The 66,990-nt window shown below is 41.7% G+C and overlaps 1 protein-coding gene and 1 long non-coding RNA gene across 5 annotated transcripts; both read left to right on the top strand.

Moving 5' to 3' along the window:
* Nucleotides 1-14,934: 14,934 nt before the first annotated feature.
* On the top strand, nt 14,935-54,694 carry LOC308078158 (glutamate receptor ionotropic, NMDA 1; the record flags this gene model as incomplete). Of its 4 annotated transcripts, none has more annotated exons than XM_080419278.1 (21): nt 14,935-15,183; nt 19,434-19,568; nt 20,473-20,649; nt 27,554-27,651; nt 28,216-28,337; nt 30,020-30,194; nt 30,820-30,964; nt 31,706-31,792; nt 32,456-32,591; nt 33,657-33,784; nt 35,139-35,303; nt 36,014-36,132; nt 36,663-36,775; nt 37,506-37,654; nt 37,802-37,959; nt 38,476-38,637; nt 39,038-39,147; nt 39,594-39,739; nt 48,468-48,494; nt 49,400-49,513; nt 54,469-54,534. In XM_080419278.1, the coding sequence occupies 21 exons, from the start codon at nt 14,935-14,937 to the stop codon at nt 54,532-54,534; spliced, it is 2,781 nt and encodes a 926-aa protein (XP_080275404.1). The 4 variants fall into 4 exon arrangements, with proteins under 4 accessions (XP_080275404.1, XP_080275403.1, XP_080275405.1 ...); XM_080419277.1 differs by lacking the exon at nt 48,468-48,494 and adding an exon at nt 26,696-26,758; XM_080419279.1 differs by lacking the exons at nt 48,468-48,494; nt 49,400-49,513 and adding an exon at nt 26,696-26,758 and having other exon boundaries at nt 54,466-54,694.
* Nucleotides 54,695-59,149: 4,455 nt separating this feature from the next.
* On the top strand, nt 59,150-65,256 carry LOC308077993. Its single transcript, XR_013932482.1, has 2 exons — nt 59,150-59,328; nt 64,567-65,256. It is a non-coding gene; the product is annotated as an uncharacterized lncRNA (long non-coding RNA).
* Nucleotides 65,257-66,990: the final 1,734 nt, after the last annotated feature.

Below are 66,990 nucleotides of genomic sequence, written 5' to 3'. Positions count from 1 at the left end.
CACAAAGTGTGTGTGGCAATTCAGTCCAAAGCAAGGCCAGGAGAGTGTGGAGTGAGTGACCAGAGTTGAAAGACGGAGGCAGACAGGGAGTCAGAGGCCCTAAAATGATGTCAGTGAAGAATAAATTAGGATGTAATATGCTGAGGTAGATGCATGCTGGGGCTCCTGTATCCCCGCATGCATGTATCTACCTCTGCATAATAAAGCCTAATTTATACTTCGTTATGTGACATTTTCGCTCACCGAACCTTACTCGGGAACATCATTTTGACAATTTATGAAAGTACACATAAGGAATAACCCACGTTTAGTTTTGTATCTGGGTTTGTCTGATACATCCCTGGTGTGGTGTACACCAGATAGATAGATTATTGATCCCCATGAGGCAACTTCAGGGTTGGGGGGATTCCATGGAGAACCATTCAGTGAGGTTGCCATTCATGATGACACCACTCAAATTGATGGTAAAACAATTGCCGGCGTTAATTGGCGACATGTGGCGACGTGTTTGTGAAGCCAATCATTGAATTCCTACGTCATTCTCCCTGGAGGATGAGCCCCGCCCCCAACCATTTGAGTGACCCTATAGTGCCACCCGTTGAATACAGTTGACACATGGGTGTAAGAAGCAGCACAGCATTCAGGGGCTGCACATTTGGCTTTTAGACTCTTAGTCTTGTTTCTAATTGCTGGTTTAATGGGCCTTTATTACATAGTCTTAATTCATTTATTTCCTCCTCCATCTGGCCTTAGCTTCATTAATGCAGCCAGAGGCACCATTGACACATAGCTATATTAAGAAATAGGTCAGTGAGAAGGCATCTCTTGCTTTCTCTCTCTCTGCATAACTCACAATGCTGCATGATATGGCTTGTTATTCAACTTGTCTACTGAAGGAAACGCCAATCTGGGCTTTCACAACTTGGGAGGTTAAATGATTAAGTCAAACTGGGTCACGTGCCCTAGGCTAAACAGTGTGGTTATGACATATTATAAAACATTCTAATGGTTTATGCTTGTCAGACCATTGGTCATAACTTCTAATCTAAAGTCTAATGGTTAATATTGTGTATACAACTCATACATAAAACTATATCTACATTATTTTCAAGGGCACCGGGTGATTATGCAAAGTGCGTTTATATATGTTTCCATAGTTTCACTTATTTTATTTCCCCCTGGGATTTCACATTACTTGTGGATTGTTAAAATGAGTTATTGTTGTTCTTGACAAATGACATAATCATTCATATCATATGAATTTTGTCATTTGTCAAAAACCATGACCTTTTCAGTTAAGCTATCCAGTGTTGACTTTGAATTATCAAGTCAACTTATCAACTGATAAGTCCTAAACCCCATTGGCAGGACATTACTCGCTAGCTGTTTGCAATAACACCACTGTTGTTGCAAGTGTCTCAGCACTTTTCTTTCCACAGCATTTTGTTTAATTACTGTAATTGTTCTATTTGGAAATGTAGATGTGGTGCCGACCACAATAATGGCCGGCTCTTGTAAGAATTTAAAGCCTAATTATTAATATATCCACCCTGTTCAAATGTAATAGTTATGCAAAGGCTGCACATATACTCATACATACATAATGATTCAACATTCAACAAATTGAGGGAACTTGGTGAAATGCTACTTGGCCATTGTGCACTACTGTGTGTCGCTCATAATTTAACTTATCATTCCTTATCTGTGAATGTTATCTGAGCTGTAGGGTCAAACCGTTAGAAAGCTGTCACCTTTGTTATAAACAAACATTACGTCAACACTGCGTTTGGTGAGATTTTGTCCAGGTGGAAAGTGAACTTACCCTACCAGAGAGGCATTCTTTGATTCATAATAGGGCAAAGCTCACAATTATTTTGGGTTCTAAACATGGATGAAGCTGTTGACACCAGGGAGGAGGAAACTGTGACATTCATGCCTGTTTTGGAAGATGTTTGTCTTGGAGTAACAGCCACCATGGCTATGGAACCAGAAGAACAAAAGGTGGATAGCAGGGTGCCAGTAATGCAACCGTTGCTTCAGCACCAACAGCAACAGCAGGGCAGGCAGGGGCTGAGACAGAATCACAAAGATTCACGAATACTAACAGCCAGGGCTGACCAAAAGACAGCTGTTCCGCAAGAGCTGGGATTCGACAACACGGATGGGCCCTGGTGCAGCGGAAGTCCCATTAGTCGGGACACTGACGACAGCACGGGGCGTGAGTGCCCCATCTGCAATGACCCGTACGACCCGCTAGGAGATCATCGCAAGGCCTTATTGAACTGCAACCACATGCTGTGCCATCACTGCCTGGTGTGCATTCTGAGGCGTGCAAAAGATCCCACCCGAGTGCAGTGTCCCTTCTGTCGGCAGAACACACCATTCCCGCAATGGGAGATCCGGAGAATGCAGGAGTCTTACAACCACATCGTGCATGGCCGTGGACGTAGGCCAGTATTTAGTTTGGTTAGGCATCCTGGCCCTGACCCTCAAATATCTGATCCTCTTCCTGGCCCTGACCCCCATCTACCAGATCCTCAGCCTGTGCCAGCCCCGACGTCATGCTGCATTGCTCTGCAGCTACAGCTGGAAGATTTCTCATGGAGAGTCGCGCATGCCTTCCGCAGATACGCTCCACGTCCAGCCCTTATGCTGCTGTTGTTTCTGATATTGATGGCCTGGTTTCTTTACATGATTGTTCAGAGATGCATTTGAGAGTGACGTACAGTACTGTACTTGATTTATTGTTCAAAGATGTAGGCCTACGCGAACACAAGCATACAAGCACACACACAAACACACACACACACACACACACACACACACACACACACACACACACACACACACACACACACGTGTGTGTGTGTGTGTGTGTGTGTGTGTGTGTGTGTGTGTGTGTGTGTCTGTGTGTCCGTGTGTCCATGCTCATACATCTTTTAACAAACTATATTTTGTCACAGTTACGACTTTGTTGTGCCTCATTCATTGTCTTCTCTAGCTTTTGTTATTCTATGTGAATTTTGTTCCCCGGTCTGGTTTTCTTAGTTCTATGTTGCTGTCTGCCCCAGCTGTATCTCGTTTGTAATCACCCTTCATGTGTATATCAGTGTTGTTTGTTAGTCAGTCCTTGCTGGGTCATTGCTGTGTGTTATGTTTCAGTTGAGAGCTCCCATTTGAGATCTGTGTCAACTTCATTAAAACACCCAGTCTTGGGTCACTCCATGCCTTACTTTCCTACACTTGGGTCCTTGCCACACCAGCACATGACAGAATGACCCAACCAAACTGGACCCAGGCGACAGCACCCAGCTACCACACTGCCTGCCTTCACCCGGTGACCCCTGTATGGTTTTGTGAATGCGTCCCCACTGCCCAAGGAGTTGCGAGTGGACATTATTGATGCTCCGGTTGGTCAACTGTTGGAGGAGATTCATGTAATGCAGGGGTGTCCAACCTTTTTCAAAGGGGGCCATATTTGAAAATATGAAAATACATTAGGGCTGACCTCATTTCCTGTCATACAGTACCTTTGGACCATAAAGTCACATACAAATGCATTGCAATACAACAATTGTATTTAACTACAAATCAATAGTGTTTTATTGGCTGTGTAGCCAAAATTAAGCCACACATCTGTGCTGTGAACAAAACACAAACAATTCAGACTTTTTTCCCCATGCAGCCTTTTTTCACCTATGCACTGCATATCATTGCTGTCTGGCTTTTTCATAAATTAGTGCTACTGAACACCCTTTATATCTGTGTGTTGGTTAAAACAATATTGAACCAATGAAAAGTATTAAAAGGCACTTCTGTCAAAACCAGCTAACTCCATTGGATCCTCAAATCCTCAAACCAAAGGGGGGTGGAGTTAGCTGGCTTTGCTCACTCCAGGCTCCACACCCTTTTGACCTCCAACCTCATTGTGAGCTTGGAGGTCCATTCAGCTGTTCTTATCAATGATGGACAAAACCTCCTAACTCCACGTTGTTTTTCATTTCCTGAAAAAAAAACATTTTGGAGTCAGCTGGTTTCTGCCCGACGAGATATAGCATTTATAGTCCAATACATTTTCTTTTGTTCAAATGAAAGTGTAGCCGAATGTGACTGTGTGAAAAGGTCTCTACAAAAATGAGACAACACGAACAAGCAGTTGGGAATCCTTACAAATTCTACTCTGAATTTGGCTTTCTGTCAGGCCATAAATAATACATTTTAGGAAGGAAGGCCATATAAGTCGCAACATCCCTTTACTGTCTGGCAGTGTCAGAATGCTTCAGGGGGTTTCAGCCCCTTTTCCTGCCTGTGTGTCCATGTTGTAATTTCCTACACTCCTAAAGTCCCCCTTCATCGTCAAGAGCCATATTTTATGTGGGGGTGAGGGGTTATTGTCATAGGTGACTCCAGTTAAATACATCAAAATGGTACTTAAGTACAGTACTTGAGTAAATGTACTTAGTTACTTTCCACCCCGGGTGCAGGCGCAGAGGGAATTGAAACAGGGGAAACAGCCAACCCATAACAGGGTCCTGACCACACCAGCACATGACACATTGTATATTTTGAAACAACATGGCCCTATATTGAATACAATACAAACACATTTTGAGAGAGAATGTATTGATCACTAATGAGTGATCAGTGTTTTTATTTTGCAATCACTTAAAGCTTGTCCTGAAACTATTCAATTGTTATTAAAAGGCTCCAGTTGCTATCTTTAAACTAAATTGCATTCCATAACTTAAACAAGGAAGACTTACCCGTGGACTCTTGAGTTAATTTCTCACAAAGATATATCGATGATATAGGAGATGATGTATCAATCCTTGGCAACACTGGCATAAATCTCTATGAATCTGACTGCTAACAAAGCCACTGGAATCAGTTGAAATATACATTTTGGGGGGGAAATCGTTCAAGTTAAACATTCATCATGTCACCACATCTCTGGAAGTATCTTAAGAGGTTTATTCATTTTATCAGCCAATTACATAAATTCCAGTGACTGCCTTAGGTGGCATTTTCCTTGTGCCGCACCTTTTTCAAACCCAACTGTCTTTGCAGTGTCTGGTCTATGCTATTCTCTCCTCTTTGACCTACTTCTGTTCTCAGCTGAGCAGATCAGATGCTCACCGCTATAGATGCTGCATGTTCTTAGTAAAGCCTGATTTATACTTTGTTGTACGACAGCATTGCATGCTGAAAATATCCACTATGACAAGCTCACGAGGCGAGCGTTTAGCAACTCAACCTCATCCCATTTTCATATTATGGTTGAGGGAGCCTTGGCCCCACAATGTAATACATTTTATTTATATAACATTGGTAAAATAATTGAGACCTATTAGGCCTGTTACTTTTGGTAACCCATTCACAGTCAAAACAAGTTATACAGTTATATATACAATAATTTTTCATTTAAAAGTATCAGTTAATCTATAAAAGTGGAGGATAAGGTAAAAAACTAAGGTAAGAAATATAATTTGAGAGGGAAAGACACTGTATAATGTCAAGAATATGTATTTATTTATTTATAGTTAAATACACTACAGTGTTTTGACTGGGCTTATAGACACAATGGTAGGCAAAGTAGTACATGTAATCTCCATCAAAACAAATATAGCACTTATACATTATAATAAATGCTCATAGATATTGCCATAGCATACTCATAAAAAGTATGGATGGGACAGTTCCATTCATACCATTGCTGTGCTTCTGTGTCTAGACAAAACAGGAAGAAATCAATCCATGGGAGCCTCCATGACAAGCTTGTTTGATACAATGCGATCGATTCAATGGTATCCATAGTGATAAGCGGCATCAGGTCCTCACTAAAGTAGGTGGCTGTGAACACAGAAGTAGGGCGCTTGTTATGACCCATCTATTTTATACTGTATCTATACGCAGCAAGGGAGCACTCATACACAGGACAAAATAGTTCAGACTAGAGTCTGGATTGTGTTCCTATTTGTGCCATTACAGGGCTGTGCAGATTCTGTAAAGATGCATATGAATGCAAGTCTATGTTGGACTTTCCTCAGTTGAGACGGTACACTTGTTTTGTCGACAATATCCCCGCCAAATTTCTAAAAGACTCGGCCGCCTCCATTGCTCCAATCATTACCCACATAATAAACCTCTCCATCATACAGGGACGGGTCCCTAACGATTTCAAAAAAGCAAGGGTGACCCCTCTGTACAAAAAAGGAAACAAATTAGACCCTGGCAACTACCGCCCTATTTCTATTCTTAGCTCCATCTCGAAAGTCATGGAAAAAATAGTCTATGAACAGGTCGATAAGTATCTTGCCGAAAAAAATCTAATTTACAAATTCCAATCTGGTTTCAGAACAAACCACTCCACTGACACATGCCTTCTCTATTTGAACGACTCTATCAAACAAGATGTCGACAAGGGCAAATATTGCGGCATGGTCATGCTGGACCTCCAAAAGGCCTTTGACACCGTCAATCACCCAATTATGATCAATAAGCTCAAAGCAATAGGTTTTGATGATACGTCAGTGAACTGGATGAGATCCTACCTGGAAGGGAGGGAGCAAGTGGTGGAAGTAAACGGCACCCAGTCCCCCCCCCTCCCTGTGACTTGTGGTGTCCCACAAGGAAGTATACTAGGACCTTTACTGTTCCTGATATATGTGAATGACATGTCATCGGCCTGCGACTGCAAGCTGTTCCTGTTCGCAGATGACTCGGCCCTGCTAGTCTCGGACAGGGACAGGCTGCAGGTTGAGAAAACTCTCAGCTCCGAACTCAACAAGATCTGCATCTGGCTCTCTGACAACAAACTTTCATTACACCTGGGTAAAACTGAATCCATCCTCTTTGGGTCCAGTCCTAACCTTAGCAAGGCAGAGAGTTTCACGATCAAAGTGGGTGATAATGTCATCAAAAGAAAGGATGAAATTACCTACCTGGGCTCCATCTTGGAGGCAAACCTCTCCGGTAACAAAAACGCCGAAAAAGTGATCAAAAATGTCAACCGAACAACACGCTATTTGTGGAGGATTGATCGCCTAGTCAGTAAGAATACTCTGAAGATTCTTGCAGGGGCCCTCATTCAAGGTCATTATGATTATGCATGCACTTCATGGTATCACAACACCTCCAAGGCCTTAAAAACAAGGCTCCAAACATCCCAAAACAAACTTGTAAGGCTACTTCTTGGCCTCAATCACAGAACCCATCTAACCCCTGCTCATTTTGCTAGGATTGGATGGCTTAGGGTTGAGGACAGAGTACAGCAACTTGCTATGGGCCTGGTCTTCAAGATACACCACAACATTGGGATCCCCCTGTATTTGTCAAAATACTTCAAAAATGTTAATGAAGTCCATGATCATAACACCAGAGGCAGCTCCACTGATCATGTTCAACCCAGATTTGGCTCAACTAAGGGTATGAACTCATTCTCATGCTATTCATCAAAAATGTGGAATGCCCTACCAAAAGGAGTAAAGGAGTGTAAAACCCTACTCACTTTCAAAACTGCCCTAAAGATACACCTTCAGGAGGCTGCAATTCGAAAATGGCCCCTGTCTAAGTCTTAACCTACCCCTCCCTACCCCCCCCCCCTCTTTCATTTTCCTCTTTTGTATATATATATATATATTTTTTTTTCTCTCGTCATACCAGTAACCTGAAAGCTGATTGTATGACATTCTGTATAGTAGTGTGTATATCTGCCTGCCTCTTATATTTCATCATGATTTGTGTGCATGGGGTCCTCATCTTAAACAAGCGTAATGCTTAATGAGGGTTTCCAGTTTAGTAGACCTTGTATTGTGAATTTGTACTTCCATGTACTGTTATGTACTGTCATGTACTATTCTCATGTCTTTCTAAATAAACTACATCAATCAATCAATCAATCAATGTCTGTGCAGCCCTATAATGTCGAGAAATCAAACCCAAACTCGTTTTTTGTTCAGTGTGTGAGTCCTTCCTTGATGCATGTAACTTTTTCCCTGACGGATACCGAACCACTGCACCAGAGAAAAAGTTAAACAAAGGACCTTTTTTCAAGACACAGCTCAAACCTTGCAAATTGCAATTTAGGCATTGGCACTCCAGGGTAATTTACAAAGTGCGAGATGCCATTGAACCCCAGTCAATAAACGACAGAGTAATGGTCAAGTAAATAGAGTGCAAAGAAAACAACCGCTGCAAAGTAACCTAAAAAACCCAGTATTTGTCTGAACAACATACTATCTAGATAATGTTATCATTTGTAAACATATCTCCAGTACATACATAACATAACATGGACAGGTAACCAACATACATCTGAATAGTACTGCATAACTAGCATCTATCAAGAAAATAGGCAACAATAAGTGATACAAGGAATGAGGAGGGCTAGGGGGTGAGGTAAATGGGGATTGAGTCTGCAGTCCTGCCTGAGGGAGGGTCATTTCACAGCTTGGGAACCAGGGGGGAGAAGAGACACTTGCAGCATTGGCCAGGGTGTCATAGGGAGGGAAGACAGACAGACTGACAGACAGACAGACCGACCTTGATCCCACAAGGACAATTCACTTGTCATAGCAGCACCGTAGTAGGAAACACAGGACATTATACTTAGATAGGAGTAGAGAGCTTCAAGAGTAAAACATAAAATGAGAAAGGAGTAAACAGTTTCCCTAGGAACAGGCTTCCTATGTAGAATGTAGGTGTGGACCATGTTCTAACAGAGATTGTGTACTACAACTAATATTTGTATTGTAGAAATATGCACTTCATGGAGAGTGTTTTGAATTTGTTTTGTCCTCAGTTCTACAATGACACTGACTGTAAACATGTAATAGGTCAATTTCATACCCTCCAAGTTAATTTAACACTGAGGATTTTAGTGTGGGTGTATTTGTGTATGTGATAAGCGAATGAAATTGACCATCTGGATTTCAGGCTGACTCTACTCTGACATTCGAGACATTGTACAAGGACAAAAGGCACAACACTGTATAAACCACATAGATAAACTAGAAAGAAGCGCATATCTCCACCAGGCTGGGTTGCCTATCCAGGGCAAATCATTGGTTGCAGCCCTTAGGACCCGAGAAAACTGCAGGGGGAAAAAATTGTTACTTCAACATAATGTTCAACTTTTCACATTCTTGGTAGCCCCTATGGGCATAAGTGAAAGTGCTTTTGAAGGCACACTCTATATACAGGCCCCCTCAACATGTAATTCCAATTTGGAGTTGACTGGATGTTGCGTTCACAAAATGGTTTTTTTTTGTTACAAATAAGCCCCTCCCACAAATTTTGGAAGGAAATTACAGGCGACCAGCATGGAATATCAAATCCCTGTTTGATGCATATTGTCACATGACTACTGAGATATTTGTTCCAAATTGCTACTGTAATTTGGTGGAAATAAATCAGGTTTCTGAAACAAGCATGCATGGTGCCCCCCGTAGTAAGTCAAACCAATTTTGGTTCTGCATTGTTTAGAAGCCTCTAAATGTGTGATTCAAATCTGGGGTGGATCAGACGATGCATTCATGATTCTTCCCATTTTTTTTGTCAAATAGACCACTCCTGCAACTATAGAAGGCAATTGTAGCTATATGGAATACGAAAAATTGGAATACGTTTACTTCATCAGCATTACGTAAGTTTAGAACTTTTCATTCTTGAATGTATTCATACTGTAAGGGCAGATTTTAGACTCTCAGCGACAGCGTTGAACTAACATGCATATAGACAAAGATAGAATCTACTTTGGGAATTTATCTGTATTTACCACAGCATGAATAGTTCAGTTCACCTTGGGGAAAAAGCCAAAGTAAGCATTGAAGGGCTTGTGCATTACTAATTCATGCAGGGATTCACACTACATGAGAAACACATCAGTGAGCAGCGATGATGCATCTGAAGATGGCACATGCTATGGGAATGAATGCACTTCCAGGAACTGAAGGCAGTAAAGAGCTTATCTTCTCACGCATGTGTCAACAAATCAGTGGACTAAGAATTATTTCTTATGTCGGCCAATCTCTCAATCAGCTAATGTGGACTCCGTCTCCAACCAACCGGTGACGCCTACACAGATGAACTCTGCGAGAGCACATCTGGACGCGATACTGTGCTCTCGTAAAGTGGATGTGGTGTTATTTATCGCTTCCTCACGCCACTCCACTACAACATGGTTACCCAGTCGGTGCACATTTTCCTCTGAATGCACAGAGGAAACGTGAGGGTCTACGACGTGCAGTGTGTGTCGAGACAAATGCACTACTGTCAGGCTAAACTGTAAAGCATGTAAGAGTAAAGTGTGACATGCTATCTCGCTTGTTCTTCCTCTTATTCCTCCTTTATGTCCATCATCACGCATGTGCACAGACATACAGACGAATCACACATGCTCTACTCAGTTGAGTACAGGTATGTGTGAATCGTCTGTATATAGAGCATGTGAGGAGTCTACTGTATGTTTCGCTCCTATGCAGTTCAAACGTGTTCTGTAGGCGGCATATGAGTCTGTATCACTTCTGTGTGGGTGGATTACTTAATGTGTGAACTCATGTGTGTGCATCTTTGTGGGGGTGTATACACACATCGGGTGTGTGTGTGTGTGTGTGTGTGTGTGTGTGTGCACTTGAGCACTTGAATTTGTTTGCTTGCATTTGATTTTGCATGATTCACTTTTCTTGACAGTCTGAACTGTTTGTATGTCCAAGCAGGCCATGACAGTGGCATGTTTCTCTGGCAAAGGACGATTGCTTTGCACACTGGTCCAGCTTTATTGATGTTTGAAGAGGGGGCGGGTTGGAGGTTGGGCCTGGAGGTTTCCACAACTCAAAGCAATGCCCCTCTAGTGGCTACTTGAATAACACATCACTCACTATCACACTGATAGTAGGAGAGCATCATTAAAATGCTGTATTCGGCCACAGAAAAAAATAAAATACTATTTCAGCATTATAAACGCTCCAACACAGTAAAATTCTCAGCGTTAATTGCTCTCTCTGACTTACAAATGTATGAATTAACGGTGGATTTTACTGAGTTAGATTAATGTGCATTTGTATCATGTTGCATCAGCAATGCATCCTGCAGCATCCATGTATTATCACATACTAATTGATAGAAAATGTTTACGTAATATGGGAAGAACCCTGTCAGATGCCTATATACAGTACATACTGTATATATTGAACACTTGTGATTTTGTTTTTACATGATGCAGCATGATGAATTGCATCAAGTCATACTGCAATAATATCAGCAGCCAGGTTGGCAGCCGTGTCGGCAGCCCATAGGCCATGTCGATTACTTCAGCCTTGTTATTAATTTATCAGCTCACTGCAACACACTGGGACATAACTGTGTTGTTTGATTTATTATTCAGAAGACTGTTCAATGGCTTTACTGGCCTAAAACCACCTTCTTTCAATTTCATTTTCAATCAAGGCCAAATGTGTTTTTGATATAAACCCACCATGGAATTATTCCCCTCAAGAGGGAAAATTAAAAATTGATTAATATATCACAGAATAAACCACTGTCCATCTACTTGATAATCCCTCATAGGGTATTTTCTTGTGTTTACCTCCGTTATGGGTTCTATTCAAGTGGATACTATCAGAGTGATATCGACATTTGCCTCTGTGGTGGAAAAGGTTTGCCTAAGAATAGTGCCGTACTGTACATGTTAATAATCGTGTGTGTGTGTGTGTGTGCTGGCGCGCAGCCTCTCATGTGTGTTAAGAGGGAGCTTGTTTCCTAGGTAACCAAGAGGTTGATTTTTTTCCCCTCCTCACTATTGGGGATGCCCTCTCGGTTACTTAAATGCTTGGCTCCATCTCTTCTATGCGGGGTGGTTTTCCTTTAATGACATTACCCCACGCCATGCACTGCATGTTACAGTTGTGTAAGTGCGAGCCTGATTAAATGAAGAAGGACTTAGTAGTAGTAGCCTACAACTCTCTGGATGGTCGATTTCTTATGTTCTGCAGGCCTAACGTGCAGATGCATGAACTCAAACAGTAGGTTTTAATATAGGCCTAATAGGGGTCCTTGAACGGGTTCCAGGGGGTTAGCAGTTAATGTGTTAATAGCATCAACATCAGTTTAACCAGTTAACACAATGGAAACAAGTCCCCAGGACTTTTTTTGTGTTATCCTTTTAGCCTTAATGTCTGACTGTACCTTGTGCTGTTTACATTTCTGATATATATTGGCTATTTTAAAATACCTCAAGCTCACATGCATTGTGAGCTTAGATCTGCTATTTTAAAAAAAAACAATGTGAAACATTTGGAATATTTTTGAAAAATGTTACTGGCCCAAAAATATTTTCAGATGGGGGTCCACGGCCATATGCATATCAATTTGGGGGTCCTTCCTTGACATGAAAATGTCTGAGAACCACTGGGTTAATAGGTCTGCATTAGTGTAGACTGTAATGATTTCATAAGACAACTCCGGCAATTATTCAGGTGTCTGATTAAAGAACCCCAGGCCATACAACATCACACACCGGGGGGAGTCATCATCATCTGCTTATAGGAGTGTGTGTCTCTGTGTGTGACGGTCGATGCATGATTTAAGAAGCTGAAATAATGAACAGCATGGATGAATGAACAAATGAGCAGTTTTCAGTGTAGGGCATGCAGGCTATGTGGAGCTGTGCATGTCACACGTTTCCTTTCCGCCCAGTAGGAATGGTGGATTTGTTTTTACATCAAGGCATTTCCGACCCAACTATCTATGTGACCCGTTCCAGCTGAGCGGAATGAACACCCCTCTCTCTCCATCTGCTGTTCGCGTCCATCTGAAGAAAATACATTAAAAAAAAAGAGTCACACATTAAAAGCGTCTGCACAGCAAAATCCTAAGTGTTATAATGTATCAATTTAATTTGTACACAATATCAAATTAACATATTTGTACTGAGTGGATCACAAGACATAAGTCGCATAGCTATGCACATATGGTTTGGTTACATAGCCTTGGATCAAGACCATAGATAGTATTTGATCGAGTCTGACTTTTACTTTCGCATCTACGATAGTCTTGGCTAGCACCCCCCAGTGCGTCCTGCACTTTAACTAGTAAAACCTGCACTTCTCCGTACATGTACAAAATATATTTATAAGGTGCTTACCCGGTTGCCTCAAATGGTAACTCACGCTTAGGTGTCTTTGTGGAGTGTATTAGTCCGTAGTTTTTTTTAAATAAAGAAGTGTTTTAATTCCGTCCGAGGCCGAACGCAATTTTTTTCCGCCTCGTTTATTTCCTGATTACATTGACTGTAATTCCGGCTTTCGCCGGATGCGCCCCGTCACTACCGCCCATTGAGGAATACAGGGAACTTCCGACAGAATCCGACACAGACTGGATTAAAACGCATAATATCTATTGAAAACTACGGACTAATACATTGCACAAAGACTTCGCAGATCTAGTTAACATTTGGGACAACCGGGTAGGCACCTTATATATATATTTGTGTAAATGTACGGAGAAGTACGGGCTTTACTGGTGAAAGTACAGGACACACTTGGTGGTGCAGGCCAAGACTTTCATAGATACGAAAGTAAAAGTCAGACTCGATAAAACACATGATAGTCTTGTTCCAAGGCTAATATGGCTACAAAAATGCCATCAATGTGATAATTTGGCACTGGTTTTGTTGCCTATGACTAGCCTGTTAATCATGGCTTAGACGTGCATCTTCTCGATGTGATGATCTAATCTTTGTCTGTCTTTTTGTAGAGCATTGTTCTGAATCTGTCAATCTGGACCACGATCTTGCCTTGAATTACATGGTTGACGCCTTGACGGGAAATTTTATAAGCAAAGTGCATAATCTTTAACGATAAACTTCGTTTCTTCTGGTTAGAGTCATTGCTCGACGCTCGTGCAGAAGAAGAAGCCAACGGTAGAGCATAGAGTTTAGGGTAGAGCCTAGGGGGTAGAGGCTATAACATTGGTTCCCAATCTAGTGAAAATAGCAGATCTATGCAATGCATTGTGAGCTTGTAGATTGGCTATTTTCACTACTTCTTAAACTAGTATCCGTTTTTAAATGTATGGAATTTCTTTGATTTTTGGCGTTTATTTATGAAATTCATTTGAAAAATTTCTGAATATGTTTTTAATTCATGAACATTTTTGATTTTCTAAGGAGGGGGGTTTACATTCAAAGCAAAATGTAGGAAATGAAAAAAAAATTAAGGGGATATTTACTCGCGACCCATACAAATGGACCTGCGACCCACAAATGGGTCCTGACCCACTGTTTGGGAAACAGTGGGCTATAAGGTGGGGGCGCGCACATATCCTACATACATAGGCTGCGCACACATACACACACACACAGCTGTCAGCACCAAGGACAGCGCAGAGAGTCGCCTCATGAAGCGTCGCATCATCAGTGGAATCACTTCACAGCAGCAGAGACTCTCTGTACAGTAAGAGCATTTGAAGCTAGGAATATGGTTTAGATGCTGACTGAGAAGATTTTTTTTTTTCTTTTCTTTCGGGAAAGTAGGGGATTTACTGCAGATAATCTGCAAACGAAACCGATTATGTCAGGCTACTGTAGGAGAAAGGGAGTTTATATATAGGTTATCCATATGAATGCTGCAGTGGTGGAGGGGCTTCTCCTTCTGGTCGCTCGCATTCCTCCGCAGTGCATGTAAATCTACCGGCTCCGGTAGATCTTTTTCTTTTTTTCTTGTATTTTTTTAAAAGAAGATTTTTGTTTACATTTTTAGATTTTTCTTTTTCTTTTTATAAGAGGATCCCCCCCCCCCCCCCCCTACATTTTCCATTTGGACTGTGGTTCCGGGGGTCCGGAGGAGGCTGGTCGAGCCGATCGACCGGCCGAAGCAGAGACTGTTGTTGATGTTCTCCTGATCGCTGGTTGTCCACCAACCACCAGACCACACCACGATGCGTCTGTTTCTGCTGGCGCTGCTGTTCTCGTGCTCGTGCGCGCGGGCCGGCTGCGAGCCCAAGATCGTGAACATCGGGGCCGTCCTGAGCCAGAAGAGGTACGAGCAGGTGTTCAAGGATGCGGTGACCCAGGCCAACCAGATCTACGGCCGGGACAAGTTCAAGCTGACCGCCATCTCCGTCACGCACAAGCCCAACGCCATACAGATGGCCCTGTCGGTGTGCGAGGACCTGATCTCCAGTCAGGTAGGGCTGTCGTTCTCCGCAGGGGTGCAAAATAAATGACACAATTTACTGTCCATCCAATTTACTGTCCATCCTACACAGAACACCCACACTTAATATAACTCAGAGGGGCCAGTGGTTCTCAACCTGTGGGTCGGGGACCCCCAGGAGGGTGCCCACATGATTGGGGGGGGTCCCCAGATGATAGTGAAGTGACAATTTAAGGACTTTTAAGACATTTTTAATACCTAAACTAAAAGAAAACAAAGAAAAGAAAAAGAGCATTACTGCATCAAAATTAATCAACCAACTATACTATAAAAACTGTTCCAACATTGGCCAAATTGTCAAATAAGAAAGAGGCAAAATAAACAAATAGACGATCTACAAGCTCACAACGCCTCACATTGTGAGTCGTTGTGAGCTTATAGATCTTCTATTTTCACAATATTTATCTGTGAACGGAGTCAAACAAAATGGGGGGTCCCTAGTTCAAATATGATTATTTTGGGCGGTCACGGCCTGAAAACCACTGTTCTAAGCCACAGATGTCACAGACCCCAATCAGAGAAGATTTGTGTTGTTAAAATGTCCTAAATTATTCAAATTTCATTATAGCTTAGTGCTATTTTTGAATAGCCAAAGTATAAAATAGGGTTAAAGTGGTTAAACTGATTTTGATGTTATATTTACTAGTTTTGCTGAGGGGACCCCCTGGAACCCCCTCAAGGACCCACGGCAGGCCCCGGTCCCCACTTTGAGAACCACAGCCATAGGAGTCCTTTTGGTTACATTACACTCAGAGTTACAAATGGATAAATGAACACTTAAGGATTGTACTGTGGTGGTTTGGGGTCGATATATAAGTACTGTGATTGGGTGAATATTGCGTGCAGGTCATTTGCCATGTCATCTGATCTAGAACTCTAGGTTGTCCAGCTTTGGACCACAGGGAGGCAGACTCTCTCTGCGCAGTAAAAATCTGTTATACTTTCTCTGAGTCCATCTGGGTCATTTTTTTTACAGAGTTAAATGGACACAGAGGATGATGATGATGATGATGTTTTATAGCTCAAGTAGGTCTAGACCTAATTGTAAAGTGTATCAAACAACTTGACGAGGGAAGAAAATTGCCTGTTTATCCTCCTTATCTGGCTCTTAGGTTGTGTAATTTATCATTATAACGTTTTCATTATATCACTGTCCTTTCACGTTCACCATTAAATGACCCAACTGAATGTGACAAACCTCTCTGTTTCTACGCAGCAAAATTCTGAGTTTAAAAAGGATTTGCTCATTAAAGTAGCCTATCACTGGCTGATGATGTGATGAAGCCTGCACATATATGTATAGATTTCTACAGTACGTATCATGGAAACTTGGTTTCTGCAATACAAAATGCACGATGCCCTGAAAATCTGTAAATCCTTTACCCTGTCAAAGTAATGGTATTTTTTGTGTAGCAAAGTTCAAATACAGGCATTTGGGTCGTGTCTTGGATAAGAGGCCAAATGTACAGAGCCATATGTAACTGCATATCTACACTGTAATATCCACTGTGTTTATTTTATCCATTTGCAAATGTACATTCGTACACTCTCAGTTCCCCCAGGGGTCTATACTAGACCCCTTGCTTTTTCCCCCCTCTATACACTAAATATCTTCACCAGAAAATAGCTAATTTCCAAGATCACAGTGTTGTGAGCTTGTAGTTCTGCAATTCCCATTCAAAATTAATTCCAGAATAAGGACACTATGGGTTCATGTGGTTAGATTAACACCGAGGATTTTACTGTGTACTGACCGAGCTGAGAGAGAGCCAGTGAGCAATGAAATGAGTGATGCATCATTCACAATTAGCAATTTGGCTGTAGTTCTATAGTTGCGCTGTGTGCACCACATGATCAGATTTTGCTTGTGTAGCCAGCTTCGGTGTAGAGGCTACACAATAAAATCCCAAGTCTTAATGTAACTCTGACAGTGTACAAATGTAACCAAATGGACCCTTACCCGTCCATTTGGTTACATTTGTACACCGTCAGAGTTACAAAGGGATAAAGTAACCGTGAGGATTTTACTGTGTAGGCTACACAGGGTGAATCACTCACAAAGTACCACTGACTATGATGTGACACACTTATGTCTATGTATGTATGTATGTATGTATGTATGTATGCAAACTTGTTTTCTGCAATGCTTTCTGCAAAAGGCGCAAAGAAACATGCCATTATGTGGTGTGAATATCAAACAAACAACTCAAATTTCATAATTTATGCATTTGCGTAAGCGTATATGCCCCTTGAGAGTTGTTAAACCATCGGAACAACACTTTGTAAAGCGCAGACCCTCATCTCAGATAATGTTCTATGTAGCTTTTGAAAAGCACTGACATTATGTTGCACAGAGTGTTGAAGCGTGAAAACCCTCTTTCTCGCTCGCTCTCTCTCTCTGACTGAGTCTCTATCTCTTTTTTTACTGTCTTTGCCGCTACCACATGCACAAAACAACACACCACTCTCACTGGTTATAGTGCACTTTATTATGTCCCGGGCCCTTTGCTTAATGCTTAGTCTAATGAATATAATTGATAGAGGCTTCTGTGGTAATACAGTGTCTTGTCACTTGCTCGCCCACTACATTAGCGTGCAGTCCTTATTCGACCAGCAGGCTCCAGAGAGTACAAGTGCAATGTTTCAGCGGTACACGTGCACCTTTTCCCCCCCACACGAACGGCTGTGTGTGAGGAAATCACACCTTCTAATTGGCTCGGTGTCTATCTAATCATGAGAGGTTTAATGAGACGAGGCTGTTTTTTGGGGGTTGATGATGATAGTCACTGAGAAGGAAGCTCCATGGCAGATGGGACAGTAGATGCCTGGGAGCTGTGCTTGGATGAAAAACCTCGCAGCCATGCTGCTCATGCACAACGATCCATATCTGTGCAGCCTTGCCAGCTTTCCTTCCTCCTCCTCGTTCAGTTCTCAAGGGCATTTCTGAAGGCAAAGCTTTAAGAAAGGAGAGCAACTCAGAGCATGCCACCATTTTACCCAGGAAACTACTTTTAGTTTTTCGCTGTAGAACACTGTCTGCTGGTATAGTGTAGTGTTCATAGTGACGATAGTAGTAATGGAGAAACAGTAATAGTAGAATATATTCCACATTTTCCAATAGTATAAATCCTCTTCAAATCTCTTGTTACAGAATACGTCTTATTTTATTGACGTATTATGTACTGTATGCTAGGGATGGAGCGGAATGTGCTATTGGTTGCCTCTAATGTTGCACGTGATGTAAGACACTGCTGCAGTACAGTTATTGTCAGCTAAAAGCTCAGGTTTTAAAGGTAAAGTTAGTACAAATATGTACATGCTATGTAGGTACTTGTGGGCCACAGCTAAGATGTACATCTACGTACATCTTGTACACTTAATGTAACAATATTCTATCCTCCTCCTTTAACCACATGAACCCTATTCTGGAGTGAACATACTGTAAGCTGAAAATAGCAAATCTACAAGCTCACAATGTGCCGCAACGTGTTGTGAGCTTGTAGATCGGCTATTTGTGGTGAAGAGTAGTGTGTAGAGGGAGAAAGGGAGCAGACCAAGTATAGAGCCCTGGGGCACACCGGTCAACTATCGATTAAGATGCTAGAAATTGCTTTTCATACCTCCTAGACATTTTCATTGGTTTTCTTGACAGACCACACAGACAGGCATATGTTAAAATTGATGCTCCAGTCTTGGAGCAAAACTATTTATTAAGGCCGCTGCCAATGTTTACGCTTATGACATATGTCTTCATCTGGGCAAAACGAGTGAAATGATGCATGAAGACATAAGTCGAAACTCTGGCAGAAGCCTTCATCTTTGCATCTAGGCTAGAGTGTGTGACTATTTTAACCATTCAAACCCTGCATATTTAATCGACTGGAGTCTCCCAGGGGTCTATATTAGGCCCCTCCATTGTTCCCTCTTATCTTCACCAAAAATAGCCGATCTACAACCTTTTCACCTCAGAATCGGGCTACTACGGTTCATGTGGTTAAAATGTATGGCCCCACAAAGCCGTGGTCGGCACCCTACAACGCCTTTGGAAGGCTGACACAGTTAACACAACGACAGGCTGACATATACTAATTCCATGTCTGTCTTTGTCTATATAAATATATCTGAAGATCCACAAATGCATGCTTTGTATGGGAGCCCTGCCTCTCTTTGTGAACCCGTGTTTAAAGGTGATTTTCTTATTCTTTTTCCATGTGTTTGCAGGTCTATGCTATCCTGGTGAGTCACCCTCCCCAGTCCAACGACCACCTCACCCCAACGCCTGTGTCCTACACTGCAGGCTTCTACCGCATCCCTGTTGTGGGTCTCACCACTCGCATGTCCATCTACTCGGATAAGGTGAGTGAGAGAGAGAGACAGAGAGAGAGAGGGAGAGGGAGAGGGAGAGAGAGAGAGAATGATGGAGGAAGAGTTCCCAGGGGGAGATTTGAAAGGCTTCTAAGATTAAACATCCTCTCTCCGTACATTAAGATGTGAGCTGTGATTAAATGGCCTTCCCACTGAAATCTGAGAGGATGCCATTAATAATGACTGTGACCTGAGTAATGTCTTCATCCCGAGAGCCGTGCGTGTGTGTGTGTGTGTGAGTGTGTGAGTGTGTGTATGTGTGTGTGAGGTGGGGCTGCATTACGAGGCATTTTGAATTAACCTTTACATCAAGCATGAAACCATTAACCCTTGCATTCACAAATATAAAATATGTATGCATAGCAGATCTGCTGGCTCACAAATGAGGTGTTGTGAGCTTTTAGATGACCTATTTGCCCTATTTGGCCTATGACGAACTATATAGGGCTTAAGTGGTTAACACATTCATTGGCAGGTATTAATTAATTAATTCATCCGCCACTGCCAGCGGTTTTACCTTATTTTGACCAGATTTTGACGATCCACAGAATTTTGTCCATCGGAGAAAAAAAAACATCGTAACGGCGATCAGAGATAAATGCATTTTTATAAATTTGATAACATTGTAGCGGACGGAGTGAAAATGTTTTAGATGACGTCATTTCCGGGTGGATCCTTCTCTCGAAGTCAAGGCGTCATTCCTAGGTTGGCGAAGAGCGCCCTCTAATGTAATCACAAAAAAAACACCAGATGACGTAATATTAGGTAATTGGCAGTCAAGTGTTGGATTTGAGATGACGTAATATTACGTCCATAGCGGTCAACGTGTTAATAGAGAGTAATACGCAAGTAATATTTAACAAATTTCTCTCGCTTCCACGCATCCTCCTCCCAGAGTATCCACCTGTCCTTTCTGAGGACCGTGCCGCCCTACTCCCACCAGGCTCACGTGTGGTTCGACATGATGCGCGAGTTCCGCTGGAACCACATCATCCTGATCGTGAGCGACGACCACGAGGGGCGGGCCGCGCAAAAGAGACTCGAGACTCTCCTGGAGGAGAGAGAGACAAAGGTGACCCACCCCAACCACCCCCCCCCCCCAGAGTGTGTATGTGTGTGTGTTGTGTGTTGTGTGTACGCCTGTTGTGTAAGCCTCTGTTTCTTAACCCCAAAGTCGATGTATGTACTGTATGTACGTAACTGTTTTCCTTTCTGTTTGGTGTGGCCACATCTCTTTCGCACCATTGTGTAAACATATGGCTAACATTTCCTAGAGACATCAACAGCGTTTAATGTGGTCTAATCTTGACAAAAGTGTGTATGTTTATTTACTCATCTTTCACGTTGCTTTTCGCCATAGTCCAAATTATCCTGTGTCTATTCCACAATGGGAGCCAAATGGTGGACTTTAACATGGGGCTTTGCAAACCATCAAAGACCGTTGTGCAGTAAGACGTACTCAGGGGCATCATCAGGGTTGCACAGTCAGGTGTTCTTTTCATTTCCTGGAGGCATAATACATGAAGGGTCTCTGGCTTCATTATGCTTTTCTTTGGTACCCTGTTAGGTTTGGCTGTTGAGAAATGGGGATGGTTCTTTTGCCTTTAAAGCACCTGCCAAAGACACATACATTTTAAGTAGAGCTGTCTACGGCTTGATTTATACTTCGTTGCACAAGGTAGATTGGCTATTTTCGGAAAGCGACACCGGCGTGCAACTAAGTATAGGCCTAAGTCAGGCTTAAGTGGGTCAGTGAAAGGTACTGATCCACCATAAGCCAAAATAGACTAGAGATTGTGATGCTGTGGTTCCATTTGGAAAAGAGAGGAAACAAAAAAAAAAAAAAAAAAATTACATCCAATTAATACAAAGTGTTTGAGTCTGGATATGAATACGGTTTTTCTTCTCCTTTTTCATGGCAATGTGCAGTGCCCCTCTAGGGCTTGGTGCTGTAATTGTGTGACAGAGTGAAATGAGTCCCAATTTGGAGATGTAATTAAATTGGAACCTGATGAAAAATTTACTATGACATATGCCCATAGTCATCCACAGCAGGCAGTGACAATGGAATCCAAGGCTGTTTTCTGGAGCTGATAATAATGAATATTGTGTTAAAGGTAGTTACCGGTGGCTTTTTAAGAAGGGGGAACATTCAAGTGTGTAGGAATGCACAACCTTATCAGACAAAAGGCAATCCGTTCCATTTGAATGTTATCAGTGCTGCTCAGACTACTTAATAGTTATTTATGACCTAGATAAAAATAAATGAACTAAACTGGATGTCAATAGAATACAGAATAAAAACTGTGTTCTGTGATGTCCCCAGTAGTGGAAAGTAACTAAGAATAATTACTCAAGTAATGTACTTAAGTACAATTTTGAGGTACTTGTATTTAATTGAGTATTTCCATATTTTAATACAGGCAAATATAGCCTAGTATACTTCTTACTCCACTACAATTATTTCACATCTTATTGGACAGACGATCTACAAGCTCACAGTAGATCTGCTATTTTTGAAAAAGTTTTGACAAATTCTTAAAAATTTGAGTACTTTTACTTTGGTACTGTAAATATATTTTGATGCCAATAATTTAAGTTAATTTGATTAAGTAACATTTTGAATACAGGACTATACAGGAGTATTTCTACTTTGTGGTATTGCTACTTCTGCTTAAGTAAAAATTCAGACTACTTCTTCCACCATTGGATGTACCACAGGTGTGAGGTACCCCAGTGCTCCCTATTTTGAGGCTGTAAATTGTTTGTTTCGCACACTTAGATATGGTAGAAGGGTGTCCTGGTGAAAAACCAACCCATAACACAAAGTCCACAAGTCCAATTCCCACAACAGTGTCTCTCTACGAAAGTCTTGTCAAACTTTGTCAAAGTCTTTGAGCACTGTACTTACCGTAACCAGCTCTTTCATTGCATGTGGCTCTGCATAACAGATAAAGGCATAAAATGTAAATTATAATGTATGGTAAATACAGTATTTAAAAGGTCTGAGGATTTGGAGAATCAGTCGGGATGATTGCCGCTTTGTCGCAATAGTCTCGCGTCGACAAAAATAAACTGAGCTACTTGTCTTGCAGCTTGTTATTTTCCAGTGCAATAAAGCCTCCAGGTCAGCTTCAGGTCTCGTCATCAGCGAGACCAATTACAAGTCACAGCCTTTATCAGCCACTACCAGCAGAGAGAGTCTGGGGCACAGTAGTGGATTTAGTCAGAGTGCAAACATGAGCGACACAACATGCAATATTCATGCATGACTGAAGCTGCAAAAATAGAGCATTCCGAAGAACTCCTTTGGGGGAAAAAAACTAAGCCAGGTTTACTGCAGTGCTGCTGGAATGTTTCTCGCGATAAAAAATGGAAAAAAACATCAACTATTGACGTTTTTTTAATCTAATATTAAACTCTTGTTTAACCACTTGGACCCCAGCATCCATATCCTGGGGGAGCATTAGCCAAAAAAAGCAGATTGGCTATTTTAGGCGAAGAGATATGGTGTAGATGGAAAAAAGTGGTCGAAGTACAGTTGTAACTCAGGTCAGTTCTACTAAGGTTAGAGGGTTTAAGTGGTTAAAGCTGCAATGTGTGATATTGCTGATGTAAAAAAATATATATGTGCTGTTGCTATATGAATGATTCATTGAGACACAATGCTACTCCCATGCCCATAATGCTTCTTAGTTCTCAATACTGCAGAATTTCCACTGCTATAGATTACTTCTAGGAGAATTCTGGCTGAATGGTCAATATGATGCATTTGTGCAAAAAGTAATTATAATGCCAGTCCCAGATACATTTTACCACTTGAAACCTAGCATCCCTATTCTGGAGGGAACATTCACTGAAAATAGAAGAACTTCAAGCTCATGATGTGTCCCAACGTGGCACGTTGTGAGCTTGTAGATCGGCTGTTTTTGGCAAATATGTTCAGTGTAGAACGAAAATAGGAGGGGCCCTAGTGTAGAGCCCTTAGGAACCGGTATGGTTTAAACTACCTATGTCTTGACATGATCACAAAATTGAAACAGTCTGTTGGTAGTAAGTACGTACATGTATGTCTTGCTTTCCCTGCCGTAGTCTGTTGGGTGTTTGTGATCTTTAGGCAACTAGGGTTGTTATTGTAATTATCCTGGTTTATTGGTGAGGCCGAGTATCACACAATGGACCTTTAATTGAGTTGGATTAATTAATCAAATATCTTAACAATGATCCAGAAGGGTATACTGCAAAACCTTAAAGTGTTTGTCTTGTAGTATCTTGTTTTTAATAGATATGCCTATAATGTTTTGGAGTTAAAAAATTACAAGATTTACCATATATGATGTTTTGCTGCATTTTCCCTCAGTGAGGAGAATGATACCTTAAGTCTTGCTTAATTGAATGGGATCAATTGTCAGTTTGCTCTATAGCAGGGGTCATCAATATGTCCGTAAACGGACAAATGTGTCCTTGGCAAAGACTTGGCCTTGTCCGTGGCAAATTTTAGATTGTCTTTTTACACACCATTATAATGTTCTTATTTTGATCATGATACCCAATTACTGGATGTCAAGTTTTCTTCAAAATATGTATGACACTGATTTACTACGACACTATGGCACATTAGGAGTCCACTAGTACTAGTGGTTCTCAAATGTTTTATTTGCAAGGACCCCCATAACTCTGAGAGTGTTCAAATGGATCTAAATGTTTAATTTAGTTCCATTTGTACACTCTCAGAGTTACAGACCTGTTATGGTCATTCAGGGCTGGCACTTTATGTGTTCCTGGTAATATTGTTGTCCACTCATTTTGGAATTTTGACAAAAATGTCCTCCACAAGCCATCATGGCGATTACCCCTGAGTCTATCGGGATAGTGATTTAACATTGCCCACTGACCTCATAATCATAGATCAAAGTTGCCAGAGTGCAGAATGATGCGGCAAAAACTACAGCAGCATCAGATTAAATATGGGCATAGTGAGTCGCTAATCCTTTCAGTGGAGCATATAAATACAGCAGTTGTGAATGAGATTTGTTATGGTTTTTCTCGTCAGCCGGTATGATGAGCTAATGTGGATGCGGTGTTGACTCCACGAAGGGAATCTTAACAGACCCAGAGTTTTCCTTCAAAGTCTTGAGTCAGTTTAAGTGTGAGAGTGTAAAACAGGTCAATCTTTGCACTCTCAGTGCTATATTAACAGTCAGAATTTTGCAGTGAGGTGTGAGCTGTGAAGGGAAGAGGCTGTGTGACTGTGAAGTGGAAAGATGCTCTGCGTTTCACTGCAAAATGGCTCCGTGTCTCAGACAGGAGTCTCCCTTACGCCTCCTCTCACATCACACAGGATCTGACTGGAATTCAAAATAGTGCTGCTAATGCCTAAGGGACAGTTTGAGTGTTTGGACAAGATGTCAACTGACAAGCAATTACAGAGAATTAGTGCAGTGGAATATTACAGTTTTTTCCCCAAGAAATTCAAGGTGTTTTGTTGCCATGCGTAACAAGTACAATGGAGGAATGCTTACTCTACATTCACCCCCACAGTATTCTAAACACTAAGTAGAATATGACATGTACATATTAAGTAAAGTGGCTAAAGATTATGTGACTAAGTAAAAGTTAGAATATTAGGGCAGGTAGTGCAAAATATTTGGTAAAGTGCAGGACAGTTGTAATAATAATAGCATAATTTATAATAACAATAAAGTAGTAATGGCATTGTTTTTTATTGAAACAACAATGTAATGATAAATGATAAAGTGACCAGTGTACAGTACAGTGAGAGTGCTTGTGCTATGTAACTGAGTTTCTAGTGCAAAGTCCAATAATGATCATTATCAGTTCAGGAGCTTGTGGGTAGATACTGTTCTTGAACCTGCTTGTCATGGTTCAAATGCTGCAGTACCAGTGAGCATATACAAATACAAATACTCTAGTAAAGTACAGATACTATTATTTTTTTAAACTTAAGTACAGTACTCAAGTAAATGTACTGTCCACCTCTACCCGACTGCAGGGGGGCGAGAACAGTTGCTTACCAGGGACTTGCTGTATAATGGCCCTGGCCTTGTTCTGACACCTGGTCCAAAAGAAGTCTTCAGTGGATAGAAGTGCACACCAATGATCTTTTCCGCCATTCTCATGACCCTCTGGATGGCTTTCCATTCCTGTGCAGTGGATTTGCCATACCACTGGCATAATGTGTAATTTACTGAATTGCACAAAGGCAATGTGATAGTGTGTTAAGTGTACAATTTACAATTTAGGCATTAAGCAGATGCTCTTATCCAGAGTGAATTATAAGTGCGAGATCAGAGTAAATGGCATGAATCCTAGTCGACAAACGACAAGGTAAAATGGTCACATAATTACAGTGCAAAGAAAATCTATTCAGTGCGTCAAAGAAACTAGGATACCAGGTAAACATCAAACTAGCATCTGTCAAAACAACATGCTACTGTATCTAAAAACATTCCTAGTATTTCTGGTGAAGTAAAAAAAAGTCTGAATAGTAAAGATTTAAGACTGTGTGGAAAATGGGGAGTGAGCCTGCAGTCCTGACTGTAAGGGAGAGGTCATTCCACAGCTTGGGAGCCATAAGGGAGAAGACGTTTCAACTGAGACCTAATAATTGCTGGTTGAATAATTCAAGATTCCAAGAAATGTGATAAGTCATATTTCCTTTGTAATTTGACTCTAGATTATGACAAGAGCAAACTGAATTTAGTGTTGCATTGTGGGATTGTGTATCTGTATACTTCATCATTGACAGGGGTCTATCTTTGGCCCCTGTCCTTTTTTCCCTTTACCAAATGTCTTTGCCAAAAATAGCCGATCTATAAGCTCACAAGCTTGCAGATCTGCTATTTTTGTCGAATGGTTGCCTATTAAGACATCCAGACAACCCAGAATATAGGGACACAAGGGGTTCACGTGGTTAAATGGTACATACAGTATGAGCGAATGGTCGTCTTTGGTGTTCTTTGCAAGTCCCATGTTAAAGATCCCAGTTTGAAGCAGAAAAGTGGAGATTTGTTGGAATGCTTTACTGCCCTCCATTTTCAACTGTTTATAATATTTTTCTGTGTCTGCATATTTTCTCTGTGCACATTACTCATCAGAATAAAAAAAGGAACTATGAAAATATGGAGCATCTGTCCTATGACAACAAGCGAGGACCTAAGGTATATTTGCATGGTCAATGCACGCCGCCCACCAATTTTCAAAACGTAGCAACTAGAAACCAGCCCGAGCAGTTCACCAGCCGAACCCAGAAATGACCCCCTCTCCCGGTAGCACGTGTTTTCTTTATTTTTTTTTTACTTTGAGACATTTCCCTATGATTTCAATGAAGAATGTTTTTGTTATGAAAATTTTAGGTTATAAAAAGAAAAAAAGAAAAAAAAAAAGAATACACCAATAAACCGCGCCCCGCTTTTTATCATTTTTCATTTTCTCCTTCAATAAAAAGGAATGCATGTACTCTGAACACACACACATATATATACACACAAAAGAAATTGCAAGTCCATTCCTTTGTGGAGAACTGGTAGTATGGGACACAGCCGCTTCCCAAATGCTCCTTCCTCCTGTTCTGTAGACACCTCCCTAGTTTTCAACAAATCTTTTGTTGGGGGGGAAAAAGACCCTCTCACTCCCCTTCACCCGTTTTTAGTTAATGGTTGCATTGACCTTCTTCTTCCCTCTACCTAACATGCACGTCCTTCTTTGGAGCCTTGAATAAACCCTCAGTTTGCATGTGAAAAATGCAAAAGTTTTTTTTCCCCCTCCAAGCTTTTTTTTTATTTATATTTTTTTAGTTCTAGCCGATTACCCCTGGATCGCTTTCCTTTTTTTCCTCTCTCTCTCATTTCGAACGAAATCAACCACGCCCGTGCAAAACAGGTAAAGAGGGAGCATGGTGTAAAGTTTGTGGGGGGTAAGTAGCTCGCTTGACCTTTCTTGTGCCCTGATCACAGGCAGAGAAAGTCCTCCAGTTCAGCCAGGACACAAACTTAACTGCCCTGTTGCTGGAGGCTAAAGAGCTGGAGGCCCGTGTCATCATACTCTCCGCCAGGTGATTCCAATCTCTCAATGTTATACGTGCCAAAATAAAAGTATTTATTTATTTTTGCATGTAATTAATTCATGTATTGTTTATAATTAAATAATTGTATTTTTTGTTCATTTAGTATTGCACAGTAGTTTGGAGACTCTACTATGTACTCTACTTGTGTTGAGTATGTTTTGTAATCTCGGCTGCACTGTAAATGAGGGCTTGCCCCTTGATTGCACTTCCGAGTTTTAATTAAAGATTATGATGATGAAGATGATGAATTAGAGTCTGATAAAGATAATGGGCAACTTAAGCCCTTGGTCGATAAAATGATAATTTTTACAGGCTGGATGCTTTACTTCACAGTAGCTATATCCTACGTGTAGATAGAAATTACTATCTTTGGTCGTTGACAGCTGACGAATGGATTTACAGCGTACATTTTGTATATCCAAAACATTTGTATGTTGGTCTAACACCCTAAATCTACCCGCGACAGTGTTTCCTCTCTATGCCTGTAATCTGAACTGGCATACTTTGCCATCCCATGAATGATAACCTCTCAATCAATATGACAAATTGCAGTGAGGAGGACGCTGCTGCAGTGTACAAGGCTGCCCGCTTCCTCAACATGACAGGGTCAGGCTACGTCTGGCTGGTGGGCGAGCGCGAGATGTCCGGTAAAGCCCTGAGCGAGGCGCCAGACGGTACGTACGCAGTGAGGTTTATCCGTTACGGACCAGTGGAAAACAAGATGGGTTTGATCAAATCCTAACGCACAGGGAGAGATGTCAACATGAAAGATGCATTGTGTGATTATGTGTAAAGTTGCTTGCTTTATGTTAAGCATTTAAATGTTTAAGCATTCAATGTTTAAAGGTTTAAATGACTCATGTAGTTTTCACTTAGTTCTTAAAAAATGTGTATTCCTGTATCCTGAAATTACACGTTTTTTACTACGTAATAAAACCTACAGACATGTGTATAAATGTACACAATAATGTCTCAATCCGAAGCTAAATATATTGTGCTATTCTGCCATATTAATAGCTTGGTTCTCATAAATGTATGAAGGGAGTTTTGAAAACCCCCACACTGCAGTGTAACTGAGATAGAATGGTAAGGAACTACAGTCCTTTTTCTTTGTTGCCAGATTCTGCACAAGTCTCACTTAATAATCTCACTTTGTGGTCACAAATATTGAGCGTCTACCCCCTAACCACTCAAGCACAAACAACCCCTGCAGACAATGTTGTGTATCTTTGTCTGTCTGCACCCATGTCCCTGTCTCTACAATCACCACTGTCTTCTTCTGGGAGTCTGCAAGACTGTCGGACCAGTTGCAATCAGAAAACTTAGCTGAAGTTGGATTGTTTATGTGGTTTGTCATTCTGGTACACTATTTCTAGTATAATGTCTGTTACATTTGACCTCAATTTTCGTATGTATGGTACCATACAGTTTCTATTTCTGGTATACTATTTCTCGTACCATTTCTGGTATACCACGTACAGAACCATTTCTGGTACTACGTCTGGTATACCATTTATGGTACAATTTCTTGTACCATTTCTGGTATGCAAAAGTACCATTTCTGGTATACCATTTGAGGTATACCATCTGCGGTACAGTATACCATTTGTAGTACCATAATGGTATACCTTTTCTGGTCCCATTCCTGGTATACCTTTTTAAAGTACCATTTCCGGTATACTGTAGGTCTGATGGTGTGATTGTTTGATCCGTTGTGCGTTGCTTGTACTGACTTCACAACCTGATCCCTGAGTGCGATTGAACTGAGCGATGAATCCAACTTCAAGGGACTCTAATTCTGGGTAAAGGTCACTAATGGCAGCATTAGGAAAATTGTGCCACTGGCAAGAACTCGGTTTAATTCTAAAATTGGATATCCACCTTTTAAAAAATGTGACACCTTATTCTTAATAAGATATATTTCTGAGCTATGAAAGCACCACTTATTGGGAACTGTTGGTGAAACTCTTTGCCAACATATGAAAATGTAAAATACTGGATATACTTAGTTGTATTTTAAAAACCTAGCGCAATTCACAGGTAAAATATTCCCCAAGATGTAGGCTACACTTTGAACACTTTGGACGCAAACACTTTTGAGACTTTCAAGTGGGCCTTGATTCAGAGATGAGATATGAATGACATTTACAAAATGCGTTCACATAGATGAACTTCAGACCAATAAAGATAGAATATGAAGCCTCAGCCAACGTGTGACCTTTACTCAGGATGTCCAGACTAGAGCCCTCATAAGCTTTCTTTCTATGTTGAGCATTGCAAAAGGATCCTGAAACACTGCTGTATGAAGCCAGGTCAGTGATTGTCTCTGTCGCTTGTTGTTGTGGCCTGGTCTCAGGTCTCATTGGCCTCCAGCTCATCAATGGGAAGAATGAGTCGGCCCACATCAATGACGCAGTGGCCGTAGTGGCACAGTCCATCCAGGAACTCTTTGAGAAAGAGAACATCACAGAACCCCCCAGAGGTTGTGTTGGAAACACCAACATCTGGAAGACAGGGCCTCTCTTTAAAAGGTAGGTAGGGCGGTCACATGCTCTTCTCTTCTCTTCTCTTCTCTTCTCTTCTCTTCTCTTCTCTTCTCTTCTCTTCTCTTCTCTTCTCTTCTCTTCTCTTCTCTTCTCTTCTCTTCTCCTTCTCCTTCTCCTTCTCCTTCTCCTTCTCTTCTCTATGACGATATGGAAATTCTTGGCCGAAACCGATACAGATGTTTAAATTAATGTTTAAATTGTTTTTCGTTTTTGGTGTTATTATTTCCTCCGTTTGTGCCAGGGAAACAAATAAATCTTCATTATAAGACCTGTACTGAATCTGCAGAAACACGACATAATTACTTGATGCAAGTAACATTAGCGATTGTCAACGTGCGTCAGCTGGACAGTGACACACACACCTGGAGTTAGTAAAAAAAAAGCCCTTGAATATGACATTATGATGTTTACTGTGATTATGGTAAGCTTACATTTCATATCACAAACACCATAGAGTAAAAACCGATACCAATGTTGACCGATAACGGCAAATATCGTCCGCTACCGATATTTGGCCGATATATCGGTGCATCCCTATTGTATACACTACAAATATATGATGTATGTATTGTGTGCATCCATGCATAATTGTATCCTCTACCTCCAACAGGGTACTGATGTCATCCAAGTATCCTGAAGGCCTTACGGGGCGTGTGGAGTTCAATGACGACGGAGACAGAAAGTTCGCTCACTACAGTATTCTCAACTACCAGAAGAGTCGACTCATTCAAGTTGGCATTTACAATGGAACACAGGTCAGCTGAAAGTTCAGTATAATATAGGCAAGAAATATATCGTTGCTGTCCGGCAGGAACCAGCTAACTCCATTTTTCCGCTTTTGCATTTTTTTCCATAAATCAGTGCTATTGAACACCCTTTACGTCTGTGTGTTGGTAAAAAATAAATATTGAACCAATGAAAAGTATTAAAAAGTGCTTCTGACAAAAGCAGCTAACTCCATTGGATCCGAGCAAACTCGCAAACTTTCTGCTAAACCAGCTACCTCCAGCAAAGGGGGGTTGAGTTAGCTGGTTTTGCTGACTCCAGGCTCCACCTCCTTTTGACCTCCAACCTCATTGTGAGCTTGGAGGTCCATTCAGCTGTTCTTATCAATGATGAACAAAACCTCCTAACTCCATTTTTGTTTTGTTTTTTTCATTTCCTGAAAAATGAACATTTTGGAGTTAGCTGGTTCCTGCCGGACAGCAGAGATATGATACAATATGACATTAAGAGAATGGTTACAGAAAGAGTGTAATAATACAAGGGCAGTTATTTTGAGGAATGACGAAACACAACAACAAGCTAAAGACCAAAGCACCCCATGAGCAGGATGTCGCAAAATGCTTGGTAATCAAAAGAAAAGAAAGGCTCAGCTACAGTTATATAAACCAGCTGACTCATCCGCGTTTAGACTCCCCCGGCGATGAAGCCTCGTCAACCTCACATTATTGTTTGCAGCATTCTTTGCTAAAGTGTGTGTTGCCTCCATGTAGGTGGTGATGAACAATCAGAGGAAGATCATATGGCCTGGAGGAGAGACGGAGAAACCGCGGGGCTTCCAGATGTCCACTCGACTAAAGGTACGGCAGGACTTTGGACCGGCGATTCTCAACCTGTGGGCCGGGGCCGCACTGGTGGGCCGTGAGGATATTGCAAGGGGGCCCCCAAATAATTGACAAAACACTAAAAGATTTGAATGGTAATATTAATATGGGGGGGAAAATCATGTAAAAAAAGAAAAGAAAATAGTGGTGGTGGCCGCGAACACTTTTGAGACATTCAAGTGGGCCCTGATCCAGAAAAGGTTGAGAACCACTGGTTTAGGTTTACACAGATACATACATACATACATACACACATATACACATACAGTACATATACACAGGTCTTATGGACCTGCAGCAATACAGTACATGTCAAATAACATAATATCTTTGTGTTATAGACGAGGACTCAGGTAAATCTGTTTCTATGCAAGCATATTTGTTATATGGATCATACGGTTATGATTTGTATTTTTCTGATGTTTCATGGTGCCAGCAGGACTATTCTTCACAACTTTTGTGTCCTTTAATTAATTTCATTAAACTTCTATCTATGTGTGCATGTGTTTGTGCACGTATACGCATACGTGTACTATCTGCATACGTTCTTGCCCTGGTGGTTGGTTGCCCATTCCAGACTTTCTGTCCGGGTGAAAATATCCCTACACGATAAACATCTTTCTCTCCCATCTGTTGTAGATAGTGACCATACACCAGGAGCCATTTGTGTATGTGAAACCCACGCAACTGGACGGGACCTGTAAGGAGGAAATGACACTTAATGGAGTCTTAATTAAAAAGGTTATCTGCACTGGCCCCAATGAGACCATCCCAGGTAACACATCAGGGACGTTTATAGCATCTCTGTGCTTTTACTGCAACCGCCAACCATCTCCAGGAGATGCATACATATATATGCAGTAGGTATCTATATATGTATGCATGTAGCTGAGTGTGCCATACTGTGCGTGTGATCGTCTCTCATGTCGTGGAGTGTTTGGGTGCGTGCTTTGCTTTGAACGGAGTGTGAAGAAGTCTGATTTATACTTGGTTGTGTGCCCGGTGTTGCTCGCCACAAATAGCCCGTCTACAAGCTCACAACGCATTCACAGCCGCGATGCATTTGTGAGTTTTTAGATTTGCAATTTTTGGGTGCACAATGCCGGCGTGCAACGACGTATAAATCAAGGCTGAGTACGTTGTGTACAGGATGTATGGGGAATGGCTTTACCGTCCGTCGGCTTCCGTATTTCTTGCAAACAGTGCAGGCATGTGCCTGTGTTTTTAGCAAACGTCGTTGTTGTGAGCAGTGGTGGAAGTACTCAGGTTTTTTTTTTTTTTAAGTTAAGATAGCAATACTACAATATAAAAATACAATTATGAGTAAAAGTCGTGTATTCTAAGTTTTACTTGAGTAAAACCTTTTTTTTTTAATATATATTTTTTTTCATCTACAAGCTCACACAAAGTGTCACAATGCAATGCGTTGTGTAAGCTTGTAGTTGGGCAATTTTCGAAAAGCCAACATATATGTAGGGCTTAAGTGATTACCGGTAATGTATGTTTTGTATTAATCATCTAAATCTGCGAATTAGCCCTGTAACTAAAGCTATCAAATAATTGTAGTGGAGTAAAAAGTATAATATTTGCCTCTTGAGATGTAAATGAAAATTCTCAAATAAAGTAAAAGAGTAAATGTACTTAGTTACTTTCCACCACTGGTTGTGAGTATGCCGTGTGTGTGTGTGTGTGTGTGTGAGATACATTTTGCTTCATGTATGTGCGCTGCTGCTTGGCTGTATAAGGCTCTTTTTTTTTTTTTTTCAAGATTAACCTTATACATGCATGTATTTCCCTCCAGAGCGATTGTAACTTGCAGGGTCTGCTGGTTGTGTTACAGGACGCCCAATTGTACCGCAGTGTTGTTACGGATTCTGTGTTGATCTTCTGATAAAGTTGGCCATGACCATGAACTTTACCTATGAAGTGCATCTGGTGGCTGATGGGAAATTTGGAACGCAAGAGAGGGTCAGTGTAACATCCGAGGAACGGCCTTTAGTCTTATTATTTATGCGTTAATTAACATGCATGAAATGCAAGATGTTTAAGTATTTTTCACGTCATGAATCTATACAGTATGCCTCACTTGAATGATAAAGTATCTCCACCAGGCCGAAGGCAAGGGGGAAGATTACATTTTCTACCCTGTGTTTGTTGGTTTGTCTGTTCAGAGCTCATCTCGCAAACCACTAGATCGATCAGTGCCAAATTTCTTGAAAAATATTTAACAAAAATGTGATAACGGAAGTCAGTCGAAAGGCTGAAACCTTTCCCAAATAGCAGTCATCACAGATAACGCCATTGTGAGTGTGACTGACATCATAGACTTGCCCAGTTATGAAGCTCCACCCGGCCTGGCGGAGATGTGTTCCACTGAGCACACCATTCTAGTTTATTATGAATCAACATTGTTAACAGCTCTCACAGAATGCTTTATTGTTTCTCACAAATCACTAACTTCACTAACCTCCAAAGCTGAACCCAATGCGCAGTCATAGAACAAAGATCCGTGGGGGCCAAAAAGTGGGGGCCAACACCTGGCGCAAGAAGTGTGAAGTTGGCCATAGACGCTGATCTGGTGTCAGTTTTTGAATTGCCCCACTAATGGATAAGGTCAGGAAAAAAGAAGTGGGGAGGCTGACTCACAGTCAGCGCTCAAGGGGAACCTCACCATCGTGTTGTATTGCGTTGTTTCCACTGGAGCTGCAATCTGGACTAAATGTTGAAACTTATGGGGACGAGGATGAGCTGAGCAACATTGACTGAGCAGAGCTTCTCTATGGACCCATTTACATGCTCTGGGCCAGATAACACCATTCAGTCTATTTAGGGATTGCTTTGCATGCAAAGTTTAACCACTTGAACCCTAACATCCCTATTCTGGGCATGTCATAATAGGTGAATTTTCTGCGAAAATTGGCAAACATTTGGCAAACATTGCCACTATAGAAGCTCACAACGCGCCGTGACTCGTTGTGAACTTATGGAACGGCTATTTTCGGTGAACATATGAAAAAGTATAAAAACCTGAGGGACCCCGGTCAACAAAGTTTATAGGGTTTAAGTGGTTAAGTCTTCACTTATGAAATAATGCATCATAGTGTACACTAAACCCTTATTAACACATAGACCTACTATACATTCTTGCTCAAGACAAAAATGTTCGATATCAATGGACATCCCATCGAACATTTATGTTAGTTCAAGGTGAGGTGTTAACCATGTAGGCTATGTTCAGCTTGGCAATATTCATTGGCAGAGAAAAAAACAAACAGATAATGTATGTATTTCTAACACTAACCCATCACTTCTATGGCTGCAGGTAAACAACAGCAACAAGAAAGAGTGGAATGGGATGATGGGAGAGCTCCTGGGGGGTCTGGCCGACATGATTGTTGCCCCGCTGACTATAAACAATGAACGAGCCCAGTACATTGAATTCTCCAAGCCCTTCAAGTACCAAGGCCTAACCATCCTCGTTAAAAAGGTATGTTTTTCCACACCTGCAAGCTTGTATAGGGCTGTTTTCGGCATGTGGCGGCATCAAACGGTCACACCTGCACGACGGAAACAGTCGCGTCCCCTTTTACTTCCATTCTATGCGAGCAAAGGGGGTGGAGCATTTGGCTACTAAACATTGTCGTGTTCGAACCTTGTTGAACTTTACCTCTTTTGACGACTTGGCATGCGTTGGCCTCTCCCCTTTCGGTTGTGCATGTGTGACCGTGCCCTAAATCAGTGGTTCTCAAAGTGGCCCCGGAACCCCCTCAAGGACCCTTGGGGGTCCCGGGTCCCGGGTCCCGGTCCCGGGAAAGAGCAAAATGATTGATAGTTAGGAACTAAATGGACCCTTACAGGTCTGAAACTCAGACGTGTACAAATGGAACCAAGTGGACCCTTACGGATCCATTTTCATATTCTGTTCTTGATCAATGCATATTATTTGTTGATGTTTCTTTTGCTTCGATGCTTTGAATTGTTTTGTTTTTAACCATGTTCAGCTTTTAGTTGTTGTAAATGTGCTATATAAATACATTTTGATTTGATTTGGTCCCTCAAGTAATGCATACTTGGGGGTCCTTGAAATATAATAAAGAAATTTGAGAACCACTGCCCTAAAATCAGGCATAGGCTCAAGGTGATTAGGAGAAGACAGGAGAAGATCCGTGAATGACCGTGTGTGGTGTGTGTTTCCAGGAAATCCCTCGCAGTACGCTGGACTCGTTCATGCAGCCGTTCCAAAGCACTCTGTGGCTGTTGGTGGGTCTATCGGTGCATGTGGTGGCGGTGATGCTTTACCTACTAGACCGGTTCAGGTACAAGAGGAACCTCCGTGTGTGTGCGTGTGTGCGTGTGTGTGTGTGTGTGTGTGTGTGTGTGTGTGTGTGTGTGTGTGTGTGTGTGTGTGTGTGTGTGTGTGTGTGTGTGTGTGTGTGTGTGTGTGTGTGTGTGTGTGTGTGTGTGTGTGTGTGTGTGTGTGCGTGCGTGCGTGCGTGCGTGCGTGCGTGCGTGCGTGCGTGCGTGCGTGCGTGTGTGTGTGTCTATCTACATTCTCCTCCTGAGGGCTGCAGATCTTCATCTCAGTGGTGCACAGGGGAGGGTGTAGGTGAAGATCGCCTCCAATCCATCTCACTGCTCTGTCCGTCTGCGGCAAAACGTTTCTTCTGTCTGTTTTCTCTTTCCATTGGGGTCGAATCCCTCTCGCTTCTTGCTTTGCTCATGTCGATCCCCCTCCACACCCCCTTTCCCCTCCCTGTAAGTAAGGGTATTCTCCTCCTCCATTCTTTCCCCCCAAAAATCTCACCCTTGTCTCCTGCAACCTTCCCCCCCGATTTCTCTCCTCTAGCCCGTTTGGAAGGTTTAAAGTAAACAGTGAAGAAGAGGAAGAAGATGCCCTCACCTTATCGTCCGCTATGTGGTTCTCCTGGGGAGTGTTGTTGAACTCTGGAATAGGAGAAGGTGAAAACTGGAATTAAAAAACCTTATATGCTGTACACAGTATGTCTTTAAACCAGCGATTCCCAACCTGTTGGCCGGGGCCCACTGGTGGGCCGTGAGGATATTGCAAATAATTGGCCAAAAAACACTAAGATTTGAATCATAATATAATGTTTGTGTATAATGTGTATTTTTTCTTGAAAACCTTCGAAAATGTGTTTTCATTGTGTATACTATGTTAGTTTCACTGATCCAAGCCGGAACACAATTGACTGATAAACATGCTCTGAAAATGCACGTGCTCCATCTGACCCCCATTTGACCACATAATTTGACCATTTGACCAGATGTTAAGTGGACAGATGGGTGGGCCACGAACACTTTTGAGATTTTCAAGTGGGCCCTGATCCAGAAAAGGTTGGGAGACCACTGGCTTAACTTAATTAAAACTTAAAACTTAATGACAAAGCATGCCCAGATCGGCTCACATCTTGCCAGCGATGCAGTCATTTGCTAATTGCTTTGCAGCTACAGTACACCACAGTAGCATCTCTCGTTTTTACACAGCTTGCAAAAAACTTGCCCCAAGAGGCCTTTGTTTACAGAGATTTTAGAACAGCAAAGGAGTGCATGTTGTCGGGCGCGACGCAGAGTATGTAGGCATTGTTGTAAAACAGATTGCAAAGTTAGATACATGCTCATTGTTGACGAATTAAATGCAATGTTTTGTTTGCACCCGTCCAACATTTAGGTGCGCCGCGCAGCTTCTCAGCGAGAATCTTAGGCATGGTGTGGGCTGGTTTTGCCATGATCATTGTGGCATCATATACTGCCAACCTGGCAGCCTTCCTGGTGTTGGACCGGCCTGAGGAGCGCATTACCGGCATCAATGACCCGAGAGTATGTATGCATTCCTGACCAATCGGTCCTGTTGTTGGTTGTTCACTGCACTTTGTAAGTCGTTCTAGATAAAACCAGGTTATGAAAAATGGCTAAAATAAAAACTTTTAACCATGCGGTCCTTCTTCTCCTCGTTGCCATGCACAGCTCAGGAATCCATCAGACAAGTTCATCTACGCCACGGTGAAGCAGAGCTCCGTGGACATCTACTTCCGGCGGCAGGTGGAGCTTAGCACCATGTACCGTCACATGGAGAAGCACAACTATGAGAGTGCCGCCGAAGCTATCCAAGCCGTGCGTGACAAGTGAGTCTCGGCCAGGTTGGGCCGACTATAACTGGTCGGCCCACAGGCTCAGCCTGTCAGTAAGGCATGTATACAAAGGGCCAGTCCAGGCCAACCCAGGGACATGGACCGTTGGACCAGGGGAGGGCACCGCAGGACTTACTGTGGCGTCCTCTCTGATCCGGGCCCATCGCCCCCAGAATCGAGGCCTGGACGTGGCTCACACTGGCCTCCAGTGTGAAGTTAAGCTAACGTTGAGCTGAGGAACATCTTTGAGATGGGGGGAATCCAATGGGGGGACACGCTCTCATCCGTCCGACATTGGATTTCATGTTAACGTTGGCTGGGTATACGCTGACTGACACGCACTCTTCAGTGTGGGTGAGAATGGAGGGAGGGGGGAGTTGGTATGTGTATGTAAATCATTGTACTGTTACACCGTAACCCCTACTCCCCCCCGCCCCCCCCCTCCCTACCCACGCCCCCCCCCCCCTCCCCTTACTCCTCCCGCTCCTCCTCCCTTCCCCTGCCCCACAGCAAGCTGCATGCTTTCATCTGGGACTCTGCGGTGCTGGAGTTTGAAGCCTCGCAGAAGTGCGACCTGGTGACCACGGGAGAGCTGTTTTTCCGATCGGGCTTTGGCATAGGCATGCGCAAGGACAGCCCCTGGAAACAGAATGTGTCCCTGGCCATTCTCAGGTCTGTCCCAGCCGAAGCAGCATTTACTCGTATGACATCTTGTTTCATTGTTTTGTCTTTCTTTCCTTTTTTATGATTTCTTGGTCATATCTTTTGACCTTTTTGCAGCCACACCAAAACATTGCCTTTTGTTAGCATCTTCTCTCTTTGTGTCCTCCCCTATCCCACCCTTTGTCTTATCTGTCTGTTTTGTCTTTTGTCGCTTCTGAGGTCATTTCTTCGTCTTGTCTTTATTGTCTGTCAAACATACCTTGTCCGGCTGTTCCGTGTTTGTGTTCTCGTCTTGAGTCGCAGTCTGGGTAGTCAGCGGCTCGAGGGAGGGGGGGCGTGTTTTAACTTTGTGACCTTTCTCCCCACTACCGCTCCTGACCCCCACACCCCCACCCCCCCCCACCTACAGTTCTCATGAGAACGGCTTCATGGAAGACCTAGATAAAACCTGGGTGAGATACCAGGAGTGTGACTCAAGGAGCAATGCCCCGGCCACACTCACCTTTGAGAATATGGCAGGTATGGTCCCTCTGGTTTAAAGAAACCGTTTTAAAAGTGATTGGACAAAAACTGCAGTGGTAAGGTACTGTAGCCCTTTTTTGTCCAATACCTTTCAAATTCAATGTTTTCGTGTGTTTCGCTGTGGACATGTGCTCTTATGGCACCGACCGTGCACCTTTCATTCTCACATTGTGCGGTTTGCAGCCATGCAGCCGAGGTGGAAGCAGTTCGTTTTGTTTTTATTTTGGGGGGCGACTACTGACCATGACCTGCAAAACCAGGTCTTGTTCAGTAGGAGCAGAAGGGTTACAGACCAGTGCCTCATCTTCTACTGTTCTGCCATTTGTGTGTGTTTGTGTGTGTGTGTGTGTGTGTGTGTGTGTGTGTGTGTGTGTATGTGTGTGTGTGTGTGTGTGTGTGTGTGCGTGTGTGTGTGTGTGTGCTGCCCTCTCATCCCCCAACAGGTGTCTTCATGCTGGTGGCTGGAGGCATTGCAGCAGGAATCTTCCTCATCTTTATTGAGATCGCTTACAAGCGCCATAAAGACGCCCGCAGGAAGCAGATGCAGCTGGCCTTTGCGGCCGTCAATGTTTGGAGGAAAAACCTGCAGGTATGGATGATCTCCTCCACTGTCACACTCAGGGTGTAGGGGGGACAGCTGGGTAGGGGGACTCATCAACTACCCCCAGCCCCCCCTCCCCTTCATCTTTTGGTGGAAGAGTTCCATCTTTCGACCCCTCTGCTGCCTTTATACTGTATATATAGAGAGATTTTTTTATTTGCAGTTTGAAATGCTGGTTAGTCCATCAGAGCTATGAGAGGCGGTCACGTTGATCTCTGGTGCCTTCACTGAAGCGCATCGCCCAGCGGCTGCGGTATAGGTCCTGGTAAAGTGCCCCGAGGCCAACCATGCCCATGTCTCTTGTGTGTACCCGCAGGACAGTAAGGATGCCTCTGGAAGTCAAGCAGTTGGTGGGACTCCGTCGTTAGTATGTAACAAATTAGCAGAGTCATCTTCACCTCAAGTCACCTTTCACTTAAGAGTACTGATTAGAGAAAGTGGCCCTTATATAAGGATATCTGAATTCTTTAAAAAATTAATAACAATGATAATAATGTTGCATTCCCCATCCATGGCATGAACTGGTAGTTCTATGCTGCTGCTCTGGCGCTTGTAATGTTTCATATTAAGGTCAGATGATGAGGCCAAGAGGCATGGCCTAGCACATTGCTGTAATTGCGATACAGCAATGATTATTTCATTTTCAATGCACTTTGAAAGTGTCATATCTCTATTGACTTACTTGACTCCAGGCAGCCATACTAACAGCAGCTGGGAACTAACACCACAAATAGCATAATGACTAAAAATCAATGCCCTGTCAGGGATGACACATCATCGCTGTACAGCAGAACACGGCATTGGTACAGTATTAGAACTTTGCTCATAACCTGTGTGGTGTCCATGTGGCAGACACTAAACGCTTTGTTTGTGCAACTCAATGTCCGCTCAAGCAGATAGCAATTTAAGCTGCAATAGAGTCATGATGTCCTGAGTCCAGTCGCTGAAGAACATGATTTGCCCTCGCCCTCACCTTCAATAGGCTCTGTGCCTAACTGTAGTTCCCTTGTAAAGAATGTGGCATAAACAGTCAGTTTCACAGCTCATTAGAGCTCATATAGCTCTCATAGCTTCATTCGATTGGTTTAGCAGCAGATTGAAACCTGAAACGCATATGAAGGGGTTGTGTGTTTCCGGTTTCAAATCTGCTGCTGAGCCAATCAAATGAAGCTATTGGAAACTGACTAATTATTATCCACCCTGAGTGTAATCTCTCAAGACAGATTCAGAGCTCCGCAGCGGAATCTGTCGGGAGCTCCTGTTACAACGTGTGTAGTAAGGAATGTTAGGATACAGAATGTAAACAAAGACACGTGGACCGGAAGTGGAGGGCTGAGGGCGGACCTAGCGGCCAACATCCTGTTATCCACATTCTATTGGGAGGTCCCCCCAGAGTCAAATTCAAAGGATAAAAAAACAACAGAGGGCACTGTTTTTTCCTTTTTTTGCCGATGGGTTCCCAGATTGCCCTGAGTGTGACAGTGGAGGAGATCATCCATATCTGCGTTTTTTCGTCCACAGGAAATGTTTATGCCACCTTCTGGGAAAGGGAACTACAATTATGCATGCGGGGTCTGTTGACCACATTCACAAGGCGGCCATTTTGCTCTTACGTCATGCTTGGGGGAGGGGGGGTCTCACCCCCCGAGCATGACGTAACAGCAAAATGGCCGCCGTGTGAATAATCACTTCCACTGTATCCGTGATATCCTAATGTAACACCCCTCCACCACCCTCCACAACTCCCACAATCACCCCCCCCCCCCCCCCTCCCTCCCTCCCCAGTCTTCCTTGTTTCACCCTGCCCCATGGCACGCCTTCAGCGTTAGTGCGGCATGTGGGGTGCAAGGGTCCCACTCCCAGACACTGTGAGTCTGTGATGTGGCCTTGGTGGCCTGTATGTCACATGCCATGCTGGCTCTTTGAGAGCCTTGACAAAAGGGTCACTGGTTTTGGCCCTGTTGTTGAATAGCGACAGCAGGGCCAGAGAAAGGTACAGTATAAGATCACAGTCTCGGGTGCCTGTCAGCAAATCAATGTCCTTCTGAAAGTGTCATGCCATCGACCTTACTACTATATGTAACTGTTGTGTGTGCCCTCATATGAATGTACATTGTCTATAGGCACATACGGCAGGCAAATGCATGCAGTAGGGAGGGCTCACTGAGAAAGGAGAGGGGACACTCGAAACTACACGTGTAATTTGCAGCTGTTCTTCCAGATCCATGTCAGCTTTGATAATGTTGCCTTTTCATGCTTAGATTATACTCTGTCGTACATCTGTGTCCCATGCCGAAAATAGCCAATCTGCAAGCTGCGAGCTTGTACATCGGCTATTTTCGGTGCGCTACGCTGTCATGCTGTACGACAAAGGATAAATCCGGCGGCAGGCACCAATGAGCAAATATGGCTCATGGATATGCATCTTGCACATTGGCTCTCACAGCCAGCCAGGCCCTGGAGCTACAGTACAGAGGCTCCACAATGTTCACTTCACTCAGCCTGCAACGGTATGACCGCTGTAATGGGCTCTCGTGCAAACGGTCTGCATGAGCCAGGCAGACGCACCAAATTAATTCAACATTATTTAGATTATAGTTCCCGCTGTTGAGGAAATAAATGCAACTGTTCATGGAGAAAAAAGCCTCGTATCGAATAGGATAACAGTGTCCTCCTCCTTCCTTAGTAGAGTAGATACTCCACCCCAGTGTTTAGTTGTTGGTGTCGATCTGACTGCTTGTACGTGTATTTGTATTATGTATGTATGTTTGTACTGTATGTATATATGTGTTTAAACTGTTGGGTATTATGCAAAGTACTACTGTATGCTGTATTTTTGCACCTATGCACCTCTCAGCATAGGGAGGTAACTCCAGAGGATGTGCACTTCTGAATAACCAAAGCCCCCTCATGGGGTAACTGTCTATGTGCTATTGGCTCTAGCTGCTTTTAATGTCCTTAAAGTCTTACCTTAGGAAGATCATTGTTTGCCATTTCGACTCATCTCTGGCTTTCACAATGCTCTTCAAAGATGTAGGGTTAAAAGCATGGCTGGCATAACATGCTTAAGATGCTCTTTCAATATAACAGTATGGTGATGTAGTGGAGGATGAACCCATTTTTGTTTCTCTGAAATAATTTCCCCAATGTACCTTTAAAAGCTGAAGATTATCTATCTATCTATCTATCTATCTATCTATCTATCTATCTATCTATCTATCTATCTATCTATCTATATCTATCTATCTATCTATCTATCTAGATTGATCGATCGATCCATGGGAAGACTAGAGTTTCTTGTTATCATAAGGATAAGCTTTTGTGACACAGCACGCGTCACATGCAGAGACGCAGGTGGAAATGGGCTTTTGTCGTCCATAGAATCCCTATTGTCCCACCGTTTTCTTTTTCTTTTTACTATTTATTTGTTCTCCTCAGTGTAGTCATTGGCCAGGTTTCCCAAACGACTTTGAGCTCAGACGCAGCCTAGAAGCTGCGTGAGAGCCTCCACGCACATGCGCAGTAGCAACCCCGCCACGATCTATCTTCATTAGTGTCAGCTGTGTGTGCTCTACGTGGCATCTAAACTGGCTTCAGGAGGCACCACCGTCGTAGGTTCTCATTACGTGTGTGCTAAAACTACATTCGCGAGACAGCATAGACGTAAAGACCTCCTGGACGAAGTCTACGTAAAGCCGACGTAAACTACGTAGTGCTGTCTGCCGCTACACTGCAGTTTAAACACCCTTTGCGAAAGTGAAATGGATCATAAAAATACCAGAGCCAACTGTCAGATGTCCTGAAGCAGTCCACTCCAAATACAACTTTTGAATAATATATTTATGAATGAAATTACAGTGGTGAGTTGACATCTGCAAGTTAAATAAAACACTAAAGTGTCCCCATTATGCAAGTAAATTAAATATACTTAAAATACCAAAAGTAAAGGTATGCAGAATGTCCCATTTCCCAAATTTAATATGTATTAAAATCTTTTGAAAATAGCAGATCTACAAGCTTGTGAAGCGTTGTGAGCTTGTAGATCTGCTAGTTTCAAAAGATTTTTTAACCATTCATAAAAATGTTGAGCGCAACAGCTGTCACTTTGTGAGAGGAACTGGGGACTTTCATCATAACGTTTAACTATAAAACTTCGAAATTTAGGAAACATGTTTAGCTCAGCATCATTTATATACCTTTAGTTAACTTGCCATATGCTTAATATTTTTATCAGACGATCGGATCATCCGTGAGAGTACAATTTGTAAACTTCGGGTTCATGCATAAAGGACTAAGCAGCGCAGCCCTGGTTCAGAGCGTTAGTGTGTTCCCTCTAACGCCCTGGAAGACCCCTCGCTCTGCGATTGTACAAGGAATTCCGCTGCCCTGCGAGTGCTCAAGAGTAGTAAAAATAAACAAAACCATTTCGCTACTCACCAAAGCAAAGGCTGTTTTGTGTTGTTGAAAGTCTATTCTCGGAGGTGGGAAGCCTCTCAGCACCCCAACTACTCTGTAAAATACACTTTTTGGGCAGCAAATAAAATATGTCAGCGAGACGGAAATTATTTTTATTTACTCCACAGTGCCCTCTACAGATCTGTAGGATTGAACTTACCATTAACCAAAATCTGTAGAGGGCACTGTGGAGTAAATAAAAATAATTTCCGTCTCGCTGACATATTTTATTTTCTGCCCAAAAAGTGTATTTTACAGAGTAGGTGGGGTGCTGAGAGGCTTCCCACCTCCGAGAATAGACTTTCAACAACACAAAACGAGAAAGGGCGTGCAAAAGACCTGGCTATCGAGCTCAGGCTTATTAGCATGACTGGTAACGTGTCGTGCTGGCGAGTGGGAGTTTCGGGTTCAATCCCAGCTCACTGCTTCCCTAAATATGCATGGATCCGGTGTTTATAAATTCTAGTAAATTCCGATCATCTCATAAGAGGTGACAGAGCCAACTGTCAGATGTCCTGAAGCAGTCCACTCTAAATACAACGTTTGAATATATTTATGCATTAAATTACATCTACAAGCTTAAGAGGCGTTGTGAGCTTGTAGATCTGCTATTTTAAAAATATATTTATACATATTAAACTTGGGAAATGGGACATTCTGCGTCCTTTTTAAAATATATATATTTAGGGGCTTTTTTGCCTCTATTTGGACAGGACAATAGACGGACAGTAAAAGGGGAGAGAGACACAGTAAAGGTCGTCGGTACTAGGAGTCGAACCCGCGACAGCTATCATGCTGGATTCCCAAATTGTGTGATATACGCCTAGACCGCTAGGCTAGTGGACGAACCATATGGAAAGCCGTTACTTTTGGTAGTTTAATTTTTTTTCATATACATTTATATCTTGCAGACGTCAGCTGTGACTTTGTGAGGGGAACTGGGGTCTTACGTCCTTTAGTTAACTTGGCTTGCTTAATATTTTTATCAGATGATCAGATCAGAGATCATTCGTGAGAGTACAGTACAATTTGTAAACTTCGGGTTCATGCATAGAGGACGCTCACCCTACCCCAAAAAAAAAGATCTGCAAGCTGTCGTTACGCACCGGCCGGCCGCAATATATATATATATATATATATATATATATATATATATATATATATATATATATATATATATATATATATATATATATATATATATATATATATATATATATATATGTGTGTGTGTGTGTATATATATATATATATATATATATATATATATATATATATATATATATATATATATATATATATATATATATATATATATATATATATATATATATATATATATATATATATATATATGTGTATATATATATATATATATATATATATATATATATATATATATATATATATATGTGTATATATATATATATATATACATACATATACATATACATAAATTAAATGTGTGTGTGTGTGTGTGTGTGTGTGTGTGTGTGTGTGTGTGTGTGTGTGTGTGTGTGTGTGTGTGTGTGTGTGTGTGTGTGGTCGGTCGGTCTTTTCATAGATCTATTTCGCTACGGGGTGTTACTACCGCCCCAGGGCGCTAGTAACAAAATGCTTCGTAGGAGAGCACTGCAGGGCTACGCCTCTCGCAGAAGTAGGAGGAGAGTAGGATACGCCATTCTGTCTCCCAAATGTAGTTTTAGCAGAAACGTAACGCCATGGACGTGGGAAGCGATTGCACGTTGGGCAGAACCAGCTGCTACTAATGAGGGTAGAGCGTTGGTTTCGCCGGGTCCCAGGCTCTTACGCAGGCTGCGTAGGCAGCGCATGAGCTGAAATCTACGTGGCTGCTATGGTACTGCGCAGATTGTGTGGACACACGTAAGACCCGTCGTAGAACCTGCGCAGATGCTCAACGCAGCATCTCTACGAATCTCGTTGGGAAACGCGGCCATTGTCTACTCCTCATGTTGTGTACTGTGATCTCTGTCACTACCAACCCCTTCCTACAACCACCTGTCTCCTCTGATAGACCTGAGAGTCAACAGCCACTTCTTTTCACCCTGATAGGGACGAGTTTCACCAGTGCAGAATGATGTTCATGCTTTCTCACCCAGATCCCCTTCCTGCAGAACAGGCACCCTGACTAACCAATAGGATTCTCTAGCGCAGTGACAAAGAACACAGTCCCCTGCAAGATTCCCAGGCCTCTGTGGTGTGGGGCCAGTGTTTTACCATGTACACCACCCAGATGCCCAGATTCGTATTGTTTTTTTAATTTCCTGAACTAACACCTGCCAAGGAATGTGCTGGCCCAATAATCGCCTACTCAAGTTGAGAAGAATACCTGCGCGGGCAAATGGCCCAAGCCGAACATTAATCCAGAGTTTGATTCCTGTGCTGTTGATGAGTCAAACCTACCCTAAAGCTTAGGGAATAGAATGCTCACGAGGTTCGACATAGGATCTATTAATCAAGTTAATTATAGGCTATCCCCAAAGGAGAGAATTATTGTTCTTATGAGGTTCTAATCTAACAAGCCTTTCCGTCCTGGTATCGTGTAGCCACGTATAATATTCACCCAAAAGAAAATGTCTCCACTACATCACAGAGCAGCTATGCCAGCTTTATTCAGAAGTGCACTGTCCAAATATGAACGAATTTAAAGCAACGACGTGAGAGGCGGAGAACCAAATCAATTGAGTGACGATGAACATGATGGCGGTGTGTAGCGGTGGTGCATTACAACGGTGGCTCACGTCTGTTTCCAATGGAAGACGAGCAGCTGCTGTATGCCGTTGCGTGTCCCACGCCACTCTTCGTCTGGTGGTCCAGGCAGCATGCCTTGCATGGCCGGGACTGTGCACACACACACACACACACAGCACCTCATCAGGGCTCCGAGTGGCCAGATTTGAGCTCTCTCTAGTAGGAAATGGAGCATTTGGGGGGCTCATGGACAGACAAGCCAACAAAAAAATACCAATGTCAGTCACATGGGCATTGATTTTTTTTTTTTACAACATTGAACAAAGTACTGACTGAATACAGTATGATGGTTTACTAACTTATGAGATGTCATCTTCCAACAGGAAACCCCATTTTCATGTATTTATTGATTAATTCATTGAACCGGTTTTAAAAGGGAGTAATTAATACCCCAGTGACCATTACTCCTCTGCCAGCCCTCATCTATCCTCCACGCCAGCCCCTCACCTCCTGATGCAGAGCCATCGAGAGGCTGAGAGAACTTGTGTGATTAGCATGGTCATCATGGGTGGATTCAAGTAACACCACTTAACCAATACTTCCTAAATGTTTTGGAAAATAGCAGATCTACAAGCTCACAATGCGTCGTGATGCATTGCTATCTTGTAAATCCGAGCTTGTAGGGCCTATAATGATATGCCCAAAATCGGGATGCCAGGGTTAACCACTTGATCTAGAGCGAAAACGGAAAAATCACTACTATAGAGCCCTGAGGGACTCCGCTCAACCAAATACAGGGTTAAAGTGGTCAGAAGAAACTAGTCATGTGACCTGATGCACTGTGGGGCCAGTGCTGGCCTGGATTGATTTGTCATGCTATTTGTTTTGTGTTGCGTATTCTGTTATCAGAAATCTTATCTAATCTCCCATACACTCTACCCCTTTGGCATGTTGAAATTCACACCACACTGCCCCTGCCTCCCTCCTCTCAAATGTCATCCCATCACTGATCTCCCAGTTGCATCTCACTCGACATGCATAGCATACAATGCTGTCTGTCATCTTATAAAATATACAGTAGCAGCTTTTGGAACCGCCATCTTTACAGATATCCTTGCACACGGTGAACCTGCACATAAATCTTACACCATCGTCCCCCTCCATCTCTTGTTAAAGGCAGCTTTAGTGCAGCTGTCATGGCCTCACAAACCTTTTGTATCGTTTTTTCCACGCTCCATCCCATTCCCCTGAGTGTGGGGTGAATTTCCATTATACCATGATATCGGGTATAATGAATTTCAATGGCTTTAATAATGACTTGTTTTGATGTTACCTCCTTGATCTGCATACTTGCCTCTTGGAAGCTTCTCTACCCTTTTTCATAACTGCCTGGCTTTGGATGTGGTGTTTGCTTTGCTAGTTTTGCTATGCTATATTCGCACTTTCTTAGTTGGCTTTATTCGCCTAAGGATCTTTTTAAAGTATAACGATCTAACAGCAAGTGGATGGATATTTATTTCTTTATTTTTCTTTTCTCCCCTCTATGCAGCCCTCTTCCTCTCTAGAGACTCAGGATGTAAGAATACCTTAATATGAGCTTTTTGCACACAAACACCCAGTTATTGTGCTGTGCTGTAGATACAGAACTGAGAGTAGCTGTGGGGCACTCTGGCGGAATGAGGGAGGGAGGGCATTAATTAAAAATGTCATCTTGTAAGGCTACGGTTTAACTGAAAGAAAAATCGATATTATATTATGTTTTTTGACAGGGATATGCAATATTTTCCCCCAGAGCTTTTGACCAGGGTTGGAACCGTATGCACAGAAGTAGAGTCTAGTGAATTTGACTTTTGTAATGTCCTTGTTTTTGGCACATTGACTGTTTCTGTTGATGCTTTTTTCCTCCTGTGAGAGCTGTTGTGTGCTGGGGTAAAGGGGATGCAGTTGTATGCTTGCAGTGTGTGCAGGCGAGAGTGAGTGTGTTAAGTAGGATATTGTGGATGGTTAAATCAGTGTAGTGCAGGTATCACCCACTGACATCCTTTACTGGTCATCACTCCAACCATTCCAATGCATTTCTATAGAGGTCTGGGGGGTGTTTGGATGTGCCAATGCATTGCTGGGGGTATCTCCATCTTGTACGGTCCTAGCGTGATAAAAACATATTGTACAAAAGTGCAGATAACTGACTTGCCTAAACGGAGCCTTCATGACAGATGGACCCAACTACATTATCCACTATCACATCTAGCAGGCTTTATCGCTTTCTTTTCTCCCCATTTGAACTTCTTACACACAAAAAACAACAACAATGTAGTCATTCTAATGGAAACCTCCCTCAAAGTCATTGGGTTGGCGGGTGGTGGTACAGGAGGTGGAGGTGGTGGTGGTTATCATAGTGGGGAAGAGAGAGAATGGAAAACAAGGTTATCACCCCAGCTGCAGGACCATGAATAATTCTTCTACATATATTTATTTTAGGATAGAAAAAGTGGTAGAGCAGAACCCGACCCCAAAAAGAAAGCCTCTTTTAGGTCCATCAGTACCAACCTGGCTTCCAGCATCAAGAGACGTAGGTCCTCCAAAGACACCACGGTAAGAAGACGAAGAAGCGACATCTTCCCTTATTTACTCTTCCCCTCCTCTCTGCTTCTTCCTTCCCTCTGTCTCTTCGTTCACTTTTCTCTCTCCTTATCTTCTTTGAACCTCTGTCCTCTCTTGCCTACATACACATCCCCATCTCCGACTTGCGAGAGAGAGACTCAACCATCTCCGCTCCACCCATTCCACATGGCTCTGCAGCCTCGGCCACTTGTCTGTCAGTTCACCATCGATCAGCCATCCCAGTCAGCATCTGTAGGCCAGTGCCCTCTACAGGCCAGGGGACTTCAGTGCAGGAGGGCAAGACCAGGCCAGGAGCTGGACTCTATAATTCATACATAGACCTATAAATCAGCCATTGCAGGCTGTGGGCAGAGCCAGGGCCAGCTTTTGGGGTTGAATGGATTCTTAGGGGGCATGGTGTCAGAGGAGGGGGGCCACACAGTAAGCGGTCTGCCAGTGGTGTTTATGTTGGGCTGTTATTCCGTGCGCCTGGTTTGAACGTGGATGTTCTTGGCGGTTGTGTCCCTTAGATGTTGTGATATCTATGTGTGTGTGTGTGAGCGCGTTTGTGCGCGTGTGTGTGCGTGTGTGTGTGTGTGTGTACACACACATGCATATGTGTGTGCGTTTGTGTATATTTGTGTTTTTGTGTCCTGTCATTTTGATTGCTCGATACTTTATATCCATCTTTTCTTATTGCTTTAATCCTGCACTTCCTCTTGTGTTGTTTGGTTCTTCTTGTTGGTTCGCTTTTGGTTGGAAAGCATGCGCCAGTGTTTTTGTCATTTTCAGACGTGTTGCCGACGGTAGTCTCGTCCTTTCGATAACAAACTAATATGAGTGTGTTTTACCAACATGTCTATTTCAGGATTGTGCTCATGGATCTCGATTATAGGTTTCCTTTTGCTTTCACCATGTTTTGTTCTTTGTCCACTACAAATGTATTTATTTTCCAATGTCGTTGTTCTTGTCCAACTGTGCATGCCTCTTTAAGGGTCTGTTCTAAGGTGGTGAAGACAATTAGATTATTATTAGTTTTGTTTGTGTGTGTATATGTGTGTTTTGTCTTGTTTGTTTTTTTCCGTTTTGGTCTTTTAAACTACTTTGAAGCCTCAACCTCTTACTGTGTTGACACAGTTAAATCCTGAGTTCATTTAAATGAACAACCAGGATTTGTACTGTGTAGTTAAATCTATTTGATCTCAGATGTGTTTCCATAATCTGTTTGCTACAGCACAGTAATAGTGTGAGGTGTTCTCGTTCTTTCACAGTCCAGTATAAAAGGCCCACTCATTGCTGTTGCGGGCGGTTGTTTTCCACAAGGATGGAGCATTTTGACAAACCAGTGACCCGCAATTGTTTGTGCCCCAGCTGCACAGCCAGACGTAGCTGGCTGGTGACCAAATCTGACCATGGTCAGATTGAACATGGTCAGATTCACACCAAACAACAGTAAATTATAATAGCTACAGTACAATCTCTGGAGCTGGAATAGACATTGTATTATGTTCTTTTATTTTTTTGAGGTACATAATATTTGGATATGTTACTTTTTTAATATGTTTTTTTTTCTCTCTCTTTCTCTTGAGTTGACTTGTCTTTTATATGGATGTTATTTAATTTATTTATAATTTTGTTGTACAACTAAATCATCTTTGCTCTCCCCTGGAGGGGAATCATTAGAATGGGTCGAGGTTGAAGCCAAGAAGATTTGGGATCACCGTTATTACTTTGTCTGTATGAGGTTCTGGATTGTGTTGTGGAAGTTTTAGTCTTATGGCCTTCTGTGTGAAACAAAATGGCTAAAATAGATTACAAAAAAACGCACACACAGAAAAACAAGCTGCGATATAGGATTTAGTGTAACCAAAAAAAAAGATGCTCTAATGGAATCAATTTACCATCCTCAGTCTTTGACCATTATTTTTGATTTTATATAAGTGTTCTTCTTTTATATTAATGGATATCAATGGAGTGTCAGTGTCCCTCACCCACATGCCCACACTGCCCCTCTCTCCCTCTAAAAGCATGTCAATTATTGTAACTGTCATAGATACGTACATTAGACCTAGTCGTGGTACAACTAGAAACAGTCAGTCAAACATTGCAACAAAGCATTTTGTAGCAGTAGATGCCATGTAACTACACAGTAATTACGCCGTAATTACACAGTAGTTACATGTTTTATGTTTATGCATTTGTAACTCCCAAAGAGTGTACATTTAACCGAATGGTTGCATTTGTACACTCTCAAGAGTTGAATTAGCACTGGATTTTTACTGTGTAGTATTTCCGACAACTGTTATAGCGATTAGCCACTTAAACCCTGGCATCCGTATTGTGGGGAAAGCTTTTGCAGAAAATAGCAGATCGACAAGCTCACAACGCATTGCGTTGCAACTCGTTGTGAGCTTTGTCGATCGGCTATTTGCAGCTAAATATAGGGTTTAAGTGGTTAAGTAAGATGTAAGTAACCTCTTAACTGTATACTGTTAGCTGTGGTGTTGATAGAGAAGTGTCTCTCTTTCGCTGGTCCACCGGACCCCGGTAGGGCTCCGCTGTTAGTGGCCTCACTCACAGCAGGCCCTCAAGGTACAACATATGAGGACACCCGAATAGGGGCCTTATAAGCCATACGATGATGCAACTCCTGGGTCCAGAGAAATAAGGAGCAATCTGCTCTGTTTATTATAGGAAAAACAATTTTCTTTTAAGGCACTACATTGAATGAATATCGAATAACGGGTATTATTTGGATGTTGCCCCGTCAGCGAGCATGTTAGTTGCATCACAGCAGCTTATGATTCTCATATGCTTGAATGCAATGGCTGCATCAGCTTAAAACGAGAGGCACTTAAAAAAAAAGTCTTTCTGCCACTGTAGATCTTGCTTATTTGAAACGGTGAGGAAATTTTTAATGGATATCAGTAATACTTCACTGTTCTGGTTATTTTACATTCCCCTATTCTGAGTGTTTTAACACTATGTCATTACAATATTCACGTCTAATGTGGCACACCGGACATGTTTAATGTGATATCAAATCCCTTTTTTTTTTAACTTCTGTATTTTGTGACCTAAATATTTTCCAACATGTCACTGAGAGTCCTAATCCAGGTGGAGTAAGTTGGATTACGACTGACATGTTGGAAATCTTTCCGATGTTTCACAGACATAATACAGAATATGATTCAACACAACAACGCTGTTGAAGATGTGATCAAATCAGATGAAAATTTAACACAAACAAAACTTATTGCAAGATCTGTTCACGGCCATATTTATTGTACAATGGTTGAGGAGTGAGCTATTCTTTGCGTGAATGACCACAGCGGGAAAACCTCAGCATTGTACAAAATATGGCTTTCTGCTATCACACCCAAGCAGACTACATAGTCAAAAGATTTTTGGCTTACACGAAAGCAAAATCACAGTTGCCATAGCAACATGGAACTGGGATTTTTTTTCCCCTTTCTCCCTTAAGCCTGATGTATACTTTGTCACACGACAGGATCGCTCACTAAGAATAACCGATGTTCAACAATCAGTTGTTTTCAGTGAACAACGTGTACATCAGGCTTTACTCAGCACTGTCTATACACAGTTGATGCATATTTCATGCACTCTGCTTTAAGGAGAGAAGCATAGTGATTTAGGGACTGGGTGTAAGAGTCCAAGCACAGAGGCGTCATTTTAGAAAAAGAAACAACGTTAGATTGTGGCAAACAAAGTGACCACTTAAGCCCTGTTTAAAAAAATAGCAGATCTACAAGCTCACAAAACGCCACAATGTGATGCGAGCTTGTAGATCTGCTATTTTTGAAAATAAAATGTAAAAATATATTTTTTTTGAAAATGTTCACCCATAATGACAAGCCCAACATAAGTTGAACGTAGTTAAAGAATGTATGGATGCAGACGAGAAAACGCGTGTCACATGTCACCAGATGGTGGGTGTGGATTGAGATGCACTCAGCACTGAGTCAGTGCTGAATGTATTAATCTATAAAACTGTATTAATCTGCGACAACACCTTTAAGAGGTGGAGAAAACATGCATCAAATAACTGAATTTAAGGTTAAATGCGAACGTTAGGGGGTGACCGCCATCACCTGGGACCCCAAATGACGCCCCTGTCCAAGCACACAGCACTTTGAACCAGTCCACAGTGTGAAACTCGTCATTCAACTTCAACCCCATCAGTAACTACAATTCTGCATGAACACAAATGAGTTCGGTTAAATGAGCTGCCCTCTAGCCATGGTTGGAAACGATTGCCCAGTCGTGTTTATGAGGTTTTAAATGCAGCCTGTGGCCTGGTTTAAATGTGCTGTGATCTACGTATAAGTCAGTGGTATTCAATTTTGTGCCAAGGGGGTTCTGGGTCTGAATCCAAGTCGGTTTTCAACCCTGCAGTACAGCTGGTGATTTCCCTAATTAGTTACGCCTCCTCTGGTTGAAGGTATGCTAATTAATTAAATCACCGGATGGAAGGGTGGAAGGGTGAAGAGAAAAAAAGAATCAACTTCCACGGCACATGACTAAATGCCACTGTTCCAGACTCACAGGATCTTACATCTACTCCACTTTAGAAACAAGCTAACCCACCTCAAGCAGAGCTGCCTTTGCTTCACTAAAATCGGTTCCAATTTTATAAAAAGAAAAGAAAAGGTGCATGTAAAGTTATTATTTACAGTAGGCCTAGCCTGCCTGAGGAGGGTTAAAGTACCTGTCTGCTTCAGAGATTTCCACAGAAATGAAGCACAGGCGTTCTTGCCATTTTATTTTATTTTATTTTGAATGAAAACAAATTCTTACATTTGCCAAATAAAATAAAAATAAATGAAAAACATTGTCATCGCCTGTCGTTCAGGGGTGATTTGCCAGACAGTGACACAGCATTTTGTTTCTCCCCCTTCCTCCTCCCCCTCTTCTCTCTGCAGCAGTATCCACCCACTGACATCACGGGCCAACTCAACTTGTCCGACCCGTCTGTCAGCACAGTGGTGTGAGAGGGAGCGATAAGAGGGATTTGCTCCCAGAGAGAGAAAGGAGAGAGAGAGACAGACAGAGAAGAAGTCGACGGAGACGAAAAGAAGATAGAGGGACGGAGAGGAGAGAGATGAGAGTCTTCTCCCTGTTCCCTGTCATGTACTGTGCAATGGAGCTCATCGTTACTGAAGCTTCGCTGATGAGGTCTTTCACCGCCATTTGGGCGGAGCTTCGAGGACACTATGATGTCTCTGGAGGAAGTGGATAAAGACACTGACCTTTGCACCTTTAAGTGTCGGAATTAATCCGACGTTAGATGTTTCTATAGTCCTGAGCATGCATAGAACACAAATCACATCAACCGTTTCTTTCTTGTATATTCTTGAGGGGGAAACTTATTTAATCTATTTATTTATTTTTTGCTCTTATTTAGTGTTATTTACTTACAAATGGCATTGTGATGTTTAATCACTCTGGTTTTAATTAGATCTACATGATCAGTCTACTTTAGATAGACAAACAGTTTAGTTTGGGTGGTTTTGGTGGTAGTGCTGTTTTCAACATATCATTTCCTTTTTGGGACTATATGCTATACCATGGTATTATGTGTTATTTCTGAATCACAGCATATACAGTTATTCAACATGTACTGTAAGCTTAGCTATATATCAAGTATTTTTATTTAATTTTTAAGAAGCACCTGTGTTTTTGATTACATTTATTTAAACATTTTAGATTATACTTTTTAAATGAGGCAATTGCTAATAGCGGTAGTTTTACTCAAAGAATGAGAACACAAGTTTTACCAACAGATGGAGGAGTTTTATCCGTTATTTTGACATGGCGATACTGCAAATGCTCCATGAAATTCATTATAGTTACTTTGAATGCTAGTGTTTTTAACGCAGTCCGGTATTGAAAGTATAATGAATCCCTTTAAGATTTAGTTTTATTTATTATCTGTCAGACGCATTTTCTTCCTGTCCAGTGAGAATTACCTTCAAGCTTAAAGATCAACGTGAAATGTACTTAATGTCAACATAATGGTAATTACCCCCATTTACACGTTGTCTGTACAGGAATGTGCAAAAAAACTAATGCCAATCGTTGTGCGAGATAACAACAGGTCTGTATATGAGGCTTCCATCAGTAATATGCAGCCAGTTAAAGGCAGTATTTTTTAATGTAAAATCACAAGTAGATACTCTTGTCTCCTTGTCATAAGCCATACAGTATGTTTGGGAACACCCCCTCTCTCTCCCTCTCTCCTTCCACAGTCTTTCTCATGTCCAGTTTCAGCGGGGTGCATCAAAGGGCCAGGTTTTTCCAACTAACCAACACTTGATCCTTCATGTAAAACCTCCTCCCTGTGCAGCACACTGTCTGATGTACTGTGCCATTTGGGATCTTTTACATGAAGGAATCCAAGTGAGCTGATAACTTGCAGCCCATTGGTGTTGTGAGTTAGTGTACACGTCTTGGTTAGGTGCAAAAACAGGCCATTTCCCAATATCTGGAAGTGAGAAACTTCTGTTTGATTGAAAGACTATCATATCCTCTCCGGTATATGGCACTGCACAGCACTTTATGCTGAGGGGTTTCCCAAACAGTAAAAAGATGAATAAAGCTCGCACATCCAAAGTAAAGTGCCAGGTGCTGGGCAAACATAAATACTGAAAAATAACAGAGTCTGCACATTAGATCAAGCTCCAAAGGTGTTATTTATTTGAGTTACCAGCTCTTCCTCAAGTCGAAGGAATACTAGGCAAAGACACACCTACATACTGTAGCCTACCTGCACAGATAAACCGCACAGATAAAAGACAATCCTGTCTTATCTGTGCCGTTTACCACAGGGCAGTGTCTGTAATTTTTCTTGTTGGTTTCATGATGAGCATTGCGTTGCACAGTTGCACTGATTTAATTACCAGTAACTGATTGATTGACGGCTACTTTGTTGCCAGCTGGGTCGCCTGTAAACTGACCCAGTTTAGCCGTTATAGGTGTGTATTCGCCTATAATTCCTTCGTCTGAGGAAGGGCTACCAGGCTTGAAACATCACCTAGGAGGTAACTGGAATAAATAACACCTTTGGAGGTTGATCCAGTGTGCTTTCTTTTTCAGTTTCCCAAACAGTACCCATCATAATAGGTTATTGATACGTTGTATTGTCACTGCACCCAAATAATTTCAATTGAACCAGATAGCTTAATGAGTAAGATAACAACTCATGGCCTTTATTCAATTATGTCTTAATTTGAGTTATGTTTATTATCTGAAATGCAGTATCTCCAAATTAAGTTAAGTAAACACCAGACTTTTAAACAAACACACAAGTATTGAAACAAAGATATTGTTTCTGAATGTGAATTGTCGTAGTTGAACGGTTGCTTCTGATCAAGTTCTTGCTCTGGCCTATGCATGCTTAAGTGTAATTTAGTTTGGTTATGGATGCTTATTATTGCATATTATGTACAACTACTGTAACACAGCTGTCTGAAGCACTTATGTTGAATGCTATGTAAATAGAATATGGTTTCATATGGAACGGGGTCGGGGGGATTGTATCGCACTTGTTCATGACTGCAGCAGAGAATGTTTTATGCCATTGAGTCACACACACACACACACACACACACACACACACACACACACACACACACACACACACACACACACACACACACACACACACACACACACACACACACACACACACACACACACACACACTGCGATATTTGTGAGGACATCAACATTTTAGGATGACGATTTTATTATGCATTTTAAACAAGTTGGGGTCATTTTGAACCCAAAGCCGAAAGTAGCCGATCTACAAGTTCACAACGCATCGCAGCGCGATGCGTTCTGAGCTTGTAGATCTACTATTTTTGGTGAGTGACATCAGCACGCAACTAAGGCATAGCTCCAAACCTAACCCTTGATGCCTAATCCTAACTGTAATGCCATCCAGAATTCTTCCTAATTGTAAATCCAACTCTAAAGATCTTTAGCCATAAAACAACCATTTGTCCTGTGAGGACCAGGACAATGTCTGTACTTTGCTGTACTTGTTGTGGGTACATTTGGCCCTCACAAGTATAGTGATACAAGTACACACAAACACAAATGCATGCACACACACACACACACACGTGTGCGCACGCACGCACACGTGCACACGCACACGCACACGCACACGCACACGCACACACACACACACACACACACACACACACAGACACAGACACAGACACACACACACACACATAGATATCACAACATCTTCAGTAAGTTACACAATCGCCAAGGTACCTACAGTATTGCCAATTTACAACCACTCGTGTGCTTAAATTATTTCTGCACTGTACACAATAATCGCTTACAAATTGTTACACACGCACACACACACACACACACACACACACACACACACACACACACACACAAAATGAACCTGATTGGAGGATCACTTATTTTATTAACTTTTTTTTGCCTCCTCTGCTAAAGTCCCACCCGTTTACATTGACTTATGTTGTTGTTTAGATACGATTGTAAATAAAATACCTACATATTGCCAATACCAACCACTTGTGTGCTTACATGCATTATTTCTGCACAATAACCAAGGTGACCCACAGCAAAATGAGGAACAGTATAAACACTTAATTTATTTGAAAATAGCAGATTTACAAGCTCACAACGTGCTGCAACGCAACACATTGTGAGCTTGAAGATCTGCTATTTAAAAAAGAAATGAGGACAAACGTTGACCAGTCTTCTCTTATGCACAAAATATTTTCAGATGGGCCCCCCATCTGAAAATATTGTCATCATGGGGGACTGCAGCCAAATACATCAATTTGGGGGTCCTTGACATGAAAATGTTTGAGAACCACTCACCTACTGCAAATGGTCTCTGTCTGTTTGTCTGTGTCTGTGTCTGTGTCTGTGTCTGTGCTTGTGTCTCTCTCTCTCTCTCTCTCTCTCTCTCACACACACACACACACACACACACACACACACACACACACACACACACACACACACACACACACACACACGTACACACACACACACACACACACACACACACACACACACACACACACACACACACACACACACACACACACACACACACACACACACTCACGCTTACTTTTGTAAAATTGAGTACTTTTTCCACCACTGCTGGCTTCAAGTTCAAGAATTAGTAATTATTTTGTCAACAAGCTGAACGCAGTTGATTGGTTGCTGAGCTTTAGGCGTCCAACCAATGGCAAAGTGTCTCAGTCAGGTAAGTAATTTAAGGGAGGAGATTTTGGTCCTTTTCCAGGGTTGCCATGTCCGCTTATTATAAGCCACTTTGGGCTTCTTTTAAAAAAAAATATTCAACATTCTTTAAAATTGCTTCCAAGATTGTTTTGAAAATAGTAGATCTACAAGCTCAGAACACCTCGCATCGCAGGCCGTTGAGAGCTTGCCAATGTAGCCAATGTATATGTATGTACACATGGACCCCAATGGATATGCTTGTTTCTCTCTCAAAACCTGGCAACACTGTTCCTGTCAAGTTGCCTGTCTGTCTGTCAAGATTCAAGAATGTATAGTAGGAGACTAGACTACTGACAGTGTCACTGTTTTGCTACTGCTGTTCATAGCGCCTATAGACTTACACCTACCCAATACAGCAAGACTGCCTCTAACTGTTCTTCAGTCAAACCGATGCCGACCAGTTTGAAGTTGTGGGAAAAGTTCTGCTAAAATAACCAGATCAACAACTCTAAAGCATTACTCGTGCAGATACACAGGTAAGTCTCAGACCCACGTGATTGTGTTTACGTCTATCCTGCCATCGATGCATAGACCTGTTATATTTATTTCGGTGTTTGAATGTCACATGAGACTAAAAACACAAGAGTAGCCGCACACACACATACACACATCTTACAAGTGCCGAAGATTTATTAAGGATGAGAGAAGGATACGTTAAAAGACCTTTTCAAAGCTGTCTTGTCACATTTAAGTAGGCTACACAGGTGACCTAGATCATCACTGATTTGTAGCCTATAGGCAGTGATAGAAAAGTATTAAAAATATTTTGCTTAGGTAAAAGTATCAATACTGTCATGTAGAAATACTCTGTTGCAAGTAAAAAAAAAAACAGTATTAAAAATGTACTTGAGTAAAAGTATTGGCATCCAAATATACTTAAAGTACCAAAACTTAAAGTACTCATTATGCAGAATGTCCCATTTCATAAGTTTTTCTAAATGTATGAAAATCCTTGGAAAATAGCAGATCTACAAGCTCACAACATGTGTTGTGAGCTTGAAGATAAAATAGCCAAAGTATAGGGCTGAAGTACGTGGTTAATGTATATTTTGTAATAATAATCAAAATCTGCAAAGTAGCAAGTAACTAATGTTTTCAAATAAATGTAGTGGAGTAAAAGTACAATATTTGGATCTGAGATGTAGTGGAGTAGAAGTAAAAGTGTTGAAAATACACCACTGCCTATAGGTAATCGTTTAAAGCAATGAAAGAATTATGGATGGTTGGTCAGATGAGATCAAACATTTTGCAGCAAATGGAATTTCATGGCAGCCAAAGACAATGTTACATGAATATCACATGAGAACTTGCTTATGAGCTCTGATTCTGATTCAAAGTAACTTGTACCTCCCTCTGTCTATATGGTTTGGGTTGTTTGCCACCATGAGGGGAAAAAATGCTTAAGGCAAGGGTAAGAACAAGTTCCAACGTGCTACTGCCATACAGTACATACATAAAAAGCTGGTTCCTTTTAAGGTGACAACTGACAAGACAACATGGTTCAACTTGAACTGCATCGTGATGAGCAGCTCATAATAAACAGCAGTAGTTCTAGTCTCTCAGTCTCAATTCAATTCAAAGGAGCTTGGCATGAGAAAACATACGTTTACCTTGCCAAAGCGGAACAAAATAATCAAAATAATGTAAGTACAAATAAATATTTAGTATAAATAGGAATCAAATAAAAGTGTAACAGAGCTGTGTTACATTGCAAGTTGCAACTTTGAGGGAAGACTATCTTAAACTACAAAAAAAATTGCATTTTCTGTCAGAAATAGTTATACATCCATATAAGGAGAGGTTAGCTTGGTATAAACTTATGAAAGTTGACAGCAGTATTTCTATGTTTGGCATTCACTTGGCATAAAACCATGGCGATAAGTAGCAGCAATTTATTCAAATGTAATTGAATTAAACTAAAGTTAGTTGCTCTGTTTATGAACAGTATTTCTATGTACCTAGGTCATTTGGTGTAAACAGTGCAGGGATACAGTACACGCAACGATTGGTAGTCCTTAAGGAGGTTGTATTCCATTAGACATCCTTCTCCTGTCACAACAGCTCACACATCTTGCTGCTGTGTTTGCACATTGTTGTAGATATGGAGTTCTTTGTTATTAGTCATTAGTCTGTTTTCATACTCTCCTTGGGTGATTGTAATCCGTGGGAAGTATGTGTCTCTGATGTCTTAGTACATCTCTCTCTCTCTCTCTCTCTCTCTCTCTCTCTCTCTCTCTCTCTCTTCCCCCCCCCATCTCAGATTCCAGGTAAATAAATGTAGCTGTCCTGACCTCCTCTTTGTGACGGCTGTATGTGCAATGCAACTCTATAATGTAATCAGACCCTTAAGTAGGCTAAGGTCACTCATCTAAATGTCAACATAACTTTATTCATGCTGCTTTGCCACTATTTTGGGAACATTATACTGTATGTGTCATGTAGTACCAGACGGTCAGCTCATAATGAGCTGACCTACATTTCATACTGCAATATGGTTTGGGCAAGCAATTTCAAAACTAATCTCAATTGTATTTTTCTGCTTCAAAAACGTTTTATCAAAATGATTACTTTCTCTAACAAATTCACCCGCTCCACTCCTTTGTTTCAGTCTCTTAGAATTCTTCCCATCTTTGATTTAAATAACCTTCAAATATGCATTTTCTTGTTTCAATCTATTCACAAATTACTCCCAATCTGTTTTCAAAATAGATTTCAATTTAATAATGAAATTCATAGCCATAACACTAGGTCAGCTGGTGATCTTCATTCCACTTTTTTCAGAACATCAACTGCCCAATTTTCCATAAAATTTAGAGGACCCCACTTTTGGAATTGCTTGCCACCTCATATTAGAGACTGTACTAGCCTCAGCTCTTTCAAGAGACAAACACTGCAGCTATTACTATCCAACTTAAGTAGCACATCTTAACCACTCTGCTGTAGGGTGTGTGTGTGTGTGTGTGTGTGTGTGTGTGTGTGTGTGTGTTTATATAATATACAGGTATGTGTATGTATAAATATATATATGTATAGTCATATCCCCATTTATTAAGGATATTTTGACATTTCTATATATTTGTTTTATTGTTATTATTATTGCTGTTTTAGATATATTCTAGTATATATATATATATTCAAAGCTTTGGATGATAGCTTTTAGGAAGGCCACTCGACAAGCCAAGCTGGGTTTTTTTGGCCTCTCCGGCACATCATGTTTTGATTATGATATTTTCTTTTCATATAAATGTTTTGTTTTTCCATTTTTGTTTTGTTTTTATCAAATGTCATTTTTTTAATGTGCAAATAAACTAAACTAATGAGACATTTGAATACAGCATTTGTAGATAGGGCTTGATCTTATTTTAAACCCTATATTAGTTGACCGTGGTCCCCCAGGTCTCTAGACTAGTGTCTTCTATCATTTCCCTCTTCACCAAATCTCTTTGCTGAAAATAGTCTACAAGTGCACAATGCATTGGGTTGGGAATGCATTGTGAAATTGTAAATCTGCTCTTTTCACAAACATTTTGTGTTTGCCACAGAATAGGGATGCTAGGGTTCATGTGGTTAAAACATGAACTGTTGAGTGAAGCTTGGTGTTATTCGCTAGAGAGAGTTGAATTTGTTAGAATTTCTGGCATGCGTACCCAGTGCTGGACAGGGCTGCTCAGCAGAGCGCAAATCTCCTCCATCATTGCCTGTGTGGTGCACGTGATCAGGGGTGGATTACCGAATGGGCCTACCGGGTGGGGCAGAGATCGGCCCAATGGCCCTGAATGTTTTCCCACACAGTCTCTCTGACTGGAAAGACATCATGAGAGAGAGGGGGAGGCAGGATTTGACCATTTCAGCACCACAGAGGCATGGACAGAGACACAAGTGGGTTAACGGCTGATCAGTATTAATAAATAACCCATTTATTTAGATTGCATGTCAGTAATAACTATTTGAAATGACGATTTCCTATTCTTGCACTGACGGCCCATACTGCCCAGTCAGAAACTTATTTTGATACCTCAATGAGGTATGACCTTCATGAGGTCCTTATGGATTTTAGGATTTGTGTACAGGACAGGACCTATTGGCCATCCCTATTCACCTGTTTCCTAGGCTGTGTGTTTTCCACTTCCTGTCGATTTCATTGGATATCATTGGTCATCTGACCAGTTTCATTGGATGTCATTGGATCAAACAACGACAGGAAGTGGAAAACACACAGCCTAGGGAAACGGGTGAATAAGATCTAGCAAAGCTAACATATTGATGCAGATAACTTATTGCAAAGCATGGTGTCATTCTGTGAAAACTTTTTTTAATTAAAATCCCACGGCTGTCAGGCCATCTCAGCTTGTCACCTTAGGTCTTTATTTCACTGTGTTGGCTTGTGTAAGGAAGCAACATAAATCTGTGGCTTTATCTAATACAGAAAGACTAGTGTCTAGTATATAGAGGCAGCCTTGCTGTCACTGACCTACTGTCCATATTGCTTATTCAAATGTATGAAAAGAATGTCCTCTAGGATCCTGTCATTCAGTGATGATCTGAATGGGTAAAAACTGGTTTGTTTCCCATGAAGCCAAAGGACTGTTTTCATTTAGGCTTACACGATAACCAGTTGTACCACTCTATCTACATTACTGTATGCCTGTAGCCACAGTTCTGCATTGTGACAGTTCCTGGTATACACAAAGTCTATAGATAGAACCAAATTGATCCATTTTAGGATTTTAGTTTATTTTCTGGAAATTTCTGCATTATCAGTTTAGTTCGTTAATAAATTATGTTTTATATATATTGATTATCTGATAATTGGTCCTCAATATGCCATAATAGTAAGGAAGGCCCTGCACTACTAGGCTAACTAGTAGAGGTACAGTGACACAGCAAAACGGTATGAAGAGGAGACATTGGTCAGTCTGAACTTTCACCTTCTGAGCAAGCTAACGTAATATCATACCTGGAGTTGTGAAAGACTCATTGCAAAATACACGGACCACCACAGTAATAAGAACCTAAACACACAAGTTAAGATGCATGAATTAGTGAGACAGCACCTTAGGATATCCCAGCCTAAAGTCAACAGGTTACTTATAGACAAGAACTGGCAAATGTAAGACAGGGGTTCCCGGTTTGACCAGTCAATGTGACATGGACTTGGAAAGGTCAAAGCTCTCAGATGGGTAAATTGTTCTACTAATAACGTTAAAGGATCTACACCATGAATTTAAAAAATTTTTTTTATATTTAATATCATATGGTGTATGTCCCTCAAACCTTTTTCAAAAGGTTTGAGCCTAAATCATCACTCAGATATACTCATCCCAAGTCAATTGTCTCTGGCTTATACAGCACTTTCAGCTGCAATACCAAAACGTCCTCTTGGGCAGGGGGGGGCTACTGAGCAATTCTGTCTGGCCAGCATCAATGCAAGTGATGTCACTTGCATTGCCATTCTGAAATGGCCTGTTCAGACACGCCCATTCTGAAAATCTCTGAAATGAGAATGAATGACTGAATGTTAAAAAAATATATTTTCTGCTCCAGAGCCTCGGGGCAGAAGCAGCAAAAGCGCATTCACCCCAGACCCCAGCATTTTTGTCTGCTTTTGGGAACAACCTTAAGGTTTTAATTAAAGCATATAAAACATTAACTAACATTAAGAAAGACCAAATGCTGCACGATTTTAAATTAACAATCAGTATTTTTCTTCGTAGATCTCTCTGACCTGACACAGAGAAGAATAAGCTCCGCCTGCCAAGATGGAGGCCAAGATGGAGGAGACTAGACCATGGACTGGAACTGAAACTCCCCAGAGCACCCTTTCACCCCGCTCCCCTGTCTCCTGGATTAAAAGCTGGCTAACATCATGGCACTCCGTCCCCAGACTCCTGGAGGAGGGCAGGGTGGAGGATCCAGCCTATAGGCAGACGGGGGTCTTCTGCCACTCTCGCAAGTGCCTCTTTGCGGTGGCATTCGCCGGGATCGCCCTGGTTTTAATGACACTGCTTTTTCTACTGAACTATAACTGCATTATGGTGTGGCATGTTTGTGTAGAGGACGACGAACCGTGGGTACCCAATGGTTGGCGGTGAGGCTGAGCTGAATTAAGGCAGGTCTGGGTTGATCCAAGCTGGAGGGCAGGTGCTTTTTCTTCTAAATCGGTCGACGTGTGTTGTTGCATACGGTATACATTCAAATGTGGTACCAATGTTATCAGGATGATGGCTGTCACATTTTAAGTATGTTTTTGAGTCTGAGCCTGCTGTTGGGTCTACTGTACACGTTCACATTTTTACAAAATGCCTTGTCCACAAGCAGTAACACACACACACACACACACACACACACACACACACACACACACACACACACACACACACACACACACACACACACACACACACACCACATGCAGTATTTTCTTGATTATGACTAAAACAGGTTCACAGACAACTGCCATATCATTGTTTTATTTAATGCAAAACTGTTGCAGTCCAAGCACCCTATTGGGTTTGTTAGTTGTATTTTCTTTTTAAAATTTTAAAATTGATTTCTTCTGCTGTTTTTTATGTATTTACAAAACTTTGTAGGATGCTAGAGGGTCACAGTCATATTTCATTTATTGTTTCTGCTACATCATGAATGTGTTGGCCTTATGGTTTCACATTAGGACATTTATGTTTTGCCCAATGAGTGCCCTCTGCCCATAAATTGTACTGTTTTGAATTATGTTTTGTATCACAATAGTTTTTTATTGCCTATTGCTTATGTTAGTCCCTGTCACACTGCAGCTTGTGCTTGGCCCCTGTAATTATCATTTAGTTTACAACTATACTTTTAACATGTACTCAAAAGTTGTTTTACCAATTTACAATTTACCATTTTTACAATTTACAATTCAATTAAACATATGACACCATAAAGGAATATGTGTTGGATTTGTTGTATTGATCATAGATAGTTGAGCACCACAAGGTTGTGACATTGTCAACGAGGTAATCGCCCCTTTGTCAAGCAATTCTCAAAAGTGGTTTGTGAGATGTTGGAATTTAGCATTTATTTACTATATTGGTTCCTGCATGTGTTCATGGTCAAAGCAAACTAAGCTACCAGAAATCAATTGAAATCTGCTGTTCTAACTTGTGAAGTCTTTGTATCTGATCACAAATGAAAAGCCATGTTGCCAGTCGGTACAATGACTTATGTTATGTACTCAGAGAAAGGATGACATTTCAAACATTCTTGGGTCAGAGATGAGCTCTGGTTGAGTTGATGAACAATGACACAATAATCAGGTTGATAGAGATGGAGCTAATGTTGCTAAAAATAAGGCTTATTATTTTAAAGAAATGGAGAGAGAAATAATGGTGTGTACATTCCTGTAGGTTTAGTCTCTATGAAATTTGTAAAGGAAATCAAAATGGTATTGAAATAGGCCTCATAGTAATGATAAATGAAAGTGAGATTATGATTAATACAAATATCTTTCAAGAGAACCCAATATGTCCTGTCCTGTACACAAATCCTAAAATCCATAAGGACCTCATGAATCCACAGGGTGTCCAATTGTATCTGGAATAGGTTCACTCTAGGTCCACTATGTAGACTCCAGAGCAAAGACTTAGTGCATATCTTATCATCTTAGTACATATGTTACCCTCAAAGAACACTGGAGGCGTTTTGAATAAAATGAAAGACTGTTATATAATATTTTGATATCGTAAGTAAGTATAGGGATGTATCCAGTTTTTATCCAAGCATACACCATAAGGAGGGGCTATAAGTTATTCAATATTATTTGAGTCTAAGAAAAGAATTCATCTTTGAACTTGCTGTTGATTATTGAAATACAATTATTTTATGTTCAAGGTATTATTTACAGTGCCAGGGCCCCAAATTATGCAGATGTATTCATGGGGAAATTGAGTGATTACAATTTTAATAACAATCTTTACAAAGCCTAGTGGATATTTATTTATCCATGATTTATTTGCTAGTTTATTTCCAGAAATAAATTATCACTCAGAGAGTTCATTTAAGTTAACTTAGAGTTTTGATGGTTTATGTTGCTATCTTTCACCTGTGTTTTGTATGTCACATCTTGCCGTAAATGTACATGCACAGAAGTACTATCAATA

Source organism: Gymnoscopelus braueri (genome assembly GCF_963280865.1).
Source record: "Gymnoscopelus braueri genome assembly, chromosome: 22".
NCBI classification, from domain to species: domain Eukaryota; kingdom Metazoa; phylum Chordata; class Actinopteri; order Myctophiformes; family Myctophidae; genus Gymnoscopelus; species Gymnoscopelus braueri.
Note: the sequence above shows the minus strand (reverse complement) of the source record. Positions and strands in the feature narration are given on the sequence as shown.